Source organism: Pyrus communis, chromosome 15 (assembly GCF_041283825.1).
Source record: "Pyrus communis isolate YQ-2024b chromosome 15, ASM4128382v1, whole genome shotgun sequence".
Taxonomy (NCBI): Eukaryota; Viridiplantae; Streptophyta; class Magnoliopsida; order Rosales; family Rosaceae; genus Pyrus; species Pyrus communis.
The window spans coordinates 16344208-16413202 of NC_142579.1; the positions used below are offsets into that span (position 1 = coordinate 16344208).

At 36.7% G+C, this 68995-nt stretch overlaps 5 protein-coding genes and 3 pseudogenes across 10 annotated transcripts; 5 read left to right on the forward strand and 3 right to left on the reverse strand.

The window, feature by feature from the left end:
* Positions 1–1558: 1558 nt before the first annotated feature.
* Positions 1559–3915, forward strand: LOC137736382 (uncharacterized). 3 transcript variants are annotated; one of them, XM_068475670.2, is made up of 3 exons: positions 1559–1868; positions 1964–2008; positions 2573–3915. In XM_068475670.2, exon 3 carries the CDS (start codon positions 2611–2613, stop codon positions 3607–3609), a length of 999 nt encoding a protein of 332 aa, XP_068331771.2. In that variant the 5' UTR covers positions 1559–1868; positions 1964–2008; positions 2573–2610; the 3' UTR covers positions 3610–3915. The 3 variants fall into 3 exon arrangements, with proteins under 3 accessions (XP_068331771.2, XP_068331778.2, XP_068331762.2); XM_068475677.2 differs by having other exon boundaries at positions 1563–1868; positions 2570–3915; XM_068475661.2 differs by having other exon boundaries at positions 1868–2008.
* Positions 3916–4867: 952 nt separating this feature from the next.
* On the reverse strand, positions 4868–11057 carry LOC137741439 (uncharacterized). The gene is made up of 9 exons (XM_068481155.2): positions 10615–11057; positions 10454–10506; positions 10054–10119; positions 8852–8892; positions 7998–8134; positions 6735–6825; positions 6339–6410; positions 5733–5845; positions 4868–5191 (listed from the first exon to the last, which is right to left on the reverse strand). Exons 1-9 carry the CDS (start codon positions 10727–10729, stop codon positions 5067–5069), a joined length of 813 nt encoding a protein of 270 aa, XP_068337256.2. The 5' UTR covers positions 10730–11057; the 3' UTR covers positions 4868–5066.
* A 4412-nt stretch (positions 11058–15469) lies between these two features.
* On the reverse strand, positions 15470–17931 carry LOC137714956 (DNA-directed RNA polymerases II and V subunit 8A-like). Of its 2 annotated transcripts, none has more exons than XM_068454142.2 (5): positions 17802–17931; positions 17344–17443; positions 16613–16770; positions 16057–16193; positions 15470–15688 (listed from the first exon to the last, which is right to left on the reverse strand). In XM_068454142.2, the coding sequence occupies exons 2-5, from the start codon at positions 17414–17416 to the stop codon at positions 15574–15576; spliced, it is 483 nt and encodes a 160-aa protein (XP_068310243.2). In that variant the 5' UTR covers positions 17417–17443; positions 17802–17931; the 3' UTR covers positions 15470–15573. The 2 variants fall into 2 exon arrangements, with proteins under 2 accessions (XP_068310243.2, XP_088542455.1); XM_088686329.1 differs by lacking the exon at positions 17802–17931 and adding an exon at positions 17661–17762.
* Positions 17896–23576, forward strand: LOC137725284 (MICOS complex subunit MIC60, mitochondrial-like; annotated as a pseudogene). Its single transcript, XR_015956965.1, has 10 exons — positions 17896–18798; positions 19004–19143; positions 19250–19402; positions 19591–19668; positions 20398–20490; positions 20606–20725; positions 21423–21500; positions 21619–21797; positions 22814–22915; positions 23021–23576. The product of XR_015956965.1 is annotated as an MICOS complex subunit MIC60, mitochondrial-like (transcript).
* A 9484-nt stretch (positions 23577–33060) lies between these two features.
* LOC137736747 (protein CELLULOSE SYNTHASE INTERACTIVE 1) lies at positions 33061–43282 on the forward strand. Of its 2 annotated transcripts, none has more exons than XM_068476001.2 (8): positions 33061–33432; positions 33550–33714; positions 33961–34034; positions 35135–38180; positions 38382–40926; positions 41596–42050; positions 42609–42725; positions 42857–43282. In XM_068476001.2, exons 2-8 carry the CDS (start codon positions 33649–33651, stop codon positions 42995–42997), a joined length of 6444 nt encoding a protein of 2147 aa, XP_068332102.2. In that variant the 5' UTR covers positions 33061–33432; positions 33550–33648; the 3' UTR covers positions 42998–43282. The 2 variants fall into 2 exon arrangements, with proteins under 2 accessions (XP_068332102.2, XP_068332110.2); XM_068476009.2 differs by having other exon boundaries at positions 33070–33280.
* A 1980-nt stretch (positions 43283–45262) lies between these two features.
* On the reverse strand, positions 45263–46634 carry LOC148690586 (uncharacterized; annotated as a pseudogene).
* Positions 46635–55440: 8806 nt separating this feature from the next.
* Positions 55441–56404, forward strand: LOC137725266 (putative clathrin assembly protein At4g40080; annotated as a pseudogene).
* Positions 56405–65840: 9436 nt separating this feature from the next.
* On the forward strand, positions 65841–66796 carry LOC137725326 (heavy metal-associated isoprenylated plant protein 23-like). The gene is made up of 2 exons (XM_068464000.2): positions 65841–66141; positions 66273–66796. The coding sequence occupies exons 1-2, from the start codon at positions 65982–65984 to the stop codon at positions 66572–66574; spliced, it is 462 nt and encodes a 153-aa protein (XP_068320101.2). The 5' UTR covers positions 65841–65981; the 3' UTR covers positions 66575–66796.
* The last annotated feature ends 2199 nt before the right edge of the window (positions 66797–68995 follow it).

A 68995-nucleotide genomic window follows, 5' to 3' on the forward strand; every position in this document is an offset into this window, starting at 1 on the left:
CACCTGTCGCACCGAAATGTCCATCCGTCTTTTGTTGACGAGCCTAAGGCCATCTCCAATTGAAGAGTCCAGAGGGCCAGAGGGCTAAAAATAGCCCGAAAACTGTCTCCAACCGAGGGCTAGGCCAGAGGGCTCGTGGGCCCCACGGATTTTGAAAAGGCCAAAGGGCTGGGCGCATGCAGGCAGCCAGCCAACCCCGGTTGGGCTAGAAATTTTTTTAATACTGTCGGTTTTGCTGTCACTTATAACTGATAGAAATAAAGAAACAGTGTCGGTTATAACCGACACAAATAGCATGGAACATTTTGAATATAATGGCTAGCTAACGTCAGCTAGCCGTTATTTTTTATTTTTTATTTTTTATTTTTTTATAGTTTTATTTTATTTTTTTTAATTTACAAATTTTTTTTTTCCTATAACTTCATTTTTTTTTTAAATTCCATTTTTTTGCTATAACTTCTATTTTACAAAATTTGTTTCATATATTTTTTTTAATTCTATTTTTTTTCCTATAACTTCTATTTTACAAAATTTGTTTCATATTTTTTTTAAATTCTATTTTTTTTCCTATAACTTCTATTTTACAAAATTTGTTTCATAATTTTTTTAAACTCCATTTTTTCCTATAACTTCTATTTTACAAAATTGTTTCATATTTTTTTTTTAAATTCTATTTTTTCCTATAACTTCCTAAGTCATTATACAACATTAAATTAAATTAAGTAATATGAAACAACATTAAACAATATGAAACAACATTAAATAATATTAACCAACATAAAAATTATACAACATAAAAAAAACATTTAACAACATAAAATTTAAACGCCTACTCCATGCTTCTTTTGGCCCAACGATGTTCAATAAGATCATGCTGTAGGTACTTGTTTATGGTATGAGAACGTATCATTCTATAGCACCTCATGTACTCATTTATAGAGATACTACTCATTTGCGCCCATTTTTCTTCCAATTTGGAATTGGATGAGGACCCCCAGTTGGAATCCGAAGAGGATCCAAAGTTGGAATTCATTGCAAACTTGAATTGAAAGAGATTGAATTGAAATAGATTGTATTCAAAGTTGTGTGAATTATGGCCCAATATCCACCCTATTTATAGCAATAAAAATTTTAAATCCAACGGCTAGCTGACGTCACTTAACTGTTGGATTTGAATTTAAGTTGTAGTTTTTAAATAATAAATTATGTTTGGCCCTATGACCCTTTGGCCTTTAGTTGGAGACTATTTTTTGTGACAGGGCTAAAACGAGCCCTATGACCCTTTGGTCCTCGGTTGGAGATGAAAGTAAATATGGTCTTTTACTGTTTATTAAAATATTAATATCTTGGAGAACCAGATGGCTAAAACGAGTCCTCTCGCCACCCTAAGTTGGACTAATGGGCCTGAGTTCTGCCATTTCAGCCCCATGAGTCGTTACCCATACAATCAGAGATCCCCGGGGCTTCGCCACAAAGGATTTGCGGGAAGGGGTATTTCCGGAAAATAAATAACAAAAAATATCGTATATTTAAAAGAAACCCACTTCGTCCCGTTCTCAAACAGAAAGAAACGACGAAGAAATCTGAACGACGAAAATAGATGAATGGGAAGGAACCCTAGAAATCCCAAATTCTGAGAAACCCCCAAATTTCCCAAATAAAAACAGAAATTAAGGAAGAAATCATTTTTCTTGTTTCCGTTCTCTCTCTCACATACTTGCTTTTACATTTTCTTTTTATTTTTTTTGGATTTTGGTTTTTGTTTTGGTTGTTTTCAGGAAACAACGAACACCGATTCCAGCACTGGGTCTCTTTGTTCCAATTGGGAGAAGCTCTATACAGATTTAGCTTTCTCATCTGTTTTCTGGGTTTGCTTCTTCATAGATGCTGATGCTTTCTCTAATGGTGGGTTTTGCGTTGTCAAACTAGGGTTTTCAATTTGTTCGCTCCCCTTTCTTTGTAGGCCTTTTGATTTTTCGTCGCGGCTGCCGATCAAGCGCTCATTCGTGTAAGTGTCCTTACTTTACCTCTTCGTTCCCCTGCAATGCGTTTTTGCTACTAGGGTTTTGGTTTCGTGCTTTTTTCTGGTTGTTCTGTTTCATTCGATTTGCGGACTTCATCAAAATTTTGGGTTCAGGGTTTCGTATGTACTCTTCTTCCGATGCATTTGACATTGATATGATTCGCAAATTTTTTTTTTTTTTTTTTTTGCATAAGATTTGATCTATGTGGTTTTCTCTCCTCCAATTTCGATTACTCATAAATTTGTGAAATTAGAGTGAATGAAAAGAAGAAAATATTAGATATCGAGGAGGTATTGTTTTGGGTTAACTCATAAATCTTATATGAAGAAGCCTTTGGTAATTTACAGAGTTACGGGTTAACTCATAAAAAACCCACCTTGTCCTTTTAGAATTAGGAAGACTATTAGAATCCATATGTGATATGGAATATTGTGTTTGTGTATGCTTGTACACCTATTTAAATCCCTTGATAACTGATTCTCAATATACCTCCTACAAAATTATTCGAAACTAACTAACTGCCTTTTGCGGATTGAATTTGGAAGCAGAACATCATATAGAGGGAAGAAGAAGAAGAAGAAGAAGAATGATTAAGTACGGGTTGAACCTAAGGGGGCAGCAGAAGAAGCAGCCGACAAGGCCTCCTGTCCCTAAACCTCTGGGTTTTGATGACAATGACGACGACAATGATGTTGAGAAGGAAATATCTCGCCAGGCTTCCAAGAACAAATCTCTCAAGGATATTGAGGAACAGCAGAGGAAGGCACTGGAGCAGGACCCGTCGGTGTTCGACTACGATGGAGTTTATGACCAGATGAAACAGAAAGCCATCCAACCTCGGGTGCAAGATCGTCAAGAGAGAATGGCAAGGTATATTCCTGGTATACAGAGAAAGGCAGAAGAACGAAAGCGAGAGCAGGAGATAATATACGAGAGAAAACTACAGAAAGAGAGAAACCAAGAGGATCACCTCTATGCAGACAAGGAACGCTTTGTCACAGGTGCTTACAAAAAGAAACTTGCAGAGCAAGCAAAATGGGCAGAGGAAGATCGACTGCGTCAACTTCGGGAGGAGAAAGATGATGTTACCAAAAAGAAAGACTTGACTGATTTCTACTTCAACCTTCAAAAAAATGTTGCTTTTGGTGCAGAAAATGTGAAGTCCAGGAAGCTAGAGAAGCAGGAGGAATTAAGCAGGCCAGATAAACATGAAGATAGAGATAGACCAATTACTGTAGCATTGGAGCCATTGGGGCCTTCCAGTGTGAGAGAGGGGCATCTAGAGAAGCAGACCGAATCAGGCAAGCCAGACAAACTTGAAGACAGAGTAATCGCTGCAGCATCAGTGCCGTTGGAGTCTCCCAGGGTGATAGAGGGACATCAAGATGAAAGTTTAACCCAGTCTAAACGTCGTGATGAGCTCTCTGAAGAAAAGCAAGCTTCAAATGCATCAGCACAGGAAAAACCGTCAGTTGAACAGCCGCCAGAAAACCAACCGAGTAGTAATCATCATAAAAGAAGTGCAGATGACGTGGCTGCAGCAAGAGAACGCTATCTAGCAAGGAAGAGACCTAAAGAACCATAGAATTTCTGCTTGTCATGAATGTTTGTAAAGGCTGAAAGAAAGTAATGTTTGATACCGGGAGGGATGCAATTTCGGATCCTACGATGCACTGTCTATGGTATGTTCTTGTGTGTTTTGTTTAAACGTTTCACCATTTGACTGGATCATGTTAGGTGATAAGATGAATAAAAGAATGATGGTTGGTACACTATGTGGAGAGGCAAAAATAAGGACAAATTTTTCATGGTATATCGTGTATATACTAATGGAATATCTTGTATTTGATATGAAGCGTTTACGGATCAATGAATTTTCAGATTTAAAGTAGAGACATCAACTCACTGGTTCAAATCCTCTCAGTTCTCATAGTTTAGATAAATTTAGAGTAAATTATCTTGTCGTTCGTCAAAAAACATATCAACCATTTTGTTCTTGAAGACATCACAAAACAGATCCCTCTGTCTTATTATTTGTGGTTGGGTCAAGATTTTTCGTGCCTATTCTATTTTTCACTTAACATGAAAGAATGATAGGAACTTCCATAAGAGCAAGTTCATCCTAATTTTAATCCCCTAAGGAACAGCCCATTTATTCCCCTCCCCACACCCCCTTCCCCCCAACCCAAAAATCCCAATGATTTCCAACGATGGCCATTAGATTTCCAACGGTAAAAATTCGATTTCCAAATCAAGGGTCCAAGTTTCTCGGCCTAAAAAAAAAGGAAAAAGTTAGAAATCTTACCGTTGGCCATATGTCCAAATTTGGGCTGTTTTGAAATCCAACGGTCCGGATTTTTTAACTTAATAAAAATTTATAAAAAAAAATGTTAAAAATTACAGAAAAAATAAAACAAAAAATTATAATTTCAAATAATGACACGTGACGTGACAAGATTGGTTAAAAATTCAATCTATTTTTTAAAATTAAAAATAAAATTATTTTATAAAAAAAATTTAATACGAATTGCTTAGACTATTCAATTTACGAAGATGCACTTGGACAGTTACTGTTCATTACAATCAATTACTGTTTATTTAGGTGGATTGAATTGACCATTACCTAGAAGGTTTTTAGGAGCGGGAATGCTCTAAAAGCTGTAGATAAACTCAAATTTTCCTTGAAGCTAATCCCCAGTAGGGCACTTATTAGGTGCGAATTAGGGTCAATGATTCACCGAGCATCATAATTTGAGAGGCACTTTAATGCATTATTTCAAATGCCTCTCTCAAGTGCGATAATTGCATGCCAATAGCTAGTTTGTAATCCACGTGCTATAATATGAGTCAGTCATTCAAGATTGATATTTCATCGATCTAAGGTATAAATTTAATAAATAGGTATGCGTCTTATACCACAAGTGGACTATCGCAAACCGAATAATACACATCAAAGAAAAAAACGTCCCTCGGGCAATATAAATAGGTAACACACATCAAAAGCCAAAATCACACGCTGATTAAACATATCATTATCCTTTGTTAATCACTTTCTTCATCACTTTCCTGTATGTCTAAGTGATTCATATTCCTTTCCAGTGGCGGAAGCCCATCGTCGGAATCACAAGAGTCGTCATCTTCACCGAGAGAGGACAGGTCTGCTCCTCCTGTAACAGCAGAAAACAGACGTGCTGAGATTATCATACTTTTCCCTACAAAGATGCTCTTTGGAGAGATATCACCTCCGTTCAATTGAAATGCAAAACACCTTGCTAAGGCCACTTAAGCAAATTGGCACCCTCAATTGTTGCCCAGATAAACCGAGTGAACGTGTATAATCTTAGTACTATGTTGGTTACAAAACCTGGTAACGAATTTAAGCAATATTTACAACACCAGACCAGACAATCTCATCCAGTGCGAAGGAAAGGGTCAAATGTTGGTTGATAGGTCAGGTCTCTGTGAATAAGTGCCCAACAAAAGGTAGGGGGCACCCTTCATCAACCACCAACCCAATACTGTATTAAGATGAACAGGCTGACGAGCAGCATACAACCACAAATAAAAGTAAAATAGAAGACCCTACAAAAATGAAAAGGATTCAAATGAAATGCTCCTGAAATCTTATGGGACATGAGTCGAAACAACAGATCAAACCTGATGTCTTGTAAAAAGAATTTACTTTCTGTTTATAAAAGTAAAAAGTACCTTTTACTTCTCTAGGAGACTTTGGAACCTGACTGGTTTGTGAAAGCCAATCATTTTGGACTGAAATTATTTCAGCACTATTTTCACATTTGGAGTATGCCTTCAGAAGTTCCCTGCATTGATACCATGATAATAAAGTGGTCATTACTTGAACGTTAAGCGGTTGGATACAGTTGAATTTCAGCCACTAATCTCATTAGAAAACACTAGTCAATCTGGGATTGTATGGAACTTTCGTTTTTAACCTGACGTCAGTCATAAATTACATTGTTTCCTAGAATTACAATATCTAAATCCTCTGAAACTGTGAGGCCAGAGACCGAGGAAGAAAATCCTGAAGAGAGTAACAACCTAGATCAATCTGGAAGTTCAAAAACTAAAAAGATATTGATTTAGCTAAGATCATTTTTCTTTACTCAAACATGACCAAATTATACTAAAGGCATGTCATAAAAAGTTAGACATCATTTCGTTAATAGGTTGTACATTTTCTTCGTCAGCTACATGTTTGAATTGACACAGCTCTAATTTCTTACCTGGACGATGATTTCTGATGAACATATATGCAAAACTAAATACAAAACCCAATAAAAGATAATCACATACCTATTGAGGGACAGGAAAGCATGACCCCATTTGAACTTTCCGAGCAACAAATTTGCAGTTTCTTCTTCCCCACTGTAAAATCGTATAAAAGAAACATTTAAGAAAAAAAATCAACTGCATGTCCGGCAGATGACATATCAAACTGTTGAGCCAAATAGACACCAAATCCTAAGTTGGCCCATTTTCAGGGAATAAATTGGCTGAAAAATAGTTCAGAGCTTAAATTGACAATCACGTGATAATTAAGTTATTCTATGGAAAACCCTAAAAGTCATAAAACTTTAATAAGTTTTATTTTAAGAAAGTGAAAGAAGTAAACATAAGAGATTGAACTGGTATAATTAAGGACCAAAAAGGTATCAGCTTCTGCAAGGTAATGAAAAGAGACTCTAGTACCATATGAACAAAGCCGCAGATAATGCCTCCACACAAGATAGTTGACAGGGTCGACCATAATTTACTGGATTTGCTGCTACAAGCCAAGGCACTGCAAATTATATGATTTGTAAATGTTAGTGAGCTGGTAAGAAGAAAACTGTCAAACACAGAAATTCAACTTCATGCATGTGAGAATACTAGTAGCTTATTTACAATCAATTTTGTGATCCATTAATAACACCATATAACATGATTATAACAAGCAGAAGAATCAATTACATTATAAAAATGATAAACAAGGTTGCTATCAATTTAGACTAGTAGCGAACAGATAATTATCACATTAGGTAGACGAACTTTAATTAAACATGGTTGCTCAGCCTGGAAGCAATGCATATCAGCTCTGTGAGCTAACTTTCTGTGTCTCTGTTTAGAAAGGCTATTCTAGTGTTGCTAACGGTATGCGACTGGTAAGAAAAATGTCACGGTAACAGGTTGCATTGCAATACAAATATAACATCTACAAGGAATGACCACATGGAAATTATTTTATCCTGAGAATGAGTCTACAATGAGAGAGCTCCGTGTCACACTCACTTACACAATACTGATGGCATTTTTAAAAAGGCACATAGCACATATCAGGCTCCAATCTTGAAGCTAACCAGTTGTGTTTTAGAATTACATAGCAAAAAGCCAGACAAATAACCAGTTGTGTTTTAGTTAGAAACTGATAAATTCTTTTGGAATTTCTTCAATCACTCTCCCAGTTAGTAACAGTATTTTCAGTTTCATAGTTTGCTAGGGCAGTCTATTTGCATTTTCTTCATGTATTTATTTATTTTTGTTACTCCAAAGGAATTTTTAATTTCATTTTCTATACTTACAGACACAGAGAATCAGTGTGGGCGAGAGACTTCAGAGGCTTACACACACTTCAAAGGATACAGTTTCCACCTTTATTCTTAGATTTATGACCAGGGTTTTATTTGTTAATGGTAATATCTTGTACGGTATAATGAATCACCATGTGTAATCTTAAGACTTTTTTCATTTTTTGTTAATATAAGAGTACACATGAAGACTAAGCTCCCACCGAGTTATGCATTTGAAACTCTGTCTTTGGCATATCAAATTTGTATTCTCATATTTAATGTTTTCATAGTGCACATCATTTTTTTAATAGACATGTTGGACACTCCTGGTTGTCTGTAGCCCCATATCATACTATAAATAACCTACTCCAAGCTAGCTAATTGATTGAAGAACCAAAGCTCATACAGAGGCGAGGAGCAGTGCAACGCAGCTTCACAAATGGTACATCATCCAAGCGTGCCCAAGAGCAATCCACAACAGCCAATCCTTTTCGCTGGATTAAACTATAATCTTCTCTTGAGACACAAAGCGTCCCAACTGGACTGCAGAAATGGAAAACACTAGTAAAAGAATGCATATATGCACCTTAATGAACCAAGAAGCAGTAATTGTCATTTCAAATGCATAAACTGTTTAGTGAAAGGAACAGCAGAATTTATATGTGTTTCTATGATGAACCATGAAGTAATGAATGTCATTTTAAAAGTATAAACTGTTCAATGGAAGGAACAAAGGTGCTAGTATAAATTTCCATTAGAATATAAATTTCCATTAGAACTATAACAAGAGACTCTCCTAAAGCTCAGCTTAACCCAATATCTCTCCTAAAGAAACGGGGCAAAAATTCTTCAAAAACTGAAACACTCATTCTTTAGAGCTCAGATATTATTTAGGGTGGAAATGTAGATGAAGCGAAATTGATAATTTGAGGGTAATGCAGAAGGCTATAATGATTCAACCTCTCCCATTACACCATCAGAAAGATCAAGTGATGCTCGCTTGATTTTTGGAATATAATTTATTTAAAATTTTCTGTATAATATTCCAGTGCAGCAAGATACTGATATAAAACTAACACAATACAACATGACATTATTAAAAAAAATGTAATTAACATATGGGTATAGTAAGGTAAAACGAAGAAAGTTGAGGTTCCACCATAAAACCAATTGGCAATATGGGAGTAGCCCACACATGCAAGGTCCCGTATTTCTCCGATCTGAGATTCACTCTCAGTACAAGAAAATTTCTTAAAGTACCTCAAAACAATGCCTCCAAAACCATTATTGACACGCAATTCCTGCAAGAAACAGTATGAATATTAACAATAAAGAAATTGCAAAAGCAAAACCATATAATAAATCTTAAATTCCATATCCAGGTTTTACAGTTTAAGGAAAATGCATTTGGTACCATGTCACAATTTTGTTTGTCCCAACAAGTTCTCACATTTAAATATTATGTACTTAATTGTGTCATAGTTGTAACCCAGTACACTCCAAAACATTATAGATCAGTGGCAGAGCCACCAAGGGACCAGAATGGTCTCCAGCCCATCCTGCCTTTTTTTCTTCTTGCTACTATAACAGATGGTGTTGCTGCATATCAGTCTAATACTCTTAAAATTCAGGTGTGTTCTCAATCCAAACTCTTTTTCATTCCAGGCCAGCCTCCTTTTTCTCTCCGTCCCTCTTTTGGCGGTGCAGTGTTCACTTTCCCTCCTTATTCTATCAACTTTTCTTTGGCTTTAACTTATATTTTAGAAAATTTCTTGCTTGCTCCTTACCTCATATTCGGGTTTATGGCTTTGTGCAATGTTTTTAGTTCTCTCTATTGAATTTAGGACCTTTCAATTTTTATGCAAATTACTCCGTTCTCTCATGTTTTATGTTCAAATTACCATATATATGAGAGGCCCTCCCACACATTAAATCCTAGCTCCGGCACTTTTATAGATAGTTTAATAGACCAAGAGTTAAAGGCAATCTTCATATATTTGGTCATGAATAGGCTCAAGTGCTCATAGTGCAAACTAGGAAAACTTAATCAGGACAAAGTCAAGAAAAAGATCGATAAACTTCAACACTACGCAGGAAAAATTCTTGTAATGTCATAGAACAACATATATAAGATAGAGCTTCTACAAAAGAGTTATTGTTTTTCACTTAAAAGATGTAAATTCGACCTAATTCTCATTTCAATACTTCCCTTTTACAATTGAAAAAAAAAAAAAAAAAAAAGTTGTACACATAATATCTAACAAAGATTTCAAAACACTAACCCTATAGCCAATTGATCAAATCATACAAACGATGACAATTTACCATCCATATTAAAGATGAAAACTTTATAGAGATGACCACAAGCCAATTCTTTTAACAGATGGAAAAAAAACCTAGGTCACATACAAATTTTAAAAGCGAACGAGTGATTCAAAAAAAAAAAAAAAGCAGGCACTTACTTTCAAAAAGCCAAATCTTGAAAGCTTGCGTCCCGTGCATCTTTTTGCATCACATTGGCCAAAATCCTGAATCAACAAAACAGCACCAATTGATTTGAGGTTCACAGAATGGACTGAAATTAAGGATAACATTTGAAAAGTTCATTTTAGCTGAACAGAGTAAGGCCACAGGATTCGGATGTTATCTCAAACAAATTAGTCGAAATCAAATGCAGTAGATTTGTACACCCTCTAAATATGAACAGAAGTCATTGCAATTGAACTATAATCGAAAATAACAATCTAAGACGAATATTATATGTAAAAACAGAGACAGAAAAGCACACCAATTTGAAGAGAAAAGAGAAGTTTAAGGGAAAAACAAAGCTTGTAGTAAAAGAAAAAGCAAAGAAATGCATACCCACATTGCAAGCTGGATTTTGGGACCTGTTGCTGTTGGCTCCTCTTCAGTAGCTGCAGTACCAACCAAAAAGAAAAAAATAAAAATAAAAAACCCAATGAAACCACAGCAGGAATTATATCAAACACCTTGTGTGCAAGAATAGAAACAAAATTGGAGACCTCGATCAGACGGTAGGGATTCATCAGACTGTGGAAGATGGTGATGGGTCCGGCTAGATTGCCCACGGTCACGGTGAGGCGGCTTATGGTTCTTGAACCGCTTGTTGTTACCCATTTCCTTTGCTTTCTTTTGCTTTTGCTGCGGAATCTGCGCACGCGTTCTTAGCTCTCCTCAGACAGGGTTTTAGGGTGGCTCGTCTGGTTTGCTTGCTGGGCTTTTGTTTTTCGTTTGTCGCGAATTCAATTAGAATTTTGATAAATTTTAACAGATTTTTATATTATTTAGCGAAGAAATTTTCATTGCATTCGGTACACGGGTTATGGGTTATAATATAAAGCACTGGAATACTGGAATAAACGAATTTTACTTGCATTATCCTACCTAGAATCGCCCGTGTTTTGAACACAAAAAAATATATATATATATATATTTTCAATTTGATAGAAGTGTATTAACGTGACTTTGGTATCTTATTTCTCTATATTTACTTGGTTAATTTTTATTTGTTATATTGTTTTACGTTATTTTCGTTTTATTATAGGTTTAGTTACTCAAAGTTGACAATTAGGGGTTAATTGGAGCAAAATGGAGCGGTTTTAGAGTTGGTTTGGATAGCATGCATGGAAAGAACAAGGGTTGGACGTTTTTGGAGTTTGAATGGTGCCAAGCTTGTGCAAAAATCTGGAGGAATTGAAGTTGAGGATTGGAAGACAAGGAAATGCACAAGGAAGCAGAGTCTTGGTTGGAGTGAAACACAATAAAAAAGATTAGCAGCTGATGTGCATTTCATCTTATCATATCTCTAGCTGAATTAAAGAGTCATAATCACTTTGAATCACTCTCCAACTGAATACTTAGAGTCCTATTATAATCCATAACTCTCTTACAAACATATAGCTGAATTGAAGAGTCCCAAAATTCTCTTACAAACATATAGATACTTGCATCCAGACTTTTAAGGAGACAATTCCTTCATCCACACAACCATTCTCTGTCTGCCATTCCTACCATTCATCATTTGCATCCATTCGAGCCGTTTCTACCATTGAAGGTACATGAGTTCTTAGTTTCTAACTTTATTTAGTTTCGATGATTATTGTAAGTTGTTTTCAATTATCACGAACATGTGTAACTACTTTCTGTTTAGCTAGAGGTGAATTCGAAATCATGACCATATTATTTATATGAATTGGTTGCATCCAGCCAGTTATTGTTTCATAAAATGTGAATGTGATTTTATTATCTATGTTTATTGATAACTTATTATTGTATGTCTATTAAGAGGGCCGCTTAGTTTGCATGTAGGAATTGATGCTAGAATACAAGGTAATTTCACATAATCGCCATGAATTTGTATTCGCAAATAATAAATCACTAGTCATGATTGAGTTAAGTAAATTCTTTGGAGGAGTATCATTTGTCATAGATACAAATGTTTGTCAATACTTATGATTTTCATAGAGCTTCATGATATTTGATGTAATAACCCGTCTCGATTTTATCGAAACGAATGGGGTATTTTCGTTCTTTTAAAATTGGTTTTTGGGTCTTAATTGGTGAGCCCAAGAGGCCCACCCCTTGATTTGTGTCCCCCGGCCTCTCTCTCTCTTCTCTCTCAGTTCTCTCTTCTCCCTCCTTTTCCCTTATCTCTCCCTCTCGACTCTCTGTAACTCTCTCCTTCCCTTTTCCCCAAACTCACACACACACACACACACCCAAGGAGACTTCGACGACGACACCACCACACCACTGTACCACGCTTTCTCTTTCTCTCTCTCTCTCTCATTCTCTCTCTGCACAGTGGTACCCCCACTGTTTGGAGTTCGACTCTGGCAAGATTTCTTGTTCCTCGACCTTGGTAAGCTTCGGAACTCTCTCTAGTCTTTCTCTTAGATCGATCAAACCCTAGTTAGGACTCATTTTAGGTGCTTTGGTGAAGGTTTGTAGTGAGAAACAACTTGGAGGTGTTTTCCCAGTTTTACCGACGAGTCCGATGGCTTTTGAGCCAATTTCTGGCCAAACCATGGCAAGTTGCCCCGCGTGCAAGGTATCAATCTCTTCGTTTCGCTGAGTACTACAACTTTCCTTTGAATCTTACCCAATTTTCTGGTGACCTCTGAGACTATCAAGGCGTTTTCCGACTATCGTGCGAGGTACCATTCTCTTCGTCTCGTCAAGAACTATGATTTTCGTTTTTGAATCACTCGATTTCGTTGAGTGTTGACAAAGTTATGAATGTTTAAAGTTTGTCCAATTTTCCGGCCAAAATCCATCTTTCTTCTTCTTAAGGTCAGGCGACCCACCAAACTTAGGCCCTTTGGGCCGTAACCAACGTCGGGGCTTGGCCCGCTAAAACCTCAAACCCAAATCCTTTTAAGTCTAGGCCTTAGGCCGGATTACCAAGCCCAACCCAATTATTTGATCTTTATTTATTTATTTGTTTATTTTCCTTTTAAAACCCAAAGGCCCTTGGGCCATTTGAATAGGGCCTTCGGCCTTGAACTTAAAGCCCTTTTGGGTAGCCCTGAAACCTTTGGGCTTTGGAACCCAAAGCCCCATTAAGTCCTAACCCATTAACCTAACCTTTAACCCTAGCCCAAGTCTTTACAAAACCCTTTAACATTTCAAACCCTAAACAATAACTGGCCCATACCCTTTTTGGGGAATATTCCATTAGGGAATATTTTGTCAGGGAATATTCTTTATCTTGACTTTTCGAAATTTACCTAGGACATTTCTTAAGGTAATTCGACAATCTGAATCCGTTTTTTACGTCCGTTTTCCCAAATTCAATTGTTATAATAGATTTTTATTAATTAGACCCTTTATGTGCTTAGGGGTGATTATTTGTGGCGATTTCGTCTTCACTAATTTAATTGGCTCTTTAGCGGTCTGTGAGTGGACCCCTTTTTAAAATGCATGTTTTAATAGTAGAAATGCATACATGGAAAATCATGATTTAACAATTATGTTCTATGAAACGCTTTGAGATGACATGCTTACTAAGGCTAGATTGAATTACTACTATTTTTCCTATAACCCGTGTTTTTTATAGAATATTTGATGGATGACGATATACTATTTAAAACATGTTTAGAACACCTTTTCATAGTATAGATGATGGATGACTTTATACTATGAAGTTGCTTTTCAAATATATGTATGTTCAATAGTTTTGTACTTACCTAGTGGTCCCTATTCCGCTACGGGGCGAGGGATAGATTCCGTCCCGAGCGACAGTTACGGTGTTGGCATAGGGCCTGAAGGGTTTTTCCTCTGGCAATTAGCCCAGGGATGGGGAGCTGGCACGGGGCTTCAAGATGATTTTCCTCTAGCAATTGGCACAGAGACGAGGAGCTGGCATGGGGCCTAGAGGGATATTGGACATTCACTAGTGATTACGATATATATGAGTTATGATTTAAGACATTGCACCGCATGCTAGGTTTCGGAAAACCTATTTTTATCATGATATATGTGTTTTCATAAAACCTGGGGGTTAGTATGTTAATAATTGTTTTATTATATATATCAACTTGGTCCACTCATGTTTGTTTTGCGTCCCCTTCAGGACTTAGAATCGAGGCATACAATCCCAGTGTCAAAGCACTTCCGCATCGGCATCTTCGAGTTCTCTATCTAGGACCCATTCTTTTATTCATTCAATTTTATATTATTTCTTTTAATATTCTAGTTAGTTGTATGCTCTGAACACGTTCCTTAAATGCATATTCATTATATTTAAGTTTATAAGTCTTATTTATTTCTTTTGCTCAACATTTGCATTCAATAAATGACTTTCGTCACTCTCGGGTGTTGGCTAGCACGTACCTACTCTGGTATTCGGGGAATATCGGGATTGAGGCGTGTCATTTGATATGAATATTTATCACGTATCGTAGTTAGATGTCATGAGAGGAATAATTTGACGAGCAAAGCTTCATTTTCATTGAACTTAGGAAAATTTGAGGGTTAATTAGTGTGTCACTATTAACTTGGGACATTGTCATAACGATTTATAGAAAGAATAACTAGAAATTGATTTGTATGCACATGTTTCATGTGGAGAGAAGAATCCTTTAATTAACTTTTCACCTATTTGTCACTCACAACTTAATTTGCTTGTTGCTGTTAGTATGTTTACTTCTCAGGCTTCTCCTCCAAACTCATTTGGACTACTTCTATCCATGTGATGTTATTTCGTGTTATTTCTTAATCTCCAATTAATCTTGCCCACATAATTAATCCAAACTACCTACCAAAGAAGGTGAAAAGACTATTTAGCCTTCATGGGCAATAATGAAATTTTACAAAACCAAATTTTGTTGTTTTTTATCGAAATCTCATCTACAAGTGATTTTAGCATATATTTAATATTAAAAAATAAAAAATAAAACCTCTCTTTTTATTCTCACTCTCACGTTCTCTCCCTCTCTCATCCCCTTTTTTAAAAATAAAAATAAAATATATTCATAGACACAAAATGTGTAGGCATATGTTAGTAAAAATTTAATCAAATGTATCAACCGAAAGGTCTTATCGTGAAAGGATTGTCTTTTAGGACTACAACCAACAAGGGCTAGATTTAAAACTGAAAAACCAGCCGCCCTAATCATGACCAACCAGGAAGTTTTACAACTTACAATTGCACTAATGCTAGGAAGACTAAATTTAGAAATAAAATTTGCAAACTAAATGAAGTCTCGCCAATAAGTAATAAACCAATCATCAACTTTCATGTCTTTTAGTTTCCAAAATTTTGTCAACAAACTTAGCTTCCCTAGCATGCAATATGAACTCAAAAAATTGGTTCACCAAGAAAAACATACATCAGAAAATTGCAAAGTTGCAACATTGGCAGCGTTAAAGAAACGCAAAAGTTGAATTCGACCTATTTAAAAGGGTATAAAGTAACAGCAATGTAGAGGTTTTAAAAGCCTTCAATCATGCGAGAAGTCTCACATCAATTTCCTGATAAGCAAAAATAAGTTCTGATCAATCTTAAACTTAGTACAACTCGAAGGATCTCCTTTCAGCATCATCTGAAGCCCACCAAATGAAGCGTATACCTCCCTGAAGCCAATCACATAAACCCAGTCAAAATGCATGTTAGGAAGATGACCGCAAGGCCGTTAAACGATTAAAACAAGTTCATCTCTTTTTAGTCTCACAATTTGCAAGAGGACAGCAATATACCAGAGATCAAATGGATCTCGACCTAAATGTGATTTTTAAAACAAGAGCCCTACTTGCATATATCATAAGCAATCCCTAAATGATATCCAAAAAAATGAACGCCCACTAAACCAGACACACGTCAGTAACGTTCACTCTGCGTAAGTGAGAGTGTCTGTGCGTGTATGTTGAGTCATGAGCTCAACTTGCAAACAAGAAACTTCAAAGGTTGCAAGAAAAGATAGTTTGAACAATATGTCACGTACACTTTGACCTCAGTCTTTGAACCTTCATCTGAAGCCTTGGGGTTTCCTTTTGAAGATTCTGAACTTGCTGTTGACATTTTGTACAGCAATCCATGCATAATATATTCAAATTTGTCAGCAAGAGATTTCTGCTCAACCTGCCAAAAGGTAGCAGTATTCAGGAATACGCTCAAATCTGGTAATTTTAACACATTATACAAAATGGAACAGGATATTGTTCTTACTCGTCTTCTCTACTGACAGAGATCATGGGAAAGTAAGAGAATCAGACATGAACATGTCAATGGAATGTTTTACTATAAACCGTCAACTTTGTATACTACAAGCCATTTGAAATTTTACTGGCACTAGTCTATTCTGCCCTTTGCTTCCCTTACTGAAACATGTGAAGACACATGCACATGTGCCCAGTTTTCAATCTACCAACCCGTGAGATTACATCAGAGTTCAAATTTGGGATGTCAAAACATTAGTACGAGGAGAGGAAAAATCCTACCAATTCTCAAAGTTATAATATATTTCCACTTCAAAAGGAACATCATGCAAAGTAGAGTACCTGTCCACGTTTTCCAGTAACAGGTGCTCCGCTCCACTCGAGTGTGGGAGACAGCACCATCAAGAACTTCTCCTTTACATGCATAGGATATATTTCCGTATTCACATCCAGGAGCAGCAACACATCATGCTTCTCACTCTGTGCTACAATCCGGGAAACTAAAGAAACACATATCAAAATTAAGCAGAGCACCAAAGAGCATTAGAATATTTTTCAGACAAGTCGAAAGCTTTATAGATCATGCCATTGCCAAGCCAAACTAACAGTGTGAAAAGGTGTTTTCCAACGATGTGGGGCAATTAATTACGTGAGGGCAATGTCCAAACCCCAAAGGATTGACCATTAAAAAGAGCGGAGAAGAAATTTCGACATATTTACAAATAGCAAAATTCATTCTAGTAAATCAATTAACAAATAGAAATGAATTCTCATTTTTTATGTTGCTTTGAATATAGACCTCAGTTCAGTTCATTGAAGTATAAACACAATAGAAATTAATTCTACAACGCGTAAAAAGAAATACAATGTCCACACACACATTTAACAACAACGAGACTCGAGTAATGCATATGAGGACCATAATTATGCTAAAAGAGGATTAGATGGAAATAAATTTCAGAAGCAGATAAATGCATCTGGTGAAGATTGGAAAACCTGAATGAAATTGTCTGGCACTGGCAAGTGGCAATGACGAGAGAGAGAGAGAGAGAGAGAGAGAGAGAGAAGCAAACCTTTGTCAAATTTTTTGCCATCTGGGTCCACTTTCTCAATGCTAAATATATCATCAAACAGGAAATCAACCATTCTTACCCAAGTTTGTCAAAGTTAGACCTACACAATCATGAAATAAAATGAAATTAAAGCCTCATAAAACAGTAAAAAGAATGATATTTGAAGTTGAAGCTACCTAAAAAATGCACAAAAGTGGTTCTGGGTTTCTCCTAAAACTCAAATCCCAGTTGCAGAAACACAAAAGCATCTAAATTCAAGCAACTCCAAACCACAAGCAACAACTAACAAGAATCCATATGGAATGGAAGAAAATTACCCAAAAACACAGACCCTTTTCTGAAACTATTCAAGTGAGAGAGACAGAGAAAGAACCCACAAAATTAAATGCAGAGAGAGAGAGAGAGAGAGAGAGAGAGAGAGAGAGAGAGAGAGAGAGAGGTAGTTAGGTTAGGGTTACCGAGCTCAGAGATGGAGAGGACGAGCGAGCTGGGAGTGAGAAGCCGCTGAGGAAGAATTAGGCGTTGGGCGGGAGAGAGTGAGGAGAGCGCGAGATGTACTTAGGGCTTCTTCCTTATTTATTTACGTACCCGGCCCAGACCAAAACGATTCGTTTTGCCACTTTATTAGTTTGCCACTCGGCTCCTTCACCTCCACCACCACCACCACCACCAGCAGCCCCACTAGAACGAACCCCTTTCTTTCGGGACCGTCGTCCGCTGACTCCTCACGCGCTCCGACCGTTCATCAAACATCTTCACTTCAGCGCCCTCTCTCTCTCTGTCTCTCTCTCTCCCCCCAGAAGTCCATGTTGCGAAGGTCAATTCTGCAGATTGCATCTCGTCGTGGGAAGGGAATTCTCTGCCGCAGCCTCCAAAACTTCTTCCCACCACCCTGGCGGTGCACCCAATCCGCCGCCGGGAAAAGGCGGTTCCAGGGCCAAAATTTTCCTCGGAAGCGCTGCTGTTGGTGCTGGGTTTGTGGCAGCTTACAAAACCGGGTATCTAGACCCAATTTTCGGTGCGAAAGAGAAGAGTGATTCAGTTAAGGATGCCGCCATTGGTTTCGAGGATCACAAACATGTAGGAGAAGAAAAACATGATGAAGAAAGAGCTGGCATTGCTGAGGAGAAGGTGGAAACGCAGTCGGATGTTCCCAATGTTGAGGGTTTGAGTGGAATTATTGGCAAAAACCCGCAGTCTCGTGTGGCTGATGGTAATAAACCGGAGAGTGACATCGCAAGTGAGAAAGGTTTGCCTGAGTATTCCCAAAATGCGAATCTTGGGTCATCATCTGAAGGAAATGTAGACGTGAAGAGTGCAGAGGAAGAAACAAGTGTGGAGAAAAATGAGGTGATACAAACACCGCGAGTGGTTTCCCAGACCAATGCAGATCAGCAAGAAAATGAGGTGAAGACACCGCCACCACAACACGATATCACAGAAGACAAGGCAGAGGTAGTTCTCATTTGGGTTCCTTTTAATAATTTTAAGTACTTGTGGATAGTGAATGCTAATAGTTTAGGCTGCCATTATCAACGCAACATGATATATCACAAGAGTTATGAGTAAAACCAATTGTCAATTGGACATTAACATTGAAGAGAGCTTATTTGAATGGGTTTTAAATGAAGTTACTTTTGGCAAAACTTTGTTTTTACAGGTTGCATTAGGTATTGGTGAAGAGCCATCTCAGATTCTCTCCTCAAGGCATATCATCTGAAGGATGAGGCCAACGAAAGCATCAAATTAACTAATAGGCAGGATGGTAATGAATACGATTGCTTTCCTAATGAAAAAGAGGTAATTATAAGCAATTTGTGTTCATTGTTTGATGCATATTGATGCTGCAATATTAAAAGGGAATGTCCAATTGTACTCTCTGAATTCTGGTTCTCTAAATTAATAGGTGCTCGATGTAATCAAAGGGCTAAACGATGCTTACATATCCAAAGATGGAAAGTTAGTTCTTGACTTCTTACAAGCCATTCATACCGCAGAGAAAAGTCAAGCGGAGTTAGATGCTTGTGTTTTTTTTTCAGAAGAAAAGAGAAAGTTAAAGGTTTCTACTATTACTTACCAGAATTTATGGTTCGCTTTTCTTTATAAGATTGACTAGATTGTCATGGGGAGCTCCGTATTTTTCATAAATTTACAAGAATTTATGGCTCACTTTCGTTTATAAGATGGACTAGAGTATTGCGGGGAGTTCTGTACTATTCATAAATGTGACTACCTAGCTCACCACAGGAGAAGTATGAAAAGGAACAAAAGGATGCTGGGGCCAGGGAACTGATGCTTGCAGAAGAGGCAGCAATGCTAGACAAGGTTCAAGAGCTCTCTCATATATCTTATTTGTTTTATTTTCAATAGACTATCTTCTTGTTGCTTGCTCATTTGGAGCCTTGACTGGGAGGATACCTTGTATAAACTGTGTCCGCATGAGTTGTTAATTATTGACGGACATTTTGCATCACATTTTTTATTCCCTCATGGGTATTTTGCACCCGCTTGGGAATAAGTCTTTGGTGTATTATTAAGAATTTTGAACTATGAAGTATTAGTATTTCAATACAGACTCAAAAAGTTTGGAGTACTACAATAATTCCATGCAAGACGAAATGACCATGCATGTTGACCTGTTTTACTAGTCATTCCATTGTTTCACTAGCACAAAGGAGTCTTTTGTCTTCTTGTGAAGAGTCTAGTCTGTTATTTATTGTACTTATCTCATATGCAAGGAAAAGATGCATATTTTCGGCGTAGAAAATGATCATTTCTTCGCATGAAACCTATAGGAGGACACATATCCTGTTGGAATACTAGTAGTGTAAAGCATGAGGAGTGTAGATAGGTAACCTGCATAGCACATGCATGTGCACAGAGTCGCATGTATTCTTGGCCACCGCCCAGACCTAGTAATCCTGATTATTCAGGACCTACAAATAGCTTTTGTTTAATTCAATGTAGCTACTGTTCGTACTTTTTTTTATTTTTTGTATTTTTTTATATAGGGCAATTTATAGTTTTTTCGTATTTTTTTCTGGTGCTTTTGAGGAATTAAAGAGAGAAGGGGCAAAAGCAGCTGCTGCACTCAAGTCACTTCAAGAAAAGCTTGAAAAGACATATAAGACAGAACTTGAGCACAAGGTGGACAATTGCTTTGGTGCTGTCATTTTTGTATTTTATTATATCTTTTTGTCTTTATGGTGCATCAGCATATTATGACTGGTGGATTGAAATTGATTTTTTGAAGTAAATGCAGGAAAGTGAAGCAGAGATGAAGTTAAAAAAGGTTGAGGAATTAGCAAAAGCGGGATTGGCAGCAGCAATTGCAAGGGAGAAGACATCCCAAATTGAGAAAATGGCCGAAGCAAATCTTCATGTAAGATTACTACTCAAGTCACCATAGGATAGATCAAAACACCTAAATGTGGATTTATGGTCCTAATTTTGTGTTTATTTGTATTTGAACTGTCTGAAAAGGACAAAGTTTTAATGAAGATTGTAACTCTGATTTTTTTTTTGAGAGAATTTAAATCCAGAAATTTTTTTTGTTGCCTACAACAATTGCTTGTAAAGTACTGCTCAGCAAATGAACTCAGTTCACCCATGTCAGTGCTTACTTGAAGTTTGTATTTTAGGAAAGGAACAAAAACAATTAGGGGGAAGTGTAATAGATGCCGGCACACAATTTTTTTTTTACAGAAGATCCCTTTTTCCTTCGTCAAAAAAATGAAATGCAACTCCAATTTTGCTGGCCACAAATTTGTTGGTGTAAAATGCTCTAGCCATTTATGCATATGCATCAAAATTTTGGTCCCTTTTTTTCTATATCATAAGCTTATCTTGATGGCTGAAAATTCATAAAAGAATTAGTAAATGAAATCAGACCTAATGGTCCCCGTATGATCCTTTCAGAGGATTAAGGCATGCAGGCTTCAATTTTATACAACTTTGAGTTCGTAACTGATGCATCTAGCTTAAATAGATTCATAGTGCGAATGTGTGTATGAATGCCTCTAATTAGTGGTTGACGACTTTGTGCACTACAAAATCTGATGTTTAGGTTCTTTTTGTAGATAAATGCCTTGTGTGTGGCATTCTATGCAAGATCTGAAGAAGCTCGTCAGACTCACTCTGCTCACAAGTTTGCTTTGGTAATTATTATATTATTTTTCCTGCCTCCTTTTTATTTATTCATACCGTAATCAGGGATTCTTCAAGCCCTTAAGTTTTATCTATCAATGATATGTGTTGTGATTGTGGGTATTGCAGGGAGCACTCTCACTAGATGATGCACCTTCAAGGGATTACCAATCGAGAGAGAAATAGAGGCTCAGCAAACTTATCTTGAAGGTATTGATAAAGATTCAATTTTGGATGTTGTCCTATCATCTCTTCCTGAAGAAACTCGAAGAAATGGCACAGATACCTTATTGCAATTGAATCAGAAGGTTAGTAGGTATTTTCTTACTTTTCCACGTATTTCCTAGAGGAGATCATTACCCTTATGATCAACTGTCAAATCTTGTCACCCTTCCGTAACCGTTTTCTTTTAAAGACTGACCATACCTGTTTATATAGTTGATGGAAGGAATTATTTTCTTCCTGGAAAGTTTGATTGCACAACAATGACCTGCTATTAATTCATTGCATGTCTAAGGTTTTTTGACATAAAGATTGTTAAAATTATGCTCAAGTGTTGCCTCAGAAGTCATACATCGTTTTAGAGCAACAGGCTACAGATGCATAACATCTTAAGTTACTAACCCATGAAAGATGACTGGTCAGACTTTCAGGTTGAATTGCTTTCTAAATGTGCATTCAAAACTGTTGATGAGATGTTATCTACTAAATTCTTTGTTTATTAGCAAGGATTTTGAGGAAATTCCCCCGTCTGCCATTTTTAAGACATGACTTTTGGACTTATCTAGGCTGATATTGTTAAAGTTTTGTTGTAGACTAGGATCTTTTTAATCTATTGCCTATGAACTGTTATATAAAGTTGACCAAAATGCATCACTTCTTATACCCTGAATGTTTGACGAAGTCATGCCTTGTTTCTAATATATTTTTTGGTTGTGAACATATGTAAGACTAAAATTTACTATGCTTTATTGAGGATGCATCGACTAAACTTTTCAAATAATTCTTAAATGTTTGTTTAGTCACCTGAGTTCCATTTTTTTTAAGATTGTAAATTCGTCTTGGCTCTTTCCTTAGTAAATGCAGAAAGGTACAGGTTCAGTATGAGCAATATCCTGACTTAGTGAAAATCTTTATGAAAAATGGATGAGATATTAATTGAAGTTGCTGATACATGAGTTCTCGGCGTTTTTAGTATGGCCTATGAAGTTCTATGAACTGAAAATAGTTGAGTGCTTCAAGTTCTGATTAGTGAATTCAGGAAATCATAGTATGGATGGGTTACACCTAGTGCTGTATTTGTTAAACTTAACTCTTGGTGCAGTTTGATGCCTTGAAAGGTTCAGTACGGCACCTCAGCTTAATTCCTCTTGGTGGTGGCGGCATTTTGGCGCATTCCTTGGCACATATTGCATCCTGGTTGAAGGTAAGTAGATATGAGGTCTGGGTTTCCGTTCTAAATCCACTAGGAATTTAGTATAAATCAACTTATTGGAGTGCTTGTTGTACTTGTCCTTGGGATTTTGTGTAGGTGAAGGAAGATGACCACTCTGGGGATGGAATTGAATCCATCATCAACAAAGTGGAGTACTACCTTGCTGAAGGAAAGATAGCCGAAGCAGCAGAGGCATTTGAAGAGGGAGTGAAAGGCACCCAAGCAACGGAAGTAGTGGGTGAATGGGTGAAGCGTGCTAGGAATAGGGCTATCACGGACCAAGCTCTAACACTTCTCCAATCTTATGCTACTTCTATCAGCGTTACGCAAAGTCCATTTCTTCACTACACATACAGAGCCTACCATATTAAACTGGAGGGGCTAGCGCTTTGAGAGATACGTAAAATGTTGTTTGATCTAGTGTTGTAGCTCTCGATAATTGTCTAAACAAACGAATCATCCAGTTCGATGTGTTACGTGCAGAAAGAGTGAAAATGTGAGTTCTTTTCATGCAGGCTCACTGCCATGGGAAGTATCCGGATCATCCCTTTGAGTGGCATTTTGTTTCAGTTGCTACAAAGTTTTGCATATAATGGAATGATATCAGTGCTTCAGGACACTATTCAAACAGAAGCGACCAAGTTTTTGAGTAGCCATGCTGTTCGTTATTTATTTGTATGTACTGAATTTGTTACCATTTGGTATAAACTAAGCGGCTGTTTGATAATATTTTTGTTTTCAAATTTTTGTTTTTGTTTTTTTCAAACTAAAAATTCTTGGTAATTATTTTTAGTTTTTATTTTTCATTTAAAAAAAAAAAACTTATAGTAGTTACCATACGAGTTTTTAATTAAAAAAAAAAGAGAAACTAAAAGCGAAATTATTATCAAATGGCTCTTACAAACAATGGTCATCAAACGAGTTCTAAATTTCTGCATGCATAGCAAAGTACCTTGTTTCTTGGGCGATTCATTATTAAGCGCTTCATGCTTACATAATTTATAAACATGACACTTGACATCCTAATTTGTATAAATTTAAAACTAAAAACTCATTTTTATTTCGTCCATTGTAATGTTGCTCATCCCCTCTTCTTTAGTGTAGATAATATCGTTTGTTAAAAAAAAAAACTAAAAAAAAAGGGCTCATTTTTACTTCTCGAGAAGTTTGAACTATTCTATGTCAATTATATATATTTTTTCTGATTTTTATTTTAAAACAAAAATGATAAATTAAAAAGATGCATGTGGATGAAATTATATAGCAATTAAGTTATTTGTAAATAACTAAATATGACACTGTTCCTAAGTTAGCTGCAGCCTGACACATGACATGAAGAAGGAAACATCCACGTCAGACAATTGATTCGTGTGACAGCGAAGATGATGTAGTGTGGTTGTATTACAATTAAATTACTAAATTTATTAATTAAAATTAATTGTTAGTATGATTATCAATCCTAATCGTAATTAGTTGAGAAATCAAACTCACATGATGTCTTTTAAACATTAAAAATAAAAAGAACAACACACAGAGATTTACTACTCAACTAATTGCTGCTTTGGTTTTGATTTTGATTTTTTTTTATCATACGATATATTTGTTAAATTAGATGTTAGATTAGAAAGTCAACAAAATTTGAAGACATGTTGTGGTGCAAGAATAACACTTCTCTCTACCACTCTGGTAGAACACCACTTGCAATTTTGATTTTTTTTTTCTTGGGAAATGATTTTTCACACTTGAAGAGAAATCATGTTTTTTAAATTATGTTTCAAGATGTTAGAGGTTCTTAGTGGATGAGTGAGATTCAAGAGCCTAGAGTTTCTTGGTTCAAAGCTAGGTTTTTTTGTATTGGTAAGATTAAGAGCGATGATGGCATGCCACTTAGTACTACTGTTTAGTGGTATTCATCTTTACTTGTAAATGAGAGGTCTTATGTTCGGTTCTCGCCAAGGGTGAATTTGAGCCACTTTATTACTCGCTCGCTGTGAAGCTTAGCCACCCTTCCCTCTCAGTGTATATTATCGTTTGTTAATAAATAAATATATATATATATATATATATATATATATTTGATGGCTCGTCAAGGTAGAGATGGCGAATTGTAACTAGAGGGACAAGAGCCTCCGGCCAGTTAAATAGAGACAAAATAATAGTAAACCTAAACTATTTAATTCGATTGAATGTACAAGATTTATTAGGAAATGTTTATCACTCATCTTTAAACATAAGTCATGACACATATATTGCAGCTTTGATTTACATCATTGTGGAAATTTTGGCAGTTGCTGAGTCTCAATCACTTTTCACTTTGGAAATTAAAACTTCCAATTATTTGGTTTGCGAAAGAAAACACCAAGCTTTCACTTTGGAATCACACAAAGTGTTGCTGCTGTCTCCTTCCTTGATAACTAACCAATGAGTTTTTAAGTCCCGACTTTTCCAAATGCTGGCAGATGCTGAAACAATAAAATCAAGCCTATCAAAAAGCATAGTAAGTGGGATATTTGGAGGGTAAGTTGTAGGTAAAACTGGAAATTTAGGGTTGGTTTAGGATTGTTATGTTTTTTTTTTTTTTTCTAAAAAATTATTTTTGCTGTGCTTTCAGAATAATTTGTTGTAAAATAAAGCAGATGAACGTTTGGTTAATTGAATTTAAAAGTGCCATGAGTATAAAAAGTAGTATAAAAGCGTTTGATAAATTGTAATGTAAAAGTGATATAATTGTATACAATAACAAAATGGACATAGTAGTAGGAGTGGGGGCAACGATAACAGTGGCAAGGATAGTGGTGGTGGTGGTGGTTGCAGTGGTGGTGGAGATAACAGCAAAGGTGGAGGTATGGTGATGGTGCTAATAGTGGGATTTGGTGGTTGGGGTGCAGAGTAACAATGCGGCAATGGTAGAGCTGATGGTGGCGATTCTGGTTGTGGTGGTACTAGTGGCGTAATGGTAACGATAGTGGTGACAATGATGGTAGTGAAAGTTGTGGTTGTGGTGACAATAGTGGAAGTTGTGGTTATGGTGATGGTGATGACAACAATGGTGGTAGTAATGGCGGTGATGGGGTAAGGGTTAGTGTTTGTAGTGATAGGTAATAACGGTCACTTTATTCTATAAGGAATAAAATGTGTATAGAAGACTAAATAATGTAATGCCATTTCATAAAAAGTTAATGAAGGTACTACATCAATTGAAAGTATTTGCTAACGGCTCAACTGTAATTTCATAAAAAATTACTAAAGTTGATATCTAGAGGTCATTATTTTTAAAATAAACAGAATATTTTACTTTTACCAAACACTTTTTTACTGCTTAACTTTAAAGTGAAACAATTTTTTTGTGAAAAAAAACAATACTAAACGGGGAGCTAGACTTCTTAATATGAATTTCTCTTTTGGTAACTAAGCTTTTATTGTAAAAGAATTTACAATACCAATTTATTAAAAATCAATTTGTTAGGCATGTGCTACATAGGAAGGACTTTAGAAAATAGGAAATGTTGAATGATAAGTAGTTATAGTTGGATGATTCCTTATTAGGTGTATCTTACTTGTCTAATGCCACTGGTAATTGCCTTTTATTGATAAAACAAAATAAGTTGCCAAAATAATTCCACCCACCTAAGAAAAAGAAAGAAAAAGAGAGAGAGAGAGAGTAAGAGATCAAGACAGAGATGTGATGATCAAATCTCTTCATCTTCCATGTGCCTTGGCTCCGCTTTCAACTATTTAGCCGATATTTTACTTTTGTGTTAGCACCAAAATATTATGTGTTTTGACAAATTGCAGATTTTTTTTTTCAAAATAAAAAATTATCGAAATCGGCAAAATGCGTTTTGTAAAACAACTTTTTTGTAAAAACATTTATCTCCTCGTGAGAGCCTTTCTCTCCGTTTCATGAGTGTCTTTCTCATTGTGTGTGAGATTTCAAATTTCATCCAGTAGTTTAGCCACTGATCCTCACCTCGGCAAGGGTTGGTGGCAATCCCTTTTCTTTCTCGCTTTCCTTTTATCCATCTTTGCTTGCCTACTTTTCCCCATGTTCTCAGGTAGACAACATGGGAATAGCAGGTGGACAAAGATGGAAGAAGAGGAAAGCAGGCGGACAAAGATGGATACTAGAATATCCGTGTTGTGAAATAAATTCTAATATATGTGTAATTGTGTAAGTCATTAGCATATGATATTTAGGATACTAGAATATCTTTATCTCTTTATTTACTTAGAAAGCAAGAAATTTTACCCATTTTACTATAAATAAAGGCGCAAATGATGGGAAATACACTTCATAAAAATTCAACCCTTTCTTCTCTCTTTGCCGCACCCTTTCTCTCCCTTCAGCAAAATAGGCCATAACACGTTATCAAGCACGCTCCTAATACTATGCTAAGGAATTGAAGGATATTTTGCTATAAACCCGTTCACAAGATTCATCATTGCAATCTAGGTACTTGTAAAATCATGGTCTAAATGTTGATTGTGAGATCATGATTTTCCAAGGGCGGAGAAGGTGGACCGAGATGCAAATACCTCAGAAATTTGGTCATTGACTCAACAACTCTAATCATACTAGGGTGCACAGACAGACCAGTGGTGCCACTATATCATGTATTCTGGAAAGGTAGACGAAGTCTGCCAATTCCACCAAGATTAACCATTCTCGTCCGGAAGAAACTAAAACCTAATCCGATCAAGGATCATATAAGTTTCCTATATTCTTGGAGATTCTTACTATCTAGGGATTGACGTGTGCATCAGTAATCATACTCCTAAGAGGATGCAATAACTACTCTTAGATATTCTTTGGAATTCTCTTGGTTTAATACAGATTCTATATCTTAAAAAGTCTCTCTCGCTTAACTATTATAAATACACCCTCGAATTCACCTTTGATAACGCAATTATCAATGAAACCTTCGCCTTTGCTTAGGATTACCTCTCATTCTTCTTATTTTTTAATTGCTAAAAGTGTTGAAGTCTACCACCGCTTCGCCTCAAGGAGCTTTAACTCGAACAGAGTGAGAGGTCGAGTTTTGAGCGCCTCATTGGTCTTCCCTTGTGGGACGGTTGAGCTCCCTTTTCAATGGACTTTTTCACAGCGTCATCAAACATGTTCATCATCTTCATCTTCTTCTTCTTCTTCTATAGTCTAGGCACTTCTAGAGTTCCGACAGAGCAAATTCCCTTTTTGTCTCCCTCGTTAATCTAGAACGGCTAAGAAATAAAGAAGACAGAGCAAAGTTTGATGATAGCATTTTGCTCCCTATGGGACCATGATTTTCTAGGATCGAAGGAAGGCTGATCTAACTACAACTGCCTCAGTGTCCATCATGGACTCGATAGCTCCAAGCAAAGGGGAGTGTTGTTACAATTAAATCTAGCACATGTGTGGTTATGCAAATTATTAGTAGATTGTATTTAGAATACTAAGAACTTATCTCTTTATGAGTGCATTACTTGTTGTTGGAATTTTTAAGTGGTATTTCAAAATACAAAATCTCATCTTAAATTTCCTTTGTTAGTTATTTTTGCCCCATATTTCTTGTTCATGTTTTATTTTAATTAGGTTGTTAAACTGGTAATTCCATAGGGTTTTGGTTGACAATGAGTGTTTTATTAATTAGTAGAGATTATATTTGATCCTTTATTCGATTTAGTTTTCTCTCTGTGAATTATCTTTGAATTGACCATATCTTTAAAATTAACTTTTGTGGTTAAACTTTCATACTACACATTGAATGGATTTGATATCAAATTAAGTTTTGATCCCAATCTTATTTCTTTGACCATTTGACATATGTGATTTAATTGTTTCTATTGGCTATTCTTTTCAAATCGGTTGAAACAAAATTCTTTAGTTACATAGCATTGGTTTTAACGTATTGGTTAAATGATTAAATTAGTTGTATAGATATTACAATCTTTTGATTTAATTTTTTCAATTACCACGGTCATATGACAGTTTTCTGGGGCTCAGCCTCTACTATTTATACTGGCAGCCACAAGTCTTTTTGAGACATAAGACCATCCTCTCTATTAATCAAGTGCTTACTCTAAAAAATTATTGTTTTTCAAGTTCATTTTCTTTTTAAGGGAAAGATTCAAGTTGTTCATTCTACCCGATTATTGTGAATGTACACTTACAAAGGTCAATAGGTTGTTGTATCCTGGAGGATAGGGCACCATAACTTGCTACATCGAAATTCTACCATAACCCGCTACACCGAAATTCTATCTCTGAGGGGCGAAATCTATTCTTAAGGACAAATGACTTACACTCCTCAACCTAATTTTTGTTTGTGGTCAAAGAAGCATCAGCCAGTTTGTGTTCGAAAGACAGTCATCAACGACATATTTTCCAACAATCTTAAGAATAGATCATGGACACTACCATTTCCATTGCCATTGCTACTGCTTCTGTTGTTGCTACTACTACCTTCGTTGCTGCTACTACCAAGCTTCCTGATGTTTCCAAGATCGACACTTTCAATGGAGCCCATTTCAAACGCTGGCAAGAAAGAATTTTCTCCGCACTTGACATTATCAACCTTGTTGGCTACCTTACCAAGCCTAAGCCAAAAGAAGGCACCAACATCTATAAGAAGGATTTAGAAGAATAGGAGAAAGGTAACGAAATATGTAGGCACACAATTTTGAGCACACTTTTCAATGAGCTTTTTGATATCTATTGTTCTTACAAGACTGCAAGTGAGATTTGGGAAATTTTGAAAAAGAAGTATGTAGTTGAAGATGCTGGTACACAAAATATATATTGTTGGAAATTTTCTGAAACTCCAAATGGTAGAGGACAAGGATGTGTCACTACAAATTCATGAGGTACACAAGCTCATCAATGACTTGAAGAGCGATGATATAGATTTGCCCGAAGTGTTCTTGCATGGAAGTCTCATTGAGAAGCTCCTTGAATCATGGAAAGACTACAAGAATAACATGAAGCATAAGAAAAAACAAGTGAGTCTTAAAGATTTGATCATGCACATTCAAATCGAAGAAAAGAACCACATGCAAGACCAAGCTAACAAAGCCAAAGAAATTTTATCCAAAGCAAATGTTGCTGAAGGTAAGTCTTTCAAGCCTTTGTACAAGTCCAAGTTTCCTAATCACAATCATGGAAATAGGTTTCAATCCAAGTACGAGAACAAACTGGGGTCAACCAAAACTAACTCCCAATTTAAGAAACATGGAAACTGCTATGTGTGTGGAAAACTTGGGCATCATGCACATGAAAGCAGGCATATGAAGATGAGTGATAACCCTGCTCGAGCAAATGTGGTTGAAGCTAGAAAACATTGTTGCTGCAGTCGTTTCCAAGGTCAACATGGTGACAAGTGCGAAAGATTGGTTGGTAAACTCTGGGGCCACTATACATATTTGTGGAAATCGGAGTGCATTCACTTCCTTCACGCCAGTAGGGGATGAAGAAGAATAGGTTTTTATGGGTGACTCAAGAAGTTCAAGAGTTGTTGGAAAAGGAAAGGTTCTTCTCAAACTTACCTCTGGAAAAACTTTGTCCTTTAGTGATGTACTTTTTGTGCCTAATATCCGTTACAAACTTATATCTGCTGAATTGATGTGAAATATTCTAACACTCAAATTAAAACCCTATGATTGTAGTATATGAAAGTACGGATCGTTTTAGGCCGGGGATTAGAAGGGATGCTAATCTACTCAAATTAAACTAGACTCAATAACAGAAAACTAGACTCTTATGACTCAAAACAAACTAAAAAGACTCAAAACATCACAAAATAATCAAATAGACTCAAACTAGACACTAAAGGATGATTTGGACGAAAATTACTTTTAACTTGACTCAAAACACTTAAAAACACAATTTTGGACAAATTCTAACTAATTTGACACAACAAAGTAAAGGGGGATTGGATTTTGGATGAAATTAAGGCAAAAACAAATAGATTTAAAGACTTAAACAACTTTGGACGAAATTAGGGAAAACTATGGGTGATAAGCTAGCTAGAGGGTCATTCTCCACACATGACACACTGACATACAAATTGATTTCCAGTTGCTTTTCCAATAAACCATGAACTTCAACACCCCAGATTAACCGTGAACAACACTAATTAACCCTCAGATTTTCCTTAAATCATTAAATTGGATGGAATACGCACCGGCAACCAAATTATTCTTCAATAGTTCCCTACATGAACATCATAATAGAGATACAATCAAAGATCATTAAGTTTTGTGAAAATCATAAGCATTGACAATGCATTCGTAACTATAAACAACATGATACTCCTACCAGGAATCTACTTAACACGATTGTGACTAGCAACCTCCACTACTTATGAATATAAGTTCATAACGATTAGGTGAAACTCCTGTATATTCTAGCATCAAATTCATGCATGCAAACTAAGCGGGCCCTCTTAATCAAGACACAAGAATAAGTTCTTAATCAAACAGTTAAGTAAATTGTATTCACGATTTATGAAATCACAACTGAAAGTAATCAATTCATATTGCAAATATAATCATGGTTTCAAAGTCTCCTCTAGCTAAAACAAGTTTAGCTCCTCATGTTCGCAAAACAAAGATAATTAAACTTAAACATTGAAAATAAAGATAGAATACACCTAGAAACACTCCAGGTGACTTCTCCTTCCTTCCTTGCTGCGACACAATGGGGATTTTCTGAATTTAGACTCTTGAGGTATGATGGATGATGTGATGTGAATTGTGGTGAAAAATGGGTTGAATGAGTGCTATGGCATCATGTATTTATAGGGTGAAGGGAAGACACAAAATTGGGCTGAAAATGAGAGGAATTAGGACTCCAAATCACCAAAGAACAAGGACACTTTCATTCAGATTCCAGGGAGGACAAGGAATGATCCTTGCGGCAGATTCTAGAACTTCTAGAAGGGTTACATACGGCATAAACTTAGGGCACAAAATAGGACTTCTAGAACTTGGTATTTAGGAGATTTAATGTGAAAAGGAGTCCTCTTTGCAGCTGGAAGAGAAAGGAGAAACAAAGGGAGAGGGAGTCGAAAGAGTGGTGGAGAAGGTTGAGGTGGAGGGAGCAGTTGAGGAAGGAGCGGGACCAGGTAAGGGAGAAGACGATGAGATCAATGTCGTCAGTGGACTGGGGAAAAAGTTAAGGTTGATGAGTTTGTAGGGGTGGGCCTTACTTTTTATTTTTATTTTTATTTATAACAATATTTAAATAGTTTTAGTTTTAATTTTTTAAATCCAATTGGGTTAGGAAGTAGGCCCACCTCAAGCCACGTCAGCACTTAACAGAAAAATTGATAGAGGTCTAACATCGCAACAAATTTGTAAGATGAGGTAGTAATTTTTAAAACATGTGGTATAAGATTGTGATTTGGTCTATAATTGAAGTAGTTTTATGTAATTTACCTTAAATATTAAGAGCATCTCCAATTATTTTCTCTATTTTAAAGCAAAATTTTATATCCTAAATGAATTTCTATCTTAGGAGGTAGATAGAGAGCATTAGCAAATGAGAGATTATATTCACACACCCGAAATTATTTTTTCCACACCATTTTAATTTTTTATTAATTTTCTATTAAATGTTAGTAGTGTGTAAAAAAATATTAAAAAAGTAAAAAGGGTGGGAGAAATAATTTGAGGTGTGTGAATATAACCTCTCTAGCAAAGTTGTTTGTTTGTACTTTGTTTTATTTTATTTTTTTTTGAAATTCTCTCCAACTACTAGGTTACTGCGTGGTTGTTGGAATAGGATCCCATTGAAGATGGTGTAAGAAAGGTTCCATCCGGATCTAAATTGTGGGGATTCGAGGGATCTTCAGATCTTAGTCATTCATCGTATATCGTACGATCAGAAATCATGTAATTTTTTTTATTTAAAATTAAATGTAAATAATACTTGATAAAAACTGATAAATATAAAGAGTTAGAATGTAACAAAGTTGATTCGCAGAGGAACCCTTTCCCAAATGAATTAAAAAGAAGACGGAAAGGAAAATAAAGAATGAAAGGTGCCAGCTAAGTATAGAGCTGAAAAGAAAGCCGAAGCCAAGCCATGGAAGCAAGCGTTTGACGCTTGAAATTGATTGTCGGTGGTCTCATTAGGCTGTCTCTCTCTGTCTCTGTCTGGCTTCTTCACAGTATCTAATTATAATGGAAACGTAAACCCAATTGTCATTGTAGTGAGGAGGGCGGGAGAGAGAGAGAGAGCTTTTTGATTTGTTGCTTGTAGTTGTAGTTGTTGTGTTGTTGCTCTTCAATTCCCTTGTCTTTTACGAAACCCAATTGCAATTCCATCGATTTGATGCACCAAACACCTTCCGCATCTCTCACTCTCTCTCTCTCAAGGTCAGCTCCTCCATCGCTCTCGCAATTGCACATTTGCACAATCGGATTGTGAATTCTTTGCACTTGATTCGATCTCGTCCGAGTCCTCCTTCCTGTGAGAGAGCAATTGTGTGTTGATCTGTTCGTTTCTTCTGCAGAAAGAAGAACTGCAAGTGAGGAACAAGTCAATTCAGCTTCACTAGCTCACTCACACACTCAATTATGCTTCAACTTGTAGTAGAATTGTTAGATTTGTTATCTGATCCGGATTCATTGTGTTTGGGTGGCAGGCGGCTTTGAGGTGAGGTAGATCTGGAGAAGAGCAAAGCTGGTCTCTTCCCTTCACTGGTTTTTCCTAAGGAACCTTGAAGAGTAGCAGCCAAGCTGCCATGGCAACCACAGTGGGATGGAGGTATGCTGCCACCAATGGCAGCACCCTTACACCTAATGATCTGGTACCCTTACCCGTACCCGCATTTTATGTCGGTTTTGTTTCATTTCTTATGTGGGTTTTTCTCTATTATGAATATTTTGTTGTGTGGGATGCACAAGATCCCATTTTCCATCTTCTTGTTTCAATGTCCAATCTATATGCCTCATTCTGCTGCACAGTGTTTGGTATACATTATTACTCTACAGTCTAGAAGTGCGTAAACGCATAATGGATTGTTTTCTCTTTGCTTTCGTTCTTGTGATTTCAGGAAAGGAATGGTGATGCAAAAGTTCAAGATTCAGAGCCCCCAACACCACATTCTCTTATAAAAATGGGTTCACGGTCAGTTAAAATTTCTTTCTGCAAATTTTTTTTGGCGAGTGAAGTTGGTAGAATGAACTTGTTTGCCACTTGGTAATCATTAAGGTAATAGTGGGTTATGCTAGTGGGTATTTTGCTGCTTTCTGTGGGCAAGTGTCTGCTTGTGGCAGGATGGAGAAATACTTGTACCGGTCTCTCTTAGGAAATAGCACTTCCATTAACGATAGTCCACTTCTGTGTCTAATCCTGAGGGTGGAGGTCATATAGTTCCAAAATGATTTCACGCAAAAGAAGCTGGGGATCTGGTTGCTTACTTTTTTTTAATGTGGCTTATCTACTCTTCTATACAAAGTCTCTCCGTTCTAGCAAAACTTGTTCATTGTTTAGTGGCTTATGAATCAATCAAGAACCACACCTTCTGTCTCAAATTTATGACAGAATTAATACTGTTTTAAGAAACAGTTTTTCATATCATAATCATGCCTTAGAAGTTCTTAGCTCCATCACAGGAGAAAGAACATGTAGAGTGTTGTATTCAATAGGCAGGAAGATTGACAACGATATAGGTAGTTTTTCTTGAGATTTCCTACACAGCATATCCCTTCCAACGCATTATATGCTTACTATGTTGGTGGATTTTTCCAATAAATGCTGTTATGATAGAATCAGTACTTGTTCTTTGAAGCAATGATGCATTTTGGTTACCTTTAGGTGGATGTCTTTTTGAGTTTTTAATTTTTTGTATAATTTTTATGGGGTTGAGTTGTTTGGCGGAATTTAACTAGTGATCTATGTCTTCTGCAATCTGTAAATAAATGAGAACCAATAAAAGGTTGTCAATTTGAAACACTAAGTTTCACCATCAATTATTTTCTCTGAGGTTGTAGGATTTGTTTTTCTTCCTTTATATTTGAAATTCTGTTCTCTTGTAATTACGTCCTGTTGTTTTACATTTTTTCAGTGTGTTTTCTTGTTTTAGATGTAGCTAATAGGTGTGTATTATGTAATGAGGGCCACCTTGTCCCTGGTGTTGTATTTCTTTTGGTAATACAAGCTGTGTTTATTATAAAACGAGGGGATAATTCTGACTAAATTATCTTTGGTTCTCAAATTTCTTACAGAGACCGTAGTAGTAGCATGGAGGATGCAGATGGGACATTGGCAAGTGTTGCCCAATGCATTGAGCAGCTGCGTCAAAGTTCCTCATCTGTACAAGAGAAGGAGTATTCGTTGAAGCAGTTGCTTGAGCTTATTGATACTCGTGAAAATGCTTTCAGTGCTGTTGGATCTCACTCTCAAGCAGTCCCAGTGCTTGTTTCTCTTCTTCGATCAGGTTCAGTTGGAGTTAAGATACAAGCTGCTACTGTTTTAGGCTCTCTCTGCAAGGAGAATGAACTAAGGGTGAAAGTCTTGCTTGGAGGATGCATTCCGCCTTTGCTTGGTCTACTCAGGTCCAGCTCAGCAGAAGGGCAAATTGCAGCTGCAAAGACAATTTATGCTGTTTCCCAAGGTGGTGCCAGGGATCATGTTGGATCAAAAATATTTTCAACCGAAGGAGTTGTGCCAGTGCTGTGGGAGCAGCTACAGAAGGGGATCAAGACTGGCAGTTTGGTTGATAGCTTGTTGACTGGAGCATTAAAGAACCTATCCAGCAGTACTGAGGGATTCTGGACTGCAACCTTCCAAGCTGGAGGAGTGGATATACTTGTGAAATTGCTGACAACTGGACAGTCAAGCACTCAAGCTAATGTGTGCTTTCTTCTTGCATGTATGATGGTGGAAGATGCATCCGTCTGTTCTAAGGTGCTGGCCTCAGAGGCTACCAAACAACTTCTCAAGCTTTTAGGATCTGGAAATGAAGCTTCTGTTAGAGCAGAAGCTGCAGGTGCTCTTAAATCTCTTTCTGGCCAGTGTAAAGAAGCAAGGCGGGAAGTAGCTAACTTCAATGGCATTCCTGTATTGATAAATGCTACAATAGCCCCTTCAAAAGAATTCATGCAGGGTGAGTATGCCCAAGCGTTGCAAGAGAATGCTATGTGTGCTTTAGCAAATATTTCTGGTGGGTTGTCATACGTCATCTCAAGCCTTGGGCAAAGCCTTGGATCTTGCACCTCACCTGCTCAAATTGCTGATACATTAGGGGCTTTAGCTTCAGCTCTGATGATATATGATAGTACAGCAGAATCTAATAGAGCATCAGATCCTGTGGTTATTGAGCAGACATTGGTTTCACAGTTCAAACCGCGTTTACCATTTCTTGTTCAGGAACGAACCATAGAGGCCCTTGCAAGTTTGTATGGGAATTCTGTACTCTCAGTTAAACTCGCCAATTCGGAGGCAAAACGTTTGCTTGTTGGTTTGATCACAATGGCAACAAATGAAGTTCAGGATGAGCTAATGAGAGCTCTTCTTACACTATGCAATAGTGAGGAAAGTCTGTGGCGTGCGCTTCAAGGCCGTGAAGGGGTTCAACTGTTGATATCACTTCTTGGGCTTTCATCAGAACAGCAGCAAGAATGTGCAGTTGCACTGCTTTGCGTGCTTTCTAATGAGAATGATGAAAGTAAATGGGCTATTACTGCTGCTGGTGGCATACCTCCACTTGTTCAGATTCTGGAGACAGGATCGGCAAAAGCCAAGGAAGATTCAGCATCAATCCTTAGGAACCTATGCAACCACAGTGAAGATATACGTGCATGTGTTGAAAGCGCTGATGCTGTTCCTGCATTATTGTGGCTTCTAAAGAATGGAAGTTCAAACGGAAAAGAAATTGCAGCAAAGACTTTAAATCATTTGATCCATAAATCTGATACAGCAACCATCAGCCAACTTACTGCATTATTGACCAGTGATCTACCAGAATCTAAAGTGTATGTTTTGGATGCTTTAAAAAGTATGCTGTCCGTGGTCCCCCTCAGCGATATATCACGTGAAGGTAGTGCTGCTAATGATGCAATTGAGACAATGATAAAATTATTGAGCTCAACTAAAGAAGAAACTCAAGCCAAGTCTGCATCAGCTTTAGCTGGAATTTTTGGATCCAGGAAGGACTTGCGTGAAAGTAGCATTGCTGTTAAAACTCTTTGGTCCGCCATTAAGTTGATTAGTGTTGAATCTGTATATATCCTTGCAGAGGCCTCACGCTGCCTTGCGGCAATATTTCTTTCGATTAAAGAGAACCGGGATGTGGCAGTTGTTGCTCGAGATGTATTATCTCCATTAGTTGTGCTTGCTAACTCTTCAGTTCTGGAAGTTGCAGAACTAGCAACATGTGCTCTGGCCAATCTTATTTTGGACAGTGAAGTTTCAGAGAAAGCTGTTGCTAAAGATATTATTTTCCCAGCTACTAGAGTTTTGCGTGAAGGCACGGTATCTGGAAAGACCCATGCAGCAGCAGCAATTGCTCGCTTGCTCCATTCTCGTCAAATTGATTATGCTTTAACTGATTGTGTGAATCGTGCTGGAACTGTTCTTGCATTAGTTTCTTTTCTAGAATCTATTAATCATGATTCTGTTGGCACATCAGAGGCACTTGAGGCACTTGCTATTCTATCCGGGTCAGAAGGAGCTACTGGAGAAATAAAACCTGCATGGGCAGTTTTAGCTGAATTCCCGAAAAGCATAACCCCAATAGTTTTGTCCATTGCTGATGCAACACCCTTGTTGCAGGATAAGGCTATTGAAATATTATCACGGCTTTGCAGAGATCAGCCTGATGTATTGGGGGACACAGTTGCTACTGCTTATGGATGTATTTCATCAATTGCCAAAAGGGTGATCAATTCAACGAAATCGAAGGTTAAAACTGGAGGAACTGCACTCCTTATTTGTGTTGCAAAAGTTAGTCATCATAGAGTTGTGGAAGATCTGAGTGAATCAAACTTGTGCACCCATCTAATTCAAGCTCTTGTTGCAATGCTTAGTTCTTTGGGAAACCCAGGGAATAATGAGAATGATTCTATTGGCATTTATAGGCATAGTAAAGAGGAAACAAAGATTGATGAATCTTATTCAAGCACAGTAGTAATTAGTGGTGTCAATTTAGCTATGTGGCTACTGTCTGTTCTTGCCTGTCACGATGAAAGGTGCAAAATTGAGATTATGGAGGCTGGGGCTGTGGAAGTCCTCACTGACAGGATCTCAAATGATTTCTCACCCTACTCTCAGGTAATGAACTCTCTCATTTTGCTTAATGGTTCACTCAATAAGGAAGAAGATCATGATACATTTCATTATTTCTAAATTTGTATCTATGCAGCTCCATCATAGAAAACTTTTGCTCTCTACCTAACTGCTTACTTATCCATTAAATATTGTTTGTAGTTCTAATGATCTAACCTGGTTTGGTCCTTGGTGTAATATATGCAGATTGAGTTTAAAGAAGATAGTAGCATATGGATTTGTACTTTGCTGCTGGCAATCTTGTTTCAAAACAGAGACATCATACGAGCACATGCAACCATGAAATCTATACCTGTACTTGCAAACTGGTTGAGATCAGAGGAGATGCCCACCAGATATTTTGCTGCACAGGCAATGGCCAGCCTTGTCTGTAATGGTAGCAGGGGGACTCTTCTATCTGTTGCAAATTCTGGAGCAGCAGGCGGGCTCATTTCCCTACTTGGCTGTGCGGATGTTGATATAAGTGATCTTTTGCAGTTGTCAGAAGAGTTTGGTTTAGTGCGTTATCCTGAGCAAGTTGCACTCGAGAAGTTGTTCAGAGTTGAAGACATAAGGGTTGGTGCCACTTCTAGGAAAGCAATACCTGCACTTGTTGATCTTCTCAAACCCATTCCAGATCGTCCTGGAGCACCATTTTTAGCACTCGGGCTTCTGACTCAGCTTGCAAAAGACTGTCCATCAAATAAAATTGTAATGGTAGAATCAGGAGCTTTGGAAGCACTGACCAAGTATCTTTCACTTGGCCCTCAAGATGCAACTGAGGAAGCTGCTACAGATCTGTTAGGTATACTATTTGGCAGTGCTGAAATTAGGAGACATGACTCTTCATTTGGTGCTGTTGGTCAACTTGTGGCAGTTTTACGGTTAGGTGGAAGGGCTTCAAGGTACAGTGCTGCTAAAGCATTGGAAAGCTTATTTTCTGCTGACCATATAAGGAATGCAGAAAGTGCTCGACAAGCTGTTCAACCCTTGGTGGAGATTCTCAATACTGGTTCTGAGAAGGAGCAGCATGCTGCAATTGCTGCGTTGGTAAGGCTGCTGAGTGAAAATCCATCAAGAGCCTTAGCAGTTGCAGACGTTGAAATGAATGCAGTGGATGTTCTTTGCAAGATTCTTTCATCAAATTGCTCAATGGAGCTGAAAGGGGATGCTGCCGAGTTGTGTTGTGTTCTCTTTGGGAATACAAGAATCAGGTCAACAATGGCTGCGGCTCGATGTGTGGAGCCTCTGGTGTCTCTTCTTGTGACTGAGTTCAGTCCTGCGCAGCATTCAGTTGTCCGTGCGTTGGATAAACTTGTTGACGATGAGCAACTGGCAGAACTTGTCGCTGCTCACGGTGCAGTTATTCCTCTTGTAGGTCTTCTCTATGGTAAGAATTACCTGCTCCATGAAGCTATTTCCAGAGCCCTTGTGAAATTAGGGAAAGACAGGCCTGCTTGTAAGATGGAAATGGTGAAAGCTGGAGTGATTGAGAGCATACTTGACATCCTCCATGAGGCACCCGATTTTCTCTGTGCTGCTTTTGCAGAACTGCTCCGAATATTGACCAACAATGCAAGCATTGCTAAGGGACCATCTGCTTCAAAAGTGGTTGAGCCTCTTTTTGTGCTGCTAACAAGACCAGAGTTTGGGCCTGATGGGCAGCATAGTGCACTACAAGTTCTTGTCAACATTTTGGAGCATCCACAGTGTCGTTCTGACTATAAGTTGACATCCCACCAAGCTATTGAACCTATTATTCCCTTACTTGATTCTCCTGCACCAGCAGTACAACAGTTGGCCGCAGAGCTTCTGTCACATTTACTCTTTGAAGAGCAACTTCAAAAGGATTCAGTGACTCAGCAAGTGATTGGTCCTCTTATACGGGTTCTTGGCTCTGGTATACACATATTGCAGCAGAGAGCTGTGAAGGCCCTTGTTAGTATTGCGCTAATATGGCCGAATGAAATAGCAAAAGAGGGTGGTGTCACTGAACTGTCCAAGGTGATATTGCAATCAGATCCATCTCTTCCTCATGCCTTGTGGGAATCGGCTGCTGCTGTTTTATCAAGCATTCTGCAGTTTAGTTCTGAATTTTATTTGGAAGTGCCTGTTGCTGTTTTGGTAAGGTTGCTTCGTTCTGGCACAGAAGGCACAGTAATTGGTGCATTGAATGCTCTTCTGGTACTGGAAAGTGACGACGCAACAAGCGCAGAAGCAATGGCTGAAAGTGGTGCTTTAGAGGCTCTTTTAGAACTTCTCAGATCTCATCAGTGTGAGGAAACTGCTGCAAGGCTTTTGGAAGTATTGTTGAACAATGTGAAGATCAGAGAAACTAAGGCTACCAAGTCTGCCATATTACCGTTGTCTCAGTACCTCTTGGATCCACAAACCCAAGCCCAGCAAGCAAGGTTGCTAGCAACTCTAGCTCTTGGTGATCTATTCCAGAACGAGGGCCTTGCTCGAAGTGCTGATGCTGTTTCAGCTTGTCGTGCACTAGTAAATGTGCTTGAAGACCAACCTACTGAAGAAATGAAGGTTGTAGCGATATGTGCTTTGCAAAACCTTGTCATGTACAGTAGATCTAATAAAAGAGCAGTTGCTGAGGCTGGTGGCGTCCAGGTTGTGTTGGATCTGATTGGTTCAAGTGATCCAGATACATCTATTCAGGCTGCAATGTTTGTTAAACTTCTGTTTTCAAACCATACCATTCAAGAGTATGCTTCTAGTGAGACAGTAAGGGCCATTACTGGTAAGTTAATTTTGGCTTTTACGCAGAATTTTATTCAGCTATCTAAGGAGCAATAACTTCTTTAGTTTTATTGTGGTTAAAAGTTATCAAAACGATGCTATGCAGTTTGCGACATGGTAGAACCCTTGGGTTGAAACATGAACATCAATGATTAAGTAATCTGCTAATTTATATTTAATTTTTGTTGAAATGTTAAAGTTAGATTAATCGTTTTGGTTCAACTGCATAATTCATTGAGAAAATAGCTACAATAAACATGTTTTGGCATTTGGTTTACAGAAATGATCATTTTTCAGTAATGATGACATATAGATCATATATCGACGACACGACAATGACATAACAACACAACGATGATATAATGATGACAAAATAAACACTGATCATTTCCGGAACAAAATGTCAAAATATGTTTAGGGAATTGTTAGCACTCTAAAAATCTCATTTGGCACTCCATACTTTCTATAATTAGAAAGAAAAATACACTTGTGAGGAGTGTAGAATGAGATTTTTGGAGTGCTAATAACAGTTTGTAGCTAATTGCCCTAATTCATTTTAGTTTATGGAATCAGAGGTTTCAGTTGTTGCTTGGATACCTTGTTGCTGAAGCAGATGTTTTTCTTTGTTCTTTTAGAAAAATAACTGATATGATTGTTTTGGCCTCATTAGCTGCTATCGAGAAGGATTTATGGGCAACTGGAACTGTGAATGAGGAGTATCTGAAAGCTCTGAATGCTCTGTTTAGCAATTTCCCACGACTTAGAGCCACAGAACCTGCAACGTTAAGCATTCCTCATCTTGTTACATCCCTCAAGACAGGGTCTGAGGCAACTCAAGAAGCTGCCTTGGATGCACTCTTTCTTCTTAGGCAAGCTTGGTCAGCATGCCCAGCTGAAGTTTCTAGGGCTCAGTCAATTGCTGCAGCCGATGCAATCCCCTTGCTGCAATACTTAATTCAGTCTGGCCCACCTCGGTTTCAGGAGAAGACAGAATTTTTGTTACAATGTTTGCCTGGGACATTGGTGGTGATAATCAAGCGTGGAAATAATATGAAGCAGTCAGTGGGAAACCCTAGTGTTTATTGCAAGATTACACTGGGCAACACTCCACCTAAGCAAACTAAGGTAAAATGGTTTTAAATGTGTTCTCTCCACTACCCTTTCTATTCATAAGTGATATGAATCTTATTTTTGTCGTTTGATCGAATATATGAATCTTATTTTGGAACTTGAAGAAATGAAAAATAATATTTTATTAAATGACTAAATCCTAGTCTTCATACAGCCGAGTGCAATGATGTTCTAGGATTCATACGGCCGACCCCACTTAGTGGGAAAAGGCTTTCTTGTTATTGTTTGACTAAATTCTAGTCTTCATACTGACATATTGAAGTAGAATTCTCTGTAACTGTGATCCTTGTTGAATTGTAGGCCATTTACTGTACATATTAAACGGAGTACATTTGATTGCAAAAACAGTAGAAATATGGAAACTGAATAATTTTCATATTAAACGGAGTACATTTGATTGCAAAAACAGTAGAAATATGGAAACTAAATAAATTAGCCATGTTGATTGCGTTTCTAGGGATATTACAGTGTTCTTTTTCTGTTACTCCAGTGATACGGGGACCTTGATATAGTGCCATTTTAACCTCTCACCATGAACTTCTGAATTTACAGGTGGTTTCAACTGGCCCTAATCCAGAATGGGATGAAAGCTTTTCATGGTCCTTTGAGAGTCCCCCGAAGGGCCAGAAGCTCCACATATCTTGCAAGAACAAGAGCAAAATGGGAAAGGTAAGTGGGCAAAGATATTGCAAACATATAGGCACCTTTCACTACAATAAGAGTATCTCTTTTCTCATCTTATCCTTCATTTTTGTTCTACCAAGTAAGTGGTAACCTTTTCTCGTTTGATATATTGACAGAGTTCATTCGGAAAGGTAACCATCCAAATTGATCGCGTAGTAATGCTGGGAGCAGTTGCCGGAGAGTACACTCTGTTGCCAGAAAGCAAAAGTGGGCCCTCACGGAATTTAGAAATAGAGTTCCAGTGGTCTAACAAGTAACAACAAAACCCATATTGAGTTTTTGTTATGATTCTTCTGCAAATGAATTATCAGGTGAAATATGTTCAAAAAGAGAATTCTTATTTTTTTCTTTTTCTTTTCAGTGTGAATTATTTATCATGTGAATGTACATAATACCCCAAAGATTTTGATTTTTTGTCAAAAGTCCATTGAGTAGTCATTTGTGAATGTATTCTTTTATAACTTGTGGGAAACATGTAACTTTCTTGTGTGGTTGTCAATGTTGAGACGAAATAATGAAAGTTGTTTATCGGTTTCGGGTTCCTTCATCTGTCCATGTAATTTCGACTTTGTGATTCTTGTGTTATTGAATGTTAATGTACTTTTTTGGTTAAATGCTAAACTTTGTGACCCCAAAACCAAATTTTAGACGAAGAATGGCGGATTATTTAGACGTCCATGTAGAAGTGGGTTAGGATGGTATTGAGTTTGGCAAGTTGAGTGTGCTATTTTTATGGTGATCTAATGGGATTAATTGTGGTATTCCTCTTTACTTGTAAGTGAGATATTTTAGATTTGTTTCTTGCCAAAGGTGAAATTGAACCACATTATTATGATAAGCCTATCGTCAGGCTTAGTTTACTCCCCGCCCTTAGTGTAGATAGTATCGTTTGTTAAAAAAAAAAAAAATGTGAGTGAAAGGAAGGTGCATATTGTTCAGTGGAATCAAGTTTGCCTTAAGAAACCTAATGGTGGTCTTTGGGTTAAAAAAAAACAGTTCACGTTAATCAAGCCCTCCTTGCTAAGTGGAAACTTTCGCATCAATGAGGTATTTGGGAATGTACTTTCGTTTTCTATAGGTCTCTGCTGAAATTTTTTTTTTTGCTTATATGGTTTATATGACTTATATTTCTTCTTATGTACTTATGCTTATATTTTATATAACAACTATATTGATGCTGTCACTTTCCAAATTCATGGTCAATATTAAAAGAAAATATGACACATGTACTTGCGACACGAGTTTACAGTACAAACGAAGGGACTTACTTGTAATACTTCGGAGTAGACTTTTTATTCAAAATAAGGAGAGCATAGATGAGTTTTGCATAAACATTACAATACCAAAATATGAGTTTATTTGGTAATTACGTAGAAAACATCATTTCTTCGTTTTATTTCATAGTCCTCCCGCGCCCCCTTGAATCTACTTATTTATGAAAAAGCCAACGGAGTAGCATAAGGAGTTGCACAAACTCAGTATGTATCACAAAACAAACAAATACAACTATGCGTTTAAGAAAGATCATGATTGAACAGTAAGGACGAATGTGTTAGTGCACTATCTGTAAGTATATAACTCATCTTCTTAGCATCACTATAGATTGGTAAGCTCACACGCAAAACATGTAGTATAACAGGTTATAAGCCGCCACATGCTAAGGTTAAAGTTCTATAATTTCGAAGCTATACCCGAGGGTCGAATTACCCACAAGTATAATAGTGCACTATCTAAAAGGAAGAGGGGCCACAATTATCTTTCAATATCAATAACTCCTTTTAGTATGGGGTAATATACTTGTCCATCACAAATATGAAAACTGCTAAAACGTACTCAACCAAATAATTATTAAAAAATAGGAATATATATGTAAAAAGTAATGAACTTGCTAAAACCTAAACAAAAAGAGTCACGTTAGAATAGATTTGAATAATAAAGATAAGATTATGTATAAAATAAAAAGACGAAATTGTAGTAATGGTCTCTCAACTTTAACCCAATTGGAGCAATGGTCCCTCAACTTTATTTCCATTATCATTGGTCTCTCAATTCGTCAAAATGTGTAGCTATGGTCATTTTCCTTAACATCGTCAATAACTCTGTTAAATTCAATCATGTGCCTGACACATGACATTGACTGTAGGGGTAATTAAGGAAACATATTATTTCCCAGGTTGAAGTCAATACCCAAGCTTCCTCCACGCCCAATTCTCAAATTCCCACCATGTACATTCACCATCCAGTCAAATTCTTAATCATGATCATTAAACAACATTCTAATCAAACACATCTAGTCATCAAATACATTAAACAAATCATTCCAGTCATGAATTTAAGTCATCAAAATACAATTCATAAGGCCTCCACGGTCTACGACTATCTACTACTCAAAAAAAGATAGCTACATCATCTAATCTAGGCCTCCATGGTCTATCCACATAAAAAAACAAGCATCAACATCATCCATTTCAAAACCACCATGGTCTTCACATCCTCCATTAGAAAACAACTGGTAACATCAACTAATCAAAGCCTCCTTGGTCCATGAACATAAAAAAAACACAAGCAGCAATATTATCTGTTTCAAAGCCTCCATGTTCTTCCCATCTTTCTAGAAGCTTGTGCCCCAGAACTTTGACCCACAAATCCATGTAAATCTTGTCTTGCTTGGTTCCCCATCCCTTTGTATCCACCCTTTTCTCACCTAAATCAAAGAATCGATTAAGTGAATCAAATCAAATTGGCATATAATGTATGAGAAAATAATCAAAGATAAACTTACAGGTTGTTTTCCTTTTCCTTGTTGCACTGCTTGAGAATTGATTTGTTGCTTTTTCTTTCCTTGAGAGTTAATTGGAACTCGTGTTTAGGTGTTCCCTTGAGAAATTTGTGTCCCTGAAGTTTGAGAGTTCGCTTGGGCATTTTGAGTTATTGCTTGAGTGTTTACTTGTTGAGTCTCCTGCATTAGCCCAAGAATGAATTAAACTGCAATTCAACATACAACACTTGTTAGTTTGGTTTTTTTTAGATTTACTAAAGCATAAATATGTACCTGATTCTTATTTGTTGCATCCGTTGTTGTGATTTTCCACATCGTACTTTATTGTGCCCCAACTTTCTGCATTTACCGCAAGCTATCTCTACAAACCATTTTCTAAGTCTCTGAGGTTGTGGTGTGTCTTTGTGCTCACCCAATAGATTAGTTGGTGGTGGAGGATAGTGTGCTTGTGGCTCAACTTCACTTACAGATGCAATTCTCTTTCTTTTTGGCCTGCCAGGTTGTTGCTTGCATATTGGAGGTTTCAATGGAGTTAAATCCGTCCCATCCCACAAATCCATTCCAGGAACGGGGTGGATCATAGTATCATAAGAGTTCAAGTATGCTTCCTTCTTATAGCAGTCATGGACATAGGTGTTAACACTCTCATCTCTGGTGAATATACAAGCAATTGCATGTGAGCATGGGATCCCACATAAATCCCATCTCCTACATGAGCAAGTGGACTCCTTCAACTTCACTACAAACTGTCTACCACTTAAGTGTTGTACTAGGTACTCCTTCTCACTAGCCATCTTAGGAATACAACAAGTACTTTCCACTTTGCTTTTCTCAATTATCTTGAAAATCTTTGGACCAACTGGATGCTTCCAATTCCTCCTAGCAGCTCTCCTATTGACCATCCTAAGCATGATATACATGTTGATGTTATCAAGAAGTCCCAAGATAGGCCTATTCCTTGCCACAAGAATAGTAGTATTAAAACTCTCACATAAGTTGTTAAGTAGAACATCACACTTATAGTGAGTATTAAAGTGAGATCTACTCCAATTATTAGCAGGCTTATCATTAAGTCATTCCCGTGCTTTTTCATGTAGATTTTTCATCTTTTCCATCTCTTCCTTCCACCATGGTACTATTGTTGCCCTTGCTACTGCCCATAAAATATTTTTCATTTCCAACCCTTGAAAACCAAAAGCCTTGAAGTTTTAATGTCAGTGCCTAACACATATCCTGTGCTCAGCAGTTGGGAGAAATTTTTTTATTGTTGATTCCAAACCCTTTTGCTTGTCACTTACAAAAGCCCATGCTAGGCCATTCTCAATTTTCAAATCAGCAATCAAAAGCTCCAAAAACCAAACCCAAGTGCTATTGTTTTCTATTTCAACAATTGCATAAGGTATTGGGAATAAACCATTGTTGCTGTCAATCCCAACAGCCGTCAAAATCTGTCCAGAATGAGGGCCTTTAATAAAATAACCGTCAACTCCTATGACAGGCCTACAGCTTTCCCAAAAACCTTGTTTGCATAATGTCAAACACACCTAAATCATTTGAAAAAGAATATCATCACTGTCTATTTGAGTCTTCACCTTGATTGTGCTACCTTCGTTGATCTTCTTAAGCTCTTCCACACAGTCCCATAATTGTGCATATTACTCCACATAATCGTGTATTTGACCATTGTTTCTCATATTTTCCAGTTTAAAAGTAGAGGTTATAAGCTCTAATTTGATATACATGTCGTTAAAAACGGATAAGAAACGAGTGAAATATGATTTTTTAAGTTTATAAAGTTCAAATATAAGAGTTTTTCTGCGATGTTGGCCGAGGATGCTTTGAAAGAGTTGATTTCTAAACATTTTCTACTGGATTGTTCATTTTCAAAGACCAAATGAAGGTGAGAAAACATATAAGATTCGTGTATAAGGAACGATAAACAATCTTTATATTTTGGACTGGTAAACCTATAATTTTTTTTGGTGATTGTACTCTTTAAACTAAACGGTTTGCTCCAGTTTTTCAAGAGTTTGAATGATTCTAGTTTAATCATAACTTTTTTGTTTTATAACCTTTTTTCATGATTCAAAATCCAAAACAAACGAACTTTTTATGTAGATTGAGATGGTGTGGTGATCTTTTACCAAAATATAACGATATAAGATTGAAGTAGTGATATGCAAATACTGCACCAGTTGTTTTGATAAAAAGATGAAACGAAAATTTTGCCATAACTCCTTCATTACTTATTATGTTTGGGTGGTGCTATCCCACACACCCTTTGTTAATATTTATTCTTTGATTTTCTTCAATTCATTTGATCCGACAACCAGAAATTGAGAGGGATGTTCCAATTTTTCTTTAAGATTAAGATTTTACAATCAGTTCTAATTTTGGTGAACTACTATGTTCCAAAACAGTTTTAATGTTTTTCTCAAGTTTTGGTTACGATTTTTGCTAGGATTAAAAATCATTTTAGTCATTTTCCTTAATACTTTGACATAAACTCACAAACACAAATTGCCTACGTGTATATATTGAATTTATAATCAACAATTAGTATGTTTGGATCAACTTGAATCCAACTTATGAATGCAAAAATATTGTCACGCTACAATTTGGAAACTACAGCCAAGTCATGAATTAAGGTGTGAATCACATCTCACTTATAGAATATGACATCTTTCATAATTAAAATGTGACAAAATAAAATAAACAAACGAATAGCTCCCTAGAAACTAACAATAAACAAACTAAAATTGAGTTTGTTTTTACTTTACAATACAACCTTCGTTCCAAATACATAAAGAAACCAACTCTAGTATAGATTTCTTGTTCCTTATCCAAACAAACCTTCTTAAACAAACTTAAAAAACCCTTAATTAACATAATAAGGTTTCATAAAAACACTCAAGCACTCTAATTTACAATATAAAGTTCCTTTAGACTTGCATTAAAATTCAACTACTTTTGAAGTCTTTGGTTCAGCACCTGTCAACAATTCATAAGGGTTGACCTTCTAGCTCAGTAAAGCAATAACCACAATGCATTCAACATAGAGAAAGAAATAATGATGCAGGAATGTAATGTTTCCTTTTCATCCTATTATGTTAACCCAGTTAACATATAACTCATTTCTCTCTTTTCATTGGTCATCTTGTCAAACTCACAGTACCCTAATTTGAAACCCGATTTGATCGTTTTATCGGACTCTATTTGAAAGAGCTTCATTCCCTTTTCTCGCGCACTTTGGGCAGATTATAGATCATGGTGCCTCGAGAGCGGACTCAACTACCTTTATTTCCATGTTTTCATAAATCTCATACTTTTTCAATTTGGGACTCTAACCAATAATCATGCAATAATCATAGTTACTCATTACCATTGATACTTTCACAACGATCACGACACAATCATTGTTAATGATAATTATAAAACAATATTAAAATTACATTTCAAAATAATAATATTCTTCAAGAAATATCAACCAAAGCCAAACTCATAAGCATTTGAATCATATTGTCAAGTAGTCACACAATTAATTTCACCAAATAACATATATCTGGATCATGTGTATCAACTCAAGTTACTTCAGTTGGGAACTCAAATAGTTCACTTAACCCTAAACTCGAACACCAAAGTATTGTGAGACCTCGTATTTTGAAATAATATATATTTATTATTAAGCTTTTATTTTATTATATATACATATATGTTGTTAGATTTCTATAAAATGTGTTTTTCTTGAGTTAATAGGATCTTATTAGAAGTTACCATGCACATGTTATCAAAACAACATTATAGTTGTTGGCACCTTAGTTTAACCCAACATGCCTATTTACTTTAGCTTATCTATTAAATCTTTTTAAAAAACTTCCTAGAAAATTCTATAAGTCAGTTAAAGCATTGTGGTAATATATGGTGGTATAGACTTCCACTAAAGCTTTTTAAGTGATGATTATCCTAACCAATGTAATGGACGTCTCTTATGTTCTATCTCCACAATTTATTGGGCAGTCACTTGTCATTTCCAAGTCAATTTACTTCACTACACATGCTTGTAGGAGGATTTAGATTCATTGATTTGGTTGGGATCTGTAGCCACCCAAACCAACCAATTAGAGAATAAAGTTGGCCGCCTTAATTGGAGTATAAATAGGAGCAATGCTCCTTTGTTTTTACACCACAAAGCAACATGCAATACATGCATTACGTTGAAAGTGAGTAATGAAAGAGGAGATAAGCATACGAAGTACTCATGGAGTAGGAAGTGAGGTGTTTTGCTCGTGCAGTGCATAGCTTTGGATTCAAGGTAGGGGAATTTGAGGATTAATTAATTACATGTGTTATTTGTATTACATGAAATGTGGAAATGTTAACATGCTATAGATTCAACTGTTGGCTTAAATGTGACATATTATACATGTGGTATGTTTTATACTAGCATAATTATTATCATTTGTCAATGAAATAAATGAGTTAGTTGGGTTGTGGGACAATTAATGTGGAAATTAACTTTTGTGTAGTTGAATCTGTTCATTATGAAACTAGTTCCAAGCAAGCCCGGTGTGCACATTAGAATAGGGTATCAACGGGATAAATTGTTGGGCTGGAGATCAATGAATTAGATAAGATGACTAACAAAAGGGGTTTATGAACTTGGGATATTTTATAGAGTTATTTTATATATCAAGGCACACGGGACCACAATGGTAAAATGCACGGTATGGGACATGCATATCTGTTTATTTTTAATATATAGATTAACGGGTTGGGTAGGAAAGAAACACATCCTTGCATTACTCATAAAACATTAATAACAATAATCACATAATACATTGGGCCCCTGTTGAGTTTTTAGCTTACCTTGTATTAATTGTGTTACATGAGCGGAGACAAAAATCTAGTGGCTGACTTGGAAGAAAGAGACTGCTTGTAAATAATTTAAAACTTTTTGAGGAGATATTATCGTTTCTTTTCCATGTAATGACTATGTATATTATCTTGTTTAATGAAATGTTTTCATTCAACACAGTCACCTGTTGTTACATTGAGGGTTTTTATCACCAATGATCCCTAAGATTTACCAAACTCATCATGTTGGTCCTTCACTTTCAAAATCAATCAATGTCGTCTTTGACATTCATTACTGCACATCAATTTGGTCCTTCTATTTAGATTTCGTCAATTATTTTGTTAGTTTGTATGTGGGACCTAAATCCAATAAAATGGTGACATGTGAATTATTCAAAAGAAGGGTTTTTATCGCAAATTGTTCCTGACATTGATTAAACTCCTCATTCTGGTCCATGAGTTTCAAAAATCAATAAATTCGATCCCTGACTTTTACTACCACACATCAATTTAGTCATTCCATTAAAATTTCGTCAATATTTTTTGTTAGTGTGATAACATGGTCCCACTAATCCAATCATATGGCGCCACATGGATTAACTATAAAAAAACACTTAAAAAAATATTTTCTTATAGTTAATCCACTTGGTGCCATATAATTGGATTAGTGGGACCACATCATCAGATTAACAAAAAATATTGACGAAGTGTTAACGGAATGACTCAATTGATGTGGGATAATGAAGTCAGGGACCAAATTTATTGACTTTTGAAACTAAGGAACCAAAATAAGGAGTTTGATCAATGTCAGAGACCATTTGCGATAAAAACTTTTCTTTTGCGTAATCCACGTGTCACCATTTTATTGGATTTGTGGCTCCCGCTTACAAACTAATAGAATAATTGATGGAATCTAAACGGAAGGACCAAATTGATGTGCGATGATGAATGTCAGGGATGACATTGATTGATTTTGAAAGTGAGAGACCAAAATGATGAGTTTGGTCAATCTCAGGGACCAGTTGTGATAAAAACCCTTACATTTAAGTTACCTTTTTATTTCATGCTCTAAAAAAAAAAAAAAAAAATTAGGGTGTGACAAGTACTAAATAGAACGAAGACTACAAATTAGAACTTATCATTTAACTTAGTTTTCTTTCAAACTTCAACGTGTAACTCACACTAATAATCAAGTCTCAGATGGTTATGAAAATGTCTTAATTAGATTTGGAATGAAAAACCGCGTGGTGTCCAAGTGCTTTTCAGAAATCAATAATGAAAACAAAACAAAACTGAAAAAGATGTGAAACAAAATTTTAGTTATGAGAACTAGTTTTCTCCTCATTTTTTAACCTATCAAATTCCAACAAAAATGAGCAAATAAATAGACTTCTAAAGCTTGTCGTACCAGCTTTAACATCTTTAAAACCATGTAATTTGTTTCACATGAAAAGCTGAAAAATTGAAAATGACACTTAAAAGTAGTCATCTCGAAATTCCCAGAAAATCCCTAGTATTAACAGTTTCAACCAACAGTTTATATTCCAAGTTAAACCTTCAAATCTTCGCCAAAATTAATGAAACAAGAAGGCTTTTGAAGTTTGTCATGCATGTTTTTAAGAAATAAAAATATCTCAAATCCATACTGTAGATTGAGAGAAATCAAGCTACAAGTTGGCTAATTGAAACTAAAATTTGTAGAAAAACTAGAATTTAATATTTGCAAACCAACTTACGCAACTCATTTAACCAATCATTCTTCAACTAAGTTCATGAACCCAAGTTGGTTTTGATCCTAGAAAAGCCTCTAGAAGTACTAGCTCAAGGTTGCAAAATTCATGGCGTTAGTAAAGCCATACATTGATGTTGTGTCCCTTGAGAGTGAATCAAGGTTTAGATGAAAAAAATTATGACATGGCTAGCTGGGAGAATGACAACATGAAGTTAGATCATGATGAAGGTGCATAAAATGAATCAGAAGCAGAGAAAAAAAGTGGGTGATGAACATGATGAGGAGAGTTTCTAAGAAGATCCCAAGGAAGAAGAATAGTTTGTTTTGTCAACTAGCTTAGTGGTGCATTTTGGACCAATGTATTTCTGTTTACGAACTCTTAAGAACTTTTGGTTGGAGAACTAAAAGTTTTATATTGTTGAAAGAATACATTTTTTTTTTTGCTACTATGTTAAACAACTTATTTTGTTTATAATGTTAAATTATGGGGGTCTCCGCTAGTTGTATCTTTGTCTTTAGTGCTACTCTTCTGGTGGCTTTGGACATTGGGCGTCAGTTTGTGCAAACAATAGAAAACCACATGCTAAACAGGATGAAGTGACAGTGGAGAGTTTTACCATTTAGGGCTCGTTTAGAAGTGTTTTCAAAATGACTGAAAGCCCTTTTAGAGAAAATGTTTTTGAGTTCTAAAAGCACTTGAAGTGCTTTCTACAAGAAGCACCAGTTTATTTATTTATTTGGAAAACACAAGAAACACTAGTTATGTACTTCTAAGAAGCACTTTAAGTTTTTTTTAGGATGTGCTTAAATTTTTACTAAGGATTGGTTTCAAAAACATTTTCACCGAAAACGCTTTCAGTCATTTTGAAAGTACATCCAAACAAGCTCTTAGACTACTTAACGGATGATGATAAAAAAAACCATTACCCTATAGCTAATATATAGGATGATTTCTTCAGTGACAAGGAGTCAAGTGCATGTCAAGATGATACCTTAGAGGATTTCTCTAGCAATGATAAGATGTCTTCAAAGTCTCATACTATGACCTCCTACTCCAAACTATGTACAAAATATGATGAGCTCAATGCGACCTACACCACAAAGAAAGAGAACATCGAACTTAAGAAATAATTGAAGAGTGAGAATGATATACTCAAAAATGCCAAAAAGGAGCAGGATGAGAAGATTGCCTTGCTTGAAAGACAAGTTAGTGATCATACTTTACTCAATGATGAATTGACATCGTAAGTTGAGTTAGTGGAGAAGAATTATAATGATGTTTGTGATTGCAAAGATAAATTGTTGAATTATTTACAAGCTACAAACCACAAAATAGCTCAATTATCTATTGGAGCAGAAAAAGGCAGACAAGATGATGAATCTGGGAAGACCATATAAAGACTAGTGGACTTGGTTTTGCTAGAGAAAGTTCTAAGATTATGCTAGCTAAAATAAAGTTTGTTATAGGATCACAGTCTATTGCTCCCAAAGTTATTTTTCCAGCTGAAGAAAATTTGTTCCCACTTGTTATCGCTGGGAGAGGTAGGGCATATTAGGCCTCAATGTAGGAAATTGCACATAAAGAAAGAAGAAAATGTAAAGGAATAACTGTAGAATTGTTTGCAGAAGTAAATAAACTAGTTGAATTGGTGCAATGATGGAATCTCATCTTCCAAGGAAGACACCTCAAAATGGATCAAGAAACAACAATAGTAGCAACCAAGTATTATCCAACTAATCAAGGTCAGCTATATGAATCCTAGAATGCCGCTACACTCAATTTTGCACCAAGTATTCCTTTACTTCCAAGTGCACCATATCTTTTCTTAAAGTCTATTTTTAAGTCTTCTTAGGTCTTTCTCTACCCCCTTTTCCCTGACCCTTCGTCTCAAAATCCCAACTTTTAGCCAAAGTATTTGTAGGTGTTCGGTTTACATGTCCAAATCACCTTAACCGATTTTTTTTCATCTTATCTTCGATTGCAACCACTCCTACTGTAGCTTGGATATCTTCATTCTTAATCCTATCCTTTTCTCATGTGGCTACACATCCAATAAAGCATTCTCATCTCAGCTACACCTGTTTTTTTGCACGTGTTGCTTTTGACCGCCTAACATTCCATGCCATAAAACATTGCTGGCTTTATTGTCGTCTTATAAAATTTTTCCTTGAGTTTGATTAACATACGATGGTCGTACAACACACCCGATGCACTCTTCCACTGCATCCATCCAACTTGTATCTATGGTTGAGATCTCCATTTAATTTTCTGTTCTTTTGCAAAAGAGATTCAAGATAATGAAGGCGTTCACTCTTTGGAACTTCATGATCACCAATCCTCACCTCTATCTCATTTGAATACCCATTATCACTGAACTTGCACTCTATTTACTCTGTCTTCAACCTATTGACATTTAGATTCCAACACCTCCAACCAATAATGAAGCTTTACATTTACTTTCTCATGCGTTTCATCTATTAGTAATATATCATTAGCAAAAAACATACACTAAGAGATATCATTTTGAATATGTATTGTTAATTCACCAATGGCAAAAGGTAAGGACATAAAGCTGAGTCTTGGTGTAATCATATAGTTATGGGAAAACTTTCAATTGGTCCTTCATGAGTTCTTACTGTAGTCCTACTCCATCATACATATCCTTTATTGCATAAGAGATAGATTGCCTTCATAGTCAAGTGCCCTGACATGAACCCGAATTGATTCTCCAAGCTCCATGTCTCTTGCCTTAGTCTATGCTTAATTACTCTATCCTAAAACTTCATTATATGACTCATTAACTTAACCCCCATGTGGTTCATACAATTTTGTATTTTGCCCTTATTCTTATAGATAGGCACCTGTTGGAACCAAAATCGTGCACCTCTGTCGATGGTGGAGTGCACAAATTCGAGTACCTATAAAAGAGCAAACGACTATAAACAAGTGAAAGGTTGGGGAGAAAGGTGTGGCGGCTAAAAGCTCTTCAACAGTCAAGTTAGTAAGCAATATAAAACTCAAGCAATAGGCAAGAGAATTCTTGCATTACTTGAGATAAACCCTATAAAGATGTACTTATACTAGTAGAGGAGAAGACCTTTTAGGATAGTAGAATCCTTATTAAATTAGGGGAATCCAAGAGGATATCTAAGAATTGATATTGAATCCTCTTGAGAGTGTGATTACTTGCGGTGCACGCCAATCCTTAAATTGTAAAGACTCCAAGATTATAGGAAACCTGTTGATTCTCTATTAGATTAGGTTTTCGTATATTGCGAACAAACAAGTTCAATATTAGCGAAGTCGTCCGACTTTACCTTGATTCCAGAATATGATGACGGTGGCATCATTGCTCCATTTATTCAACTCCGCAGCGGAGGCTGTTGAGTCCATGACTGAACTTCTGAGGTATGCGTACTCTGATCTGCCTTACTCTGGGTTTGGAAAATCATGGTCCCATAATTTTCCCTAACTATGCATCTAAAAAGACTTATTCCCCTTGAGGATGGATAGTTATCTAAAGATCTTCCTTTCAGAGTAAGTCGAAATAGGCACCATTTTAATTCTTCTGACACTCGACATTCTTACCTTACTCTTTTCTCCCACTACTATCTCTACCTTACCCTTCTCCGCGCCACAACCACGACCCCTTCACTCCTTTAATCCCAAAACACCATACAAATATCCTCACATTCGGCAACAGCTCACACGTCTTTTGTCGTCGTCTGATCCCTTATGAACTGCCTTCAAACCACCCATGAACCCGCTATCTCCCTCAAGTGCCTTATTGCCATCCACCACGTCATCAACTATGGCTCCGAACCACCTACGTCTCCATCTACCCCATTGTAGGTGGTAGAAACTACCTCAACCTTTCTAATTTTAGAGACGGATTCTACCGCTGTAACCTGGGAGTTCTCCACTTGGGTCCAATGGTACGCTCAACTCCAATTCCTACAATGTGAATAAAGACAAGGAGGAGGACCGAGTCCTCGCCCTTATGAACACCCACAAATCGTTGGTGAGTCTAATGGAAGAGATTCGCTAAAGGCCCCAGTCGTCGAATTTGGGCTGGAACTAAGATCGAGAATTTGAGTTTGGTAGGTGAGGACCAGATTTGTGCAATGAATGAAATCATGGTTCGAGTCAACAAGTCCTACTAGATGTTGAGTTGTCTAAATATTTCGACAAATTACAAGGAGAACAAAGAGACAAGGAAAAATAAGTTACACACGTCAAAGTACATTTCTATTCTTGCATTTAACGGGCTGTTAAAGGAAAAATTATTTTTGGACTAAATTTGCTAACAGACTACATGACGAGAGTTTAAATCATACTTTTTTTTTATTTTATTTATTTAATTTTTTTATTACTGGGGCTATCTTCCAATTACCTACTATTATGAGGACCGTTTATCCAATTAGGCAATAAAAATAAATTTCTCACACACAGAGTGCGTTCCCCTTGCTACATTATATGAAGGGCCACAAGTGTGGTGGAATTAATACTAGATTGCATTATAGTAGTTTTAGAACTATAGAAATATTTAAATTGGATTGGTTCTCCTAAATATCAAATTAAAACATTAACCCAATTATTGGATCATACACTTCGTTATTGGTCTTTACGTATGACACACCCCGACCGGAATCAAGGCGTGCTGGCTGTCACGTGAGGGTGACATAGCCATGTGCATAGTGCGGAAGCAAAAGATAAAAATAAAACTCCAAATAAATAAAAACCAAATTACTAAATAAACTAGTTAAAGTAACACACTAGTGTGAGACTAAGTGTGATAAACATAATCAGAGCACAGAAAGTCTAAGTGCAGTCCAGAAGAACAAAAACTAATTACACCACACCTAAAGGTGATCCTACATTTGTGATGTTCTGTCAGAACCACCATCAAGTCTGTCACATCCCAGCCCGGGGCGGATCACTTCCCGGGCCCGCTCCACCATCTTAGCATGATATTGTCCGTTTTGGGCTTACCATTCCCTCACAATTTTGTTTTTGAGAACTCACGAGCAACTTCCCAGTGGGTCACCCATCATGGGATTGCTCCAGCCCCCTTCTCGCTTAACTTCGGAGTTCCTACGGAACCCGAAGTTAGTGAGCTCCCAAAAGGCCTCGTGTTAGGTAGAGATGAGAATATACATTTAAGGATCACTCCCCTGAGCGATGTGGGATGTCACAATCCACCCCCCTTAGGGGCCCGATGTCCTCGTTGGCACACCATAACCAGGGTTAGGCTCTAATACCAAATTGTCACATCCCGGCCCGGGGCGGATCACTTCCCGGGCCCGCTCCACCACCGTAGCACGATATTGTCCGCTTTGGGCTTACCATTCCCTCACGGTTTTGTTTTTGGGAACTCACGAGCAACTTCCCAGTGGGTCACCCATCATGGGATTGCTCTAGCCCCCTTCTCGCTTAACTTCGGAGTTCCTACGGAACCCGAAGCCAGTGAGCTCCCAAAAGGCCTCGTGCTAGGTAGAGATGGGAATATACATTTAAGGATCACTCCCCTGGGCGATGTGGGATGTCACAAAGTCCTCGTGAACCACCAAAGCTGTTTCTAACTAGAACCTGGAGGGGCACAACACAGAAAGTGTGAGTGGGCAAAAACAAAGCTTTTCAAAATCATTTCATTACCAACAGTTCTAACCCATCACCGTAAAACTTGTACAGTTTCCCAAAAAATAGAATATACACATATATCGAAAACATGTTCAGAAATATGCCATGTCGAATGCCTCCACATAAAATGTAAGTAACCTAGGTAATGTCAATCAATGCAAGTAACATGTCAGTCGGAGTCACCTAACGTGACCTGTACGGTTGAATCTAGAGCTCAAATCCCCAACTCACTAACTATACTTGCACACAAGTTGGAACCACCTAAAGTGGTATGTACGATAGGACTGGGTGTAAATAAATACGCTCAAGTGCTACGATCACGTGAAGACTGGGCGAATAATCGCAGGTCACTTACGAGTCGGAACCACCTATAGTGGTTTGTACGACAGGACTGTGCACCTAACTTGGATCCAAGATGAGCGTGTGGTGCGGGAGGTGAACATCATGTGAAGGACTGTGCTCTACTCTGGGCGGGAGCACTAACACCGGGGGTGCAGGTTATGAGCTCTCTATGCATCTCACATAACCACTAATTCACAATCATAAACCATAAACTTACCTAGCACTTACATGTGCGTCCGCAACACTAAACATACATATATGCAACTACTAATGCATAAATAAATAGGCAAACGCTATGCATGACATTCAAAACATATAAGCATTCAATTTCATTTTCTGGGAAAAACCACAAGTATATAGGTATATACGGAAAACCAAAAGCCCACTCACTGATATGTGGAAGGGTTGTAACCCCCTTGCCTCGAGTGACTGTGCTCGTCCTCAGGATGGGTCTCACCTGACGCCGTTAGTAACGCTGTTAGTATATTCCGTCAAAGTTGCCGGATATTCCTTGTCTTCTCCGGTGAATCTTGCCGGCCGTCACCGTCCGCCACCGTCAGCCCCGACGTCTGCAACTCGAATTCTCGCCGGAAACACTTTGAAGCCCTTAAATTCACGGAATCTTGCCGGAGAAACCACGAAATTCCGGCCAAACCTGTAACTCGCCACTCCAGGCCTTCGCGACGTCCAATTTCTTCCAAAGTGCTTCTTCGATCTTCGTGAGAGTATTCTAAAGCTTCCTATGACCTTAGAAACTTCTAAAACCCCCACGATCACATGTGCATGAACAGTGAACAAAATTGGGGTTCCCTGGTTCTCAGGTTTTCGAGGGTTTCACATCCAACCAACACCACCAATCGACTTCTGAGCTCGAAGGGAGTCCAAAAACACCAACAATGGTCATAATTTGTGCTAGAAATGGTTGAATGGAAGCTCGTTCGTACGAGTTATAAGGAAAATGGAATGAAGTCCTAGAGAGAAGAGAGAGAGAGTCACGGGAGTGTGTGGTATGGGTGTGTGTGTGACCTGTAGAGTCAACCACAAAAAACAACTAAACAACAAACCAAAATGGCAAATACCCACCAAGGGCAAAATCGTCATTTCACACCTACGGTACAAATAATTTGGGATGGGCTGTCACAACGTACGTACGTGTTTGGATGTTTATTTTCGTACTGTTGTGCTTTCTGTTGGGTCTCTTTATTTTCTTTTCTTTTCAATACTTTTGTTTAATTTTTTGTAGTGGGGAGTTAGGAAGGTTTTGGATTGTATCATTACTTTGATGAATGAATAATACAATGCAGAAGGGGGGGAGTTGGGAGAAGTAAACAATTAGCCCTTCACTTGGCACTACCTTCTCTCTACATTAGAAAGTTTTTCCCCTTAACAGGGGAAGTAAAATCCTAAAAGCAAATAAAGCACAAAAACCATAGATCCTACATGCTTCCATTAATCTTTCCGTCCCTATAAAAGATGAGGTTGAATAACTACATTTAAGAGCATACGAATCTTTGCTTTCTGGATTAGTGAAGCTCAGCATCTAGCGGATGCGTCCAGCCGCATCGTTTCTAATTTATTTGTGAAAACTACGCTTTTGGATTACGTATAGTTTTGGTATCATGTAAATTTTTATTTGAAAGTGTAATTAACAACAATAATCTATATATCATGTTACTTTTTTATTACTTATTTTTAAGAAACTGTGATAGTACAAAGAAAGTTTTATTGATATGGAAAAATGCACTACAAAAAAAGTTTCTTGCCCGACTAAACAATTTTATCAGGTCAAATAGGGTTTTGTCGCCTAAAATTTTGCACAACAAAATTTTTGTTGGGAAAAGCTGGTTGTGCAAAAGCCTTTTTTCAAAGGTTTACTCGACAAAAGATAAGCATTCTCTGACTAACTGTGTTGACCCAACGAAACAAACTCGTTGGGAAAAAGAGCGTTGACCGTCCTTACATGACAAATTCTTCTTCTCCAACGACATATTTTCATCAAGTTTTTGGAAATTAAATACTTGAAAAAAATATAACCTCCCAAAATATTCGTTGGGCAGCCTTTTTAACGAAAAAAAAATAAAAAAGCAATAGACGTTTGCTCAACGAAATAATTCGTTAGGTAAAGCCTTTAAATTTTATTTAGATATTCTTAATTAAACAATATTTGGAATATTATGTCGGGCAACCTTTTATTTTGGTGGCAAATTTGATTTTTTGGCAAAAATTTGGGGGAAAAGTTTTAGGATTGCCTGATGAAATTAGAAGAGTTACTCTACGAATATGTGTATGTTTACACAACGAATTGGACCTAATTCAAAGGACAAATGTCAAAACTTTACTTTTTTTTCCTTATTTTTTAAATTTAATCTCAAACAGTTAAAAGATCATTCAATTTGATGATCAAGTCAATTCAATATGTAGTTTTACTCTAAATTACTATCCTTAAAAAAAAAATCAATCAAGGATCATATAGCTGTTAAATCGTGATTTGTTGTTTGTAACCTTCAAAGGATTTCGTTCCGTTACCTAATCCCCGAACGTTTGTTTTTGACAATTTTGGCATATGAGATCTCAAAATATATACAAACAAATTTGATGGTTGCATCGTTGAAACTAGATTTGTAGATACGTATCCCGTCAAAACAATACGTTCTACAAACACTTAGAGTTTATTCTAAACGTTCTATTAAGTAAAACGTAAGATATTGTGGTATTCACTGATGTAAATATTTTAAATCGATGGTCGGGTTCGTTATTATATTCTTCTAGGGTCGAGGAGTGTAGTAAAAATCATCAAAATCGGAGCTAAAATGAATGTTAAATCGTGAATGTTTCGTTTGTAATCAGGGAAGGATTTCATCCCATTACCTAATCCCTGAATGTTTGTTTAAGGTGATTTTTGGCATTTGAGATTTGAGAGTATATACAAACAAGTTTGATGGTTGGATAGTTGAAACTAGTTTCGTAAAAAACGTATCCCGTCAAAATAATAGATTCAACAAACACTTAGAGTTCATTATATACTTACATTCAACCTGCAAAACAGTAAACAACTGAGAGCAAGCCTAGGGCCTGCAGGGGAGAGGGGGTTGTACAAGCCATAGGCTCTCCAACGGTCAAATTAGTGAATGATTACTCAAGTAGTAGGCAAGAGAATTGAAGTGTTTAGATTACGTTATTATATATAGATGAATCTTAGATGGGTGTATGTACCAAGGTTCTAAAAAACACTAAGAGCTAGTCGGGCGGCGCGCTAAGGCTTAACGCCAAGACGGTTAGGTGGGGGACCTAGGCGGATTTAATTAAGTTTATTATATAACATATAAATAAGTGCCTACTTACACTAAAAAATAAAAGTTGTACTTGTACTGAGAATTTGGGAAACTTATAACTTAAATCTTAAGTCATCATGGCATTGCCATCATTACAGGCTAATGCAATAAAAATAAGAAAAACCAAAATTGAAAATTCACTAATTTCTTTTTAGTAGGTTACCTAGAAAAGCCTTAAGTTAATTTAAAAAAAAAAAAATTAAAAACAATAGAACCGCCTAGCCCCTACCCCATTTTTTTTCTCGTTTAGGACTAAATTGCATCTGTCCTCCACAACCTAGCGCCTAGGCTCCTCCTAGGCCAATTTTTAAACAGTGGCATTTACACCATGGGAGACAGACCTTTTTAGGATAGATCGTCATTCTAAACCAGGAAAATCCTAGAGAATATCTAGAAGTAGATATTGCACCCTCTTAGGAGGTTGTGATTACTTGAGGAGCACGCTAATCCTTAGATTGGAGGAACTTCAAGACTTAAAGGATCTGATTGTGTCCATATCCGGATAAGATCGCGTTTTTTTCAGAACAAGCATGGCCATCCCCTACTTTGTTTGATACAGCCTTACTTCGTCATCCAACCTATTGCCTCGAAGTATGGTGATGGTGGGCACCGCTACTCCGTTTGATACAACATTGCTTGGAGTTGATGAGTTCATGATCGGACTTCTAAAGTAACTGTATTCAGATTAGCCTTAACTTGATCCTAAAAAAATCATAGTCCCACAAAAAGAATAAATGATACATGTTAATTAATAAACATACGAAGACCCACAAATGAGGTTGCTGGGGGACACTCAACATACCTATAGAAACAAATATATCCTCTTAAATAAGTGTTAGAACTGAACTTTCAAGAGAGAGGTCTGATAGGCTAGAACATAACAAATTAATAGAAAATTCAAAGAAATAAAGAACTAAAAAGAAAGTGGGGATGATAGCCTGGGTTAGCTAGCAAGCTAGTAGAACATCAGGAACTAAGAACAAATTATTCCAGCAACCAAACGCGTTTGTGGATTTGTGCATCAAGTATAACAGCTAAGACTTAAGACCGTCTACTTCAACCATCCTTCTTATAAACAAGAATAATGTGCCAACTTCGGCCGTGAATTATTAATCCCGGACCTAAATGATTTAAAAACTCACAATTTCATCCATACTTCAAGATTCGAAGCTATTCTATTTAATTTTTCATTAAGTCACGCGACTTGTAGGTGACATACTTTAGAGAGTAAAATGAAAGTCATTAATGAGTTTAAGGACTTATTTTTTTTTGAAAAAAAATTGATCTATGGAGTTAACTTTGGAGGTTAAAACAACAGCCAGATTCGTAACCTATCTACAATGTTAAGGGCTTATGGGTCAAAATATGATAAAATTATCTTCGAAAGTGTATCATATGCAAGTCACGTGCTTAAATTGATGAAAAGCTAGACAAAACGACTTCACATCTTATAGTATGGGGGAAATTAAAAGTCTTTAATGAGTTTAAGGAATTATTTTTCCTAAAAAATAGTTTAGGACTTAATTTTCTTTCACATATAATTCATGGACCAAAAATTGATAGTTTACCATAAAAAAATAATATCTCTAAATGGTCATTTAATAACTATTTTTTTTTTGTTTTTTTGTTTTTAGTTGTTTTTCTATGAAAAAAAAAATTGAACACTAAAAATTTATCCGGTAACTATCATTTTTCAAACATTTACAACTTAAAACTAAACTTGAAATGATTATCAAACGACGCTATCCAAACGATATTTGATAAGGTTGCCATTGAAATGAAAAGCAAACTTTTATTTGAAGTGTACTTTAACAGTATACAATGTGGCTTATTTTTATTGGAGAATGACTTATTTAGAAGGTGTTCACCGTCGTTGTAGCGTTCTATTCCAATAAAACAATGTCTTGTGTTAGTTTGTCACCACATAAAATAACATTATTGCATCGAAATGTCACAAGGCGATAAACCATTCTCACATAATTCGCATTATCATGTTGACTGGTCATATTATGGTGTATGAGAATGTTCCATAAAATAATGGGTTTTCCTATAAATATATCTAGTACTAAAATATGATAGAACTGTTGAAACTAATTATACAAGAGGATGAGAGAGAGGGATGGGAGAAAGAGAGAAAATAATGACTCCGGTGCTTGTGGGAGTTGTGTTTCACCTCCTTGCCTTATATTTTTATTTATACTAATCATGATAGATTTTATTGTCTTACAAATAATATAAAAGCATATAAGTATTTAATCTTCAAACCCCATTGAGATACCTACTTTAAATTTACACAACCACATTCATAAATAAACATAAATCGCAACAAGAACTACTTTTATTCGAACAAAATTATTGCCCGATGTGGATTGCTTGCAATTCCTAAACGCTTTGGAGGTGTGTGCCTAAGTTACATTATGTCTTTAGGTTACTCATGATGTATTCCTTTTTTCTTACCGTATACTCTTATGTCAATAATACAATATTAGAATTTTTTTTGAAATATCATATGAACTTATATACCTTTTTCAATTTATCATATAAACTAAAATCTTACACAATTTGTCAAACCAACTTTTCGAAATCATGAATTTTTCATTTCACCTTAACTTCGTTAAGTTTTTCATCCAAAATAACTTGTGTTTAGAGTTATTTCAGACATTTCAACATCTCACTCTTCTAGTATATTGCTTTCAATAAAAATAATTCTAGGGTTTCTCAAAATATATAAAAAGGAGGTTGATTTGGTATAAAAGGATCTGAGGATTTGTCGTTCGGTAAAAGGTAATGACCTGCATTCTCTTTTGTGTGTCCCAAAGCGAAGATGACAAAATTAGTGGGGAGCCTTTCAATTTATGATAAAGCTAGATGATATTCTTTATGAAATATCCAAAATAATTTTGAATACAAGTCATTCGCACATGATTTATTTTGGAAGGAAAACTTTATAAAGTTAAGATAAGATGACAAATTAATGATTTCGAAATATTAGTATGACAAATTATTTAATATTTTAGTTCACATGACAATTACAGTCTCTACCTTAATAGAAATATATGTATAAATTTTTCTTTGCATGTCATGGCATTATTTGCTCCGGATTCATCTATACCTCTTCACACTAGATGTCACATATTTATACCACGAAGTTCTCGACACGTTATACGAACATCTCTCTCCTTCTGGTGCCCTACTGTTTGACCAATTAAAACCCCAAACAAAACCCAATCAAACGACTAAACGAATCTTGAAGAAAAAAAACGCCTAAGCGAATACCCTCTCCACATTTAGAGGCAGCGGCCAGCTCCCGGTGGGGCCACTCACACCCTCTCCACCGTTTGATTCTCGCCACGTGTCTCCACAGACGCCCGTATTTTTACTTTAATTGGCGTTTGGTGTTGTTGTCTCCGAACGTGGAAGTTGCTTTCACTTTCATATCAAATTATTAAATTGTTAAATTTGTTATTAACAATTTAATATTCTATCATATGCTTTGAACCAACATTGCTTTCAAGCGTTTACTTAGGATGTGTGGCTTTAATTCAGACCTTTTTTTGCACACAAATCTCTGTGTCTCGAGATATTTACAATACAGTCCAATATATTTTCAATTTTAGATTTACACTGTTACTACTTCTTCATCATACATAAAACTTTAACTTAAACTTATGATATATTTACATGAAATTGAAAAGTCATGAATGAGGAGATAACGGAAAAAACAAACATCCATTTAGTAAAATTTTGAGCTACACCAAACAAAACAATTTTGACATGAAAGAGCATGTTTTTGGTAACCGGTGAGCTACATAATTACATGGTATAGGAATACGATTACACTAAAACGAACTCAACTGAATTTGCAATTGGCAACCCATCTACATCCAACTCTCCTCTGATAGCAAATTTTTGAATAAGCTTTGAGAGTCAGACTGAATCATGATAGAAGAGAACCTTGCTTCAACTAACCTCTGCAATCTATATATATATAACAACACGTAATTTCGACAATATTTGGAGAGGCACCAGTGCCAAGAGGAGGATTCATTGCCCCCGCCGTAGTTTCCCATTGTGATTCTATCAAATCTAAGATGCATTGAGTCCCTTCTCTTAATAGTAAATTTCTGACGTTGTTTTACCTGTTATTACCACTTGAAAGGTGCTTTATAAAGAGGAAAATGTCGTCAACTTGTGTATGCATATGTCATTTCCTCTGTTTGAATTTGAATAATTTTTTATTTGTTTTGTTTTGGTTTTGGTTTTTGTTTCTTTTTTTGTTTTTTGTTTTTAAGAAAGAAAAAAGAAAAGGCTATATAAGAAGGAAGTAGGGACTGCGTGAATGAAAGCTGTCATAGGAAGTAAAAGAGACACTTTGAGTGTTGTACGGCAAGGAAAGAATCCATTTAATAAAATTGTTCACCAGCAGCAACAGCAGGGAAGGGAAGCTCCTTCCTTCCTTGCAGTTTCTCGAGGGACCTAAACTCTCCATATAAATTGCTCATCAAGGGTTTGTTGAAAGGCATCAACTGAGAACTTTTGACCTTTAAAAAAGCTGCAAAAAATGGGAGTCGGAGGAACATTGGAGTACTTGTCTGATCTGGTGAACAACAGTGGCCACAAACACAAAAAGAAGAAGCAATTACAGACAGTGGAGCTCAAAATCAGGATGGACTGTGACGGCTGTGAGCTTAAGGTCAAGAATGCCCTCTCTTCCTTAACTGGTATGTTCTTTTTCTGCATTTCTGTTTTCCTAGTTTATGTCACAAATTACAAATGTCATCGAACTTTGGGGTAAGTCGAAAGTTGCAAACTTTGAGCTGATAAAAAATGTTGTACGTTGAATGTTGAGCAGGAGTTAAATCTGTGGAGATAAACAGGAAGCAACAGAAGGTGAGTGTGACTGGGTATGTTGAACCAAACAAAGTGCTGAAGAAGGCAAAGTCAACAGGGAAGAGGGCAGAGATATGGCCTTATGTGCCCTACAACTTAGTGGCCCAGCCCTACATTGCTCAGGCTTATGACAAGAAGGCACCTCCTGGTTATGTCAGAAATGTGGACAACAATCCCTCCTCCACTGGGACTGCCACAAAATATGAAGACCCTTACACTACCATGTTCAGTGATGACAACCCTAATGCCTGCTCTATCATGTAGTACCATAACTTGCAAGCATCTTCGCGTGATCAGTTAACTAGTCTCCTAGCCAGCTAGCTTCCAAGTCTCCCCTCTTCTTTTTTTTCAATTTTGTATTTTTTTGTTTTTGTTTTCCTTTTGTATGGGAATTATGAGGAATCAGAGGGGGGTTTTGATTTCGTCCTGCCATCTTTCGTACTAAAAAATGGTCTTATAGTTCAAATGGTTAAGAACATTGCCTTAGTATCCGAGCCACGTATGTTAAATTTTGCTCACCTCTAGTATTGCTCATATAAAAATTAAACAAAAAAAGGAGGTCTTTTATCAATACAATGTGGTTTTTTTGGTCAAATATACAATGTGGTTATCATTTTAGTTGGTCTGCTTAAAGTTAGAACACAACACACAAAGCCAAAACCAAACAAAATTAATTAAAGTTCATGTGGTTTTTAAAATGAGTTGGTGGGCTTTATATTACGAGCACAGTCCAAAACCAGCCAAAATCAAGTAGGACAACTGAGGACGTTTGAGATTTTATATACATAATGGGCCAAGTGGAGTAGCGTAGCTAGCTGAAATAGTCAGAGCAATTTTACAAGGGAGGATTTCTACGCTTCTTAGAGTACTTCAACCCGTTCTGCCATTGCTCAAACAATGGCAGCCCAACGACAGTTATTTTTCACATTATATATTCCTCTGCGCTACCGTCCCTGTTAATCAACACTGGGATAAGGAACAGAAAAAAAGCAAAAGAGTGCAGGAGGACAAAAGGGGGAGTGAAAATTGTTGAAAAATGCAATCCCACATTGGAAACTTTATATGATATATTACTACGTATAATTGAATATTTGCATTACAAATAGCATTGAAGCCTTTTGACATAAAATCCAATGTCTTTCAGGTTGTCTAGATTGTTAGTAGTACTGAGCCACAAATCCGACTGTAAAATCTTAATAAAAAAAATCACTTCTCTAGTATAATTTGTGGTTTATTTTAAGTTACCTAAACAAGGCACTTGAAAAAGTAGAAGGAAAGCAGTTTTGGGTATTTGGTGAAACTAGTTGGGTTGCTATGAGGTAGCTTTCATGGAAGCTTTATTTTGTTTTGGTTTTGGTGTCCAGCGGCTGCATGATGTTTACAGTTTCTTCTGGCTTTGCTTGTTCACAGCTGTATTTGCACCCCCAAACTAAACTAGTTAGTTAGTGCTAGCCGGTCGCCATATCATGTATTCGAAGGTGTTGGATATTCTCCTATTTAAAGTTAGGGCTGTGCTGTTGCCTGTTGTTAGGGTTTATACTGTGTAGCTCCAATGAAAACGAGATTTTATCCTTACACCCAAACCCGAGTTCAATCTCGACCTTTCCCACATGTATCCAAGACGGAGTTGAGTTCGAACCTCTTTCCCGTATCCTTATGTGAAAAACAATAAATGAACATGGTATTAAAAAATAGGGTGCAACTGCTAATTTAGTCTCTAAATTATCATCTAAGCGAAATTTAAATCCTTAAACTATTTTTTTTTCTTCAGAAAATTAGTCCTTGGATTATAAAAATTTGTCAATTACATCCCTAATATTGGATTTGAAGCTACTATATTAATTTTCCGTCGATTTAAGTCACGTTACTTGCATGTAATACACATTGAAGGGTAGATTGGTAATTTTTCATAAAGAAATGTGTGTAGAGTTAACTTTGGTGGGTAAATTAGACGTTAGGTTCACAACCTATATGAAGTGTTAAGGGCTTATAGGTGAGAAAATGACGGTATTATTCTAAAGTGTGTCAAGTTATGTAAGTTGACAAAAAATTGGATAAAATAGCTTTGAATATAATAGTAGGGATGAAATTAACAATTTTTAATGAATTTAGGGACTTATTTTACTGAAAAAATAATTCAGAGATCTAATTTTTACTGAGATGATAGTTGAAAAACTAAATCGACACTTTACCCTAAAAAATATATCACAGATTACAACCAAACACTAGGCCAGCACTTGGCCCTCTTCCTTGCACGGGAGGACAATCAACATCCATATATAATGTGCAAAAGTAAAAAGTGTAGGCTCCTACTACTCCCAAGTATTCAAAACAATTGGCACCAACGTTACAATATTATTCAAATCCATTGGGTTGGGTTCCAAAAAGAGGTAAAGGAAATTGGCATGGAAAGCAGATCCTTCTTCTTGGTTACTCAACCGATGAACCGAACATGTAGAACAAAAGGAATCACCTTTCTTGCTTTCTTTCTTTTCTTCCTTTTCTTTCTATTCTATCTTTCCCTTTTAACCTGTTAACCTTTTCCACTATCTTTCTGTATCCTTTCTCCGATCCAGAGGAAGCGTAAAAACATTTTCATATGCTTACATACCTAGAGCTACATAAAAGCAACCCCACCTCATAATTTCCTCTCAAACTCATTTAATTTCCCTCCAATGCTGAAAT

Bases quoted from the DNA above. Each gene is read 5' to 3' on its own strand.
- LOC137736382 (XM_068475670.2), top strand. From the start codon at position 2,611: ATGATTAAGTACGGGTTGAACCTAAGGGGGCAGCAGAAGAAGCAGCCG.
- LOC137725326 (XM_068464000.2), top strand. From the start codon at position 65,982: ATGGGAGTCGGAGGAACATTGGAGTACTTGTCTGATCTGGTGAACAAC. The intron at 66,142-66,272 runs GTATGTTCTTTT...AATGTTGAGCAG, and splicing joins TGCCCTCTCTTCCTTAACTG to GAGTTAAATCTGTGGAGATA.
- LOC137741439 (XM_068481155.2), bottom strand. From the start codon at position 10,729: ATGGGTAACAACAAGCGGTTCAAGAACCATAAGCCGCCTCACCGTGAC. The intron at 10,507-10,614 runs GTCTCCAATTTT...TTGGTACTGCAG, and splicing joins ATCCCTACCGTCTGATCGAG to CTACTGAAGAGGAGCCAACA. The intron at 5,192-5,732 runs GTACTTTTTACT...CTGCTGTTACAG, and splicing joins GTCTCCTAGAGAAGTAAAAG to GAGGAGCAGACCTGTCCTCT.
- LOC137736747 (XM_068476001.2), top strand. From the start codon at position 33,649: ATGGCAACCACAGTGGGATGGAGGTATGCTGCCACCAATGGCAGCACC. The intron at 42,051-42,608 runs GTAAAATGGTTT...CTGAATTTACAG, and splicing joins CTCCACCTAAGCAAACTAAG to GTGGTTTCAACTGGCCCTAA. The intron at 42,726-42,856 runs GTAAGTGGGCAA...ATATATTGACAG, and splicing joins ACAAGAGCAAAATGGGAAAG to AGTTCATTCGGAAAGGTAAC.
- LOC137714956 (XM_068454142.2), bottom strand. From the start codon at position 17,416: ATGGTTGATTTCCTGTTTGATGATATATTTAGCATTGAGAAAGTGGAC. The intron at 16,771-17,343 runs GTTTGCTTCTCT...GTGTTTCTTTAG, and splicing joins TGGCAAAAAATTTGACAAAG to TTTCCCGGATTGTAGCACAG. The intron at 15,689-16,056 runs GTACGTGACATA...GATTGGCTTCAG, and splicing joins TCAAAGACTGAGGTCAAAGT to GGAGGTATACGCTTCATTTG.